At 37.1% G+C, this 57,259-nt stretch overlaps 2 protein-coding genes and 2 long non-coding RNA genes across 4 annotated transcripts; 1 reads left to right on the top strand and 3 right to left on the bottom strand.

Moving 5' to 3' along the window:
* Positions 1-19,061: 19,061 nt before the first annotated feature.
* On the bottom strand, positions 19,062-22,736 carry LOC113351979. Its single transcript, XM_026595870.1, has 5 exons — positions 22,590-22,736; positions 22,224-22,500; positions 22,031-22,130; positions 21,820-21,941; positions 19,062-19,159 (listed from the first exon to the last, which is right to left on the bottom strand). The coding sequence occupies exons 1-5, from the start codon at positions 22,734-22,736 to the stop codon at positions 19,062-19,064; spliced, it is 744 nt and encodes a 247-aa protein (XP_026451655.1).
* A 1,968-nt stretch (positions 22,737-24,704) lies between these two features.
* On the bottom strand, positions 24,705-27,479 carry LOC113353967. Its single transcript, XR_003361633.1, has 3 exons — positions 27,373-27,479; positions 27,105-27,178; positions 24,705-24,814 (listed from the first exon to the last, which is right to left on the bottom strand). It is a non-coding gene; the product is annotated as an uncharacterized LOC113353967 (long non-coding RNA).
* A 701-nt stretch (positions 27,480-28,180) lies between these two features.
* LOC113353965 lies at positions 28,181-28,811 on the bottom strand. Its single transcript, XM_026597431.1, has 2 exons — positions 28,569-28,811; positions 28,181-28,489 (listed from the first exon to the last, which is right to left on the bottom strand). Exons 1-2 carry the CDS (start codon positions 28,780-28,782, stop codon positions 28,182-28,184), a joined length of 522 nt encoding a protein of 173 aa, XP_026453216.1. The 5' UTR covers positions 28,783-28,811; the 3' UTR covers position 28,181.
* Positions 28,812-29,203: 392 nt separating this feature from the next.
* Positions 29,204-30,537, top strand: LOC113353966. Its single transcript, XR_003361632.1, has 3 exons — positions 29,204-29,319; positions 29,399-30,088; positions 30,188-30,537. It is a non-coding gene; the product is annotated as an uncharacterized LOC113353966 (long non-coding RNA).
* Positions 30,538-57,259: the final 26,722 nt, after the last annotated feature.

Raw genomic sequence — 57,259 nt, 5'->3', positions numbered from 1 at the left:
GTGGCTATTTGGTTCACTTTAGACACGCAAATTTCTTTTGGCGTGGCTATTTGATTCACTATAGACGCGCAAATTGCGTTTTGGCGTGCCTATTTAGTTCACTTTAGACACGCAAATTGCTTTTTGGCGTAGCCATTAGTTATCCGATAGACACGTCATATAGGTTTAACGTGGTTATATGTTATGTTTTAGCGACGCCAATTTCACTTACTTTCATCCACGTGGTTGCATTAGGAACCGTTGAATACCATCCACATGTAACGTTGTGACCCGTTCATTGGATATCCTATAGACACGCCCCATAGAGCGTGGCTATATGTGATATTTAGCCACCCCAATTTCCAATTACCTTGGTCCACGTAGCCGTATTACGAATCGTTCGATCTAATTTAAGATGATGCAATATTGACTGTTAAATTATATGCATCCTTCATCGTCCACATGTAATGTTGTGAGCCGTTGATTGGATATCCTATAGACACGCCCCATATAGCGTGGCTATATGTGCTATTTAGCCACGCCAATTTACAATTACCTTGATCCACGTGGCCGTATTAGGAATCGTTGGATCTCATTTAAGATGACGCAATATTGACTATTCAATTATATGCATCCTTCACCGTCCACATGTAACGTTGTGAGCCGTTCACTGATTTCCTATAGACACGCCCCAAAGAGCGTCGCTATATGTGATATTTAGCCACGCCAATTTACAATTACCTTGATCCACGTGGCCGTATTAGGAATCGTTGGATCTCATTTTAGATGATGCAATATTGACCGTTAAATTGTATGCATCATACGCCGTCCACATGTAACGTTGTGAGCCGTTCATTGAAGAACCTATAGACACGCCATATAGCGTGGCTATATGTGATATTTTCCACGCCAATTTACAATTACCTTCATCCACGTGGTTGTATTAGGTACCATTGGATCTCGTTTAAGATAATGCAATATTGACCGTTCAGATGTAACGTTGACCGTCCACATGTAACGTTGGGAGCCGTTCATCGGAGAACCTATAGACACGCCATATAGCGTGGATTTATATTATATTTAGTCACGCCAATTTATATCTGCTTAATGTGTCTTTATGTTATGTTTAGCGACGCCAATTAATCTCGAAGCGTGTATATTACGCGTGTGATACCTCTAAGCCGTTCAGATATGGCGCATCTAAACCATCCACCTGGCACTATCCAAATTCTCCTATATGCTTTATAAATTTTGGTTAAATCTGAAATTCATATATGCCAAAAATTCATATTATTATTAATAACACAGTAAAAAATGTTGAGATTTGGTCTAACAGTTTGCAAGAAAAAAATATTAAAGAGTATTTATCCAAAAATCATCAGTTTTTCTTTAACTTTTTTGATGGTGGTGTCTCTGCATGCAATGGATCAGGTTGTGACGTTCTCGACGCGCCAAACCTTGTCTTCCTCTGTTTCCCATCTGAAAGTTGGTACGCTTTCTGCACAGTTGATGCATATAACCTTCTTTGTGCCTTTTTAGTCTTCTAAGAAATCTTTTCAGAGGCTGCATGCATGACTCCCCGAATGTGGATTGACTGCTAGGTGGTCCTCATTCAGTTTATCACTGTCCAATTTCTTCTCAAAATCTAAAACTGGTTCTGGTTGCTTATGAGGTTTTCCATGTTGTGGAGTTTCCTGCAGCAAGACATTAAATGTATTATATATATATTCTAAATCCAAGGAGAATTCCTCTGTCATATGAATTATTCGTCTTTCATATGAATTCTCAATAAGAGACAGACAAAAGTCATTTTTCCAACAATGTGATAAAGCCAACTTCACTGAAGGCCGCGCCATTTTTCACAGCTGACGCCCATAATAAAATCCGTAACCAAATATCAATTTTCTAATTTACACTGGCATTCATGTTCCATTAGGTGTTAATATATTTCTATCTCGTGCTTATTCTTTAATCAAACTGAATACACGATTGATTTACGTAAAACAATTTATATACTTGATTAATAAAGCAAAAGAGCTAAGAAACTAACCTTGTCATCAGAGATGGAACAATTATCTTTCGGCCATGCCACAAATCCATCTTTAGCTTCCCCTAATAACTTAAACTCACCACTTGGTTCCGTTAACACGAATGATGGATCTATGACCTCCAGAATATTGGCAGCATAACAGTGTTCAGGAAGCTCTTGTCGATGTATTTTCTGGTTAGGCACCTTAGGAAAAATACTGCCTCTAGCAACGACGTTTCCCCTAGATCCATTCCAAAAGTCGTATTTTGCTTTCTGCGGAGATACGACATATGAACATCATATAAAAAGAAGATGCTAGGATTAGCAATATAGATTTACGAAGGAAAAATATAATAAAAAAACACTCCATTAGATGTCTTAGCCATAGGTTCTGCCATATATGTCCACGACTTCTCTAGAGATATTGAAGGATTTGGTTGGGAATTACTGGTAGATTTCTGCATAAGATTAGGAGAATGCTTCTTAGACGATGAATGTGAAGACACCGATGAATTGAATAGGTAACAAATATACAAGGTTCTCCAAAATATACCCTACCATCCGTGATTCATATAGTTGATATCATATTTCAGACATATGGTTTAAGATGATGTAACTGGTTTAAGACAACAGACTTACTAATTTTAGTTTTAATCTCGAGTATCCTCCTCGTCCTGTCTGATGTGGGAACTAGGATTGTGATATTGCGTATGTTCCCTTCTCCGAATTTTTCTTGCAGAGGAAATAAAAATAATTTCATTAGTATGATGGGATAGACAATAAGAACGAAACACAAATTAGAAAAAGCAATGTGTATTCCATACCTTAAATATAGGCGATTCTAGTACATACTTAATGTATTCGTCCCAGTCTTCTTGTTCCATTACCATTTCGTACTTTCTGGGGAAAGTTTTTAGTTTGTACGGTCTTTCCAGGAAGGGTTTTACATGATTATTGTATAATTTCCTTCTGAAGTCCCGCAGCTGAACAGCTAGACGCTTCATGACCGCTTGCTTATATTCATGGGGCACCTCATAATGAAACTGCAATAACAACTAATTTATGTTCATCACAGACTCACATTTCGACAACAAAAATGACGAATTGATAACCGCATATGCATACCAGAATTTCCTCCCACATATTTTGTTTTGTTGTTGCAGGGACTTCCTTCCAACATAAATGTTTTATGCCAACCATATCACGGGCCAAATAGCCTAGGTAACTACTGAATTCAATTATATGGCCACCATCAGAATCCACCTCATCATCCCATTGGTCCTCTGGGGGAACGTTGTAATCAACTTCTGCCATGACAAAAGTTGTGTAGGTAAGTGCATCTCAGTTAGGAATTTGAGCTTATTTTGGAAAATATTAGCTAAACCTAACAGGATAGGCTACATGTGTTACACCTCTTTTCTATTATATGAAAAGAAAACAAATATGAACTCATTGATGCATGTAACTTGAGGCTAAAACATCACTGCAACACACAAAATATCCTCATGAATATTGTGTTATCCACAAAGCGAAAGGTACCGGTTAAACGGTCTTATATAATTTTTTGTTACAAAAGCCAAGAGTACTAAAGCACCACATAATGATTATCCATTTTTAGCTTGAAGATGATAGTCAAATTGGCCAACTAGCAACATGGTATCATTAAAAGTGGCAACTTAAAATGCAGACGTTACAGGCTCGCCAAGTAACATAGACTCAAATGATTAAATCTTGAGAAGCCTTATATATATATAATTGACACAACATCGTCCATCAAAGTAGAGTTATATCTAAATCAAACCCAAACAATAACAAAAACTCGAGAAAACAATTAGCATCGTTAAGTTTTGTAAAACCTAACTAACTAGTAAAGCCTAACTAAGTAACATGAAAGAAAGATCCTTACCTAATCTTATAATAGTTAATGCATGTAACTTAAGCCTAAAACAGTATTGTTGTAACAAAATAAAATCACCTCTCATCGTCATTAACTTTTTCTTTGATACAGCCGAATAAAAACCCTAGTCATGCTTTAACTAGTAAACCTATAAGATCTAACATCTGATTCCATGAGATCGAACAAAAAATCTAACATCAGTTTAATATTCATTCGATAATGGGTTGTATAAATAATACCAACAACAAAGATCGAGTCTGAAAAGGTAGGTTCCTTGTAAAGATTAGAGATAGTAAAAATAGAATAAAAACCCTAATCATGCTTTAACTAGTAAACATATAAGAAGTAATAGAATAAAAACCTTAATCATGCTTTAACTAGTAAATCTATAAGATCTAACATATGATTCCATGAGATCGAATAAAAAATCTAACATCAATTTGATATTCAGTTGTAAAAATAATACCAACAGCAAAGATCGAGTCTGAAGAGGTAGGTTCCTTGTAAAGATTAGAGATAGTAGCAGAATTATGATTTCAAAGAGAGAATGAATCGAGTAATAAAAACTGAAAAAGTAGATCGAACTCTTCTTTTTTTTTTTTGGAGTTTAACCAAACCATCAGGCGGGAATTGATTTTCCTTTTGAAATCATCCCGCCCAGTAAAATTCATTTTCATCGCACGCTAAACAAAAGATTTTTGGTGTTTTTTCTTTTTTTATTTCCAAATTTTTGATGCGTGACTAATATGGTTAGTTTCCTTTATTTTATGAGAGAATATATCGTAGACAGTTATGATAAAATTGTTTCCCAAAATTTTCGAAATTTAATTTCCTATCTCTAACCAACTCGAGAAAAGGCCATAGAAAAAAATTACTTTCCTATTTCGAATAATATTTTCCTTCAAAATTTTAACCTGGGTTGTATCCTGTATTATTCTTGGTTTAGGGAGGAAACGTATTAGTGGCACCTATGTAGGAAACGTATTCTTCTAATCATACAGTATTTTTTTTAATAGGAAAGAATAAATATATTGATAAGCACGCTTACATATTGTTTTTATCCTGTTGAATCAGAAGATTGATCCATACAGACAGATTATTAAACCAACAAAAGCAAATTGTTTGAGTTCTTGCATACTTTGCTATAGAGTCTGCAATATGATTTGCATCCCTATGGGCATAAGTGCAAACCCAAGAATCAAAATAACTTAATATAACTAATGCATCATGGATTAAATTATATGTTGTCCATTTAACTGTTGTAGCCTTCCCATTCACAGCTGCTATAACATTTTGACAATCTCCTTCCAAGTGAATTTTTCTCCATCCCTTACTGTGAGCCCGTTATACTGCTTCTAGGAGAGAATGCTCTTCAGTTTGCTCTGGATCAATGGCTAGAGATGCACCTCCTCGCAGTCCATGGTTGTTTCCTGCAGAATCTCTACAAATCAGTCCCCATCCTGATAATACAGTTTTATCAATATAGGAAGCATCAAAATTCAATTTGTATATATCATCTATAGGAGCCTTCCAGTTCTTATCAATTATTCTCAAAGCACTGTTGCTACTAGTTTGCATACTTTTAGCCCTTTTCCATCCTCAATCTGCCTGACAATATTGTTTATAACAATGTTACTGTTAAATGGCTTGTTTTCAAAAACTTTATCACATCTAGCCTTCCAGGTTAGCCACAAAATGAAACTGGCACTCTCATACAGACTAAAATCCTTGGGCATACCATTGTTTGCCTTTAGAAAGAAACCACTTATACAATTTTGTAAGTCTAGACCCTGGAGGATAGTATGTAATATAGAGTCTACTGAATCCCGTATATGTCTGACATGATGACAATCAAAGAACAGATGTTGAATAGTTTTACGGTTACCACTACAAATAGCACATCTACTATCTTTATGTTTAGTGAACCTAGCAAGTCTATGTTAAGTAGTAATGCAACCATGTAGGAATTTCCATATAAAATACTGAATTCTGGGAGGTAGCTTATATCTCCAAAAGGATTTCCAGCAGATGTCTAAGTTGTTCTTAGTTGGCTTAGTAGCTAAGTTTTCATTCAAGATGGCATTGTAAGCAGATTGTATAGTAAACGTTCCATTGCTGGAAGGCTCCCATCTCATCTTATCTTTACCTGCAATAGGAATTCTTATGTCAGTAATCCTTTTAACAGTATCTTCATCAAACAAAGCATTCAAAATATCATAATTCTAAGACTTAGAGTCTTGGTCAATGAGCTGATTCACAGTTTTCATATTAAAAGAGCTAAAATGACTATCTGGAGGTCTGTGCATATTTGGAATCCAAGTATCTTTCCAAATTTGCACAGAAGTACCGTCACCTATCTCTCATATGTAGTGTCCTTTAATTATATTCAAACCTGTGCATATGCCTTGCCAAATCCAAGACCCATGTTTGTTCACAATATCAGTTAAAGGATTAACAACATGAAAATATTTTTCCTTCATAATAACAGCCCATGGTTCATCTGGATTGGTAATCAATCATACAGTAAGCTACTAAAGATAAATAAACTAAACCCATCCATTTTCATGTTCATCATTTTCAGAAAACATAAAAATTCAGCGTGAATCATTCATCACATAAATGTCAACCTATCTATCAGCGTAAAAAGCATGCATCTAGTGCAGTACTTAAAAAATACGTAAACTAAAAGTTCACACATCAAAAACCCTGTTTAAAAAAACAAAGAACTTGTTAGATGAGCATTTATCCAAAAATCATCAGTTTTTCTTCAACTTTTTTGATGGTGGTGTCTCTGCATGCAATGGATCAGGTTGTGACATTCTCGATGTGCCAAACCTTGTCTTCCTCTGGTGCACAGCTGAAAGTTGCAATGCCTTCTGCACAGTTGTTACATATAACCTTCTCTGCGCCTTTTTAGTATTCTGAGAAATCTTTTCAGAGGCTGCATGACTCCCCGAATGTGGATTGACTGCTAGGTGCTCCTCATTCAGTTTTTCACTGTCCAATATCTTCTCAGAATCTAAAACTGGTTCTGGTTGCTCATGAGGTTTTCCATGCTGTGGAGTTTCCTGTAGCAAGAGATTAAATGTATTATATATATATATATTCTAAATCCAAGGAGAATTCGTCTGTCATGTGAATTCTCAACAAGAGACGGACAAAAGTCATTTTTCCAACAATGTAATAAAGCCAACTTCACTGAAGGCCGCGCCATTTTTCACAGCTGACGCCCATAATAAAATCCGTAACCAAATATCAATTTTCAAATTTACACTGGCATTCATGTTCCATTTAGGTGTTAATATATTTCAATCTCGTACTTATTCTTTAATCAAACTGAATACACGATTTATGTAAAACTATTTATATACTTGATTAACAAAGCAAAAGAGCTAAGAAACTAACCTTGTCATCAGAGATGGAACAGTTATCTTTCGGCCATGCCACAAAACCATATTTAGCTTTCCCTAATAACTTAAACTCACCACTTGGTTCGGTTAACACGAACGATGGAACTATAACCTCCTGAATATTGACATCATAACAGTTACTAGGAAGATCTTGTCCATGTATTTTCTGGTTAGGCACCATAGGTAAAATACTGCCTCTAGCAACGACGTTTCCCCTAGATCCATTCCAAAAGTCGTATTTTGCTTTCTGCGGAGATACGATATATGAACATCATATAAAAAGAAGATGCTAGAATTAGCAATATAGATTTACGAAGAAAAAAAAAAAAAAAAAAACATACTCCATTAGATGTCTTATCCAGATGTTCTGCCGTAGATGTGCATGACTTCTCTAGAGATATTGAAGGATTTGGTTGGGAATTACTGGTAGAGTTCTGCATAAGATTAGGAGATTGCTTGTTAGATCCATCAGAAGGGTTTCTACGTGAAGGAGACTTCCGCAGAGAAGTAGTTGGTTGTAAATTACTGGTGGGTTCTTCATAAGATTAAAAGAGTTATTAGTTACTTTTGAAAGTTACACATGTTTCTATTTTTCTAGGTTCTCTAATTTACACTTGGATCGGTGATTCATATAATTGATAGACTGGTTTATGTATATTCGACTTACAAATCAAACAAGACAAGCAACTAACCTTCTTAGAAGGCTCGGTAAACTGAACACCATACTTTGGCCAAGGAATCGCTTTTCCAAAAGTTTTCCCTAATGTTTCCATACCAGCAAATCGTACGGGTAGACAGAAATTCGGTTTTATTACTTCATCAATCAGGATTTTGTGGCAATCAACCTCCAACCCATCCTTTCCATGTAATTGTTGTTTTCCTGTTAACAGAAAATCTCTACCTCTAGCAAGGACGTTTGCCTTAGACAGCTCGTCAAAAAGGTTGCACCTTCTACCCTGCGGAAATATATGGCATATGAACATCTTCAAACGAAAACTTCAAAAAAAATTGAGATTTAAAATGCATGTAAAAATAAAACAGATACCGGAGAAACTTCTTTAGTTATCGTGATCTCAGATTGGCTCTGACTAGGTGGATCTTTTGATGTCACATCCATAGTATGTTTCCCCGAATTTTGTTGACTTACCTGCAACAGTAGAGTAATATTCCATATTCGGGTGACAAATATGCCAAATTCCACCGTGAATGCGAAGACAGGGATGAATAGGTAACAAATATACAAGGTTCTCCAAAATACACCCTAGCATCCGTGATTCATATAGTAGTCGATAGCATATTTCAGACTCATATGGTCTTAAGATCATGTAACTGGTTTAAACACATACCTTCAGAACTTTTTCAGATATTGTGATACGAGATTGGCTTCCGTTGAGTAGATCCGGTGATTTCACAGCCTCGAAATGTTTTGGTTGACTTACCTGCATCAGAAAATTGAAATGAAAGTTGTACCTTGTTTTTGCAGTGAAACCATTTAAGCAAAATGCACAACTGACTCACAATCAAATAGCTAACCACATATCTCGTTCTATAAGGTTCTCTAAAATATACACTAACGTCCGTGATTCATATAGCTGATAACATATTCGTCTCTTATATCAAACAAGATATATATATAAAACTGGTTTGAGTAAATACATATCCAATGAGTTAATAAAGCAAACAAGCATAGCAACCAACCTTTTGATCCAATATGGTTTGATTTGATGGCCAACAAATTTCAGCATCACCAACATCTTTTAAAGTTTTTATCTCAGAAGATGTGCCAAATGGTAATTTGATGGTTTCATTTAGTACTTGACTAACCATGACGCTATAGCATGTAACCTCACCCGTCGTTCCTGACTTCATTTTATAAGATACCTTCTTTGAAGAGTAAGCTCTACCAATGGCAACAATGTTGTCCTTTTCTCCAAACCAAAGTTTGCATCATGTGCCCTGCAAAAACACAAGGCGCATGAGAGATAGTAAATGGAAGATTCAAAATTTAAACGCGTTGGAAAACCATACATCAATGGTAACTTTTTCAGATGGCACATTCTGATATTCCCCAGTGGATGAAGGAGACGAAGACTTCTTTTTTGATACTAAAGACGGCTGGGATTCAGTAGAAACTGTCGGCGTTTTAGTACAAGGAGAGACCCTCTCTGCGGACCCTTTGGTGCTTTCAGATGACTTCTGCGGACCGGATTTCCCATGTATTTTTTGAAGTTGCTTAACTGATTCTGGACCTATGTTATTCTTAGATCGATTGGAGGCGTTGATAGGTCCTACATCCTGTGACTGTAGTTGAACACATTGTTTGAAAAAATCATATATTGTCTGCCAATTTTTTCAAGAAATTACACAATCTAATCAAAACTCGGTTCACTTACCTCTCCTCCAGACTTGTTGATACTGTTGCCCACAATTTTCGCAATGTCGACTCCTTGAGATAACAAGTTATCTGTGAATCTCTGATACACATTTTTAGTAGACTCTAATTCTTTCTCCTTAGCTTTCAGCTTTTCACGCAGTTCATCGTTCTCTTTCGAGTGTCTTGGTTTTCTTCCATTTGGAAAGTAAAGGGTTGCCGTCACTCCAAAGACAACCCCCTTGACACGTCCGCCCTTATCCGGGCCGATCGCAACTGTTAGGGCATCCTCGTTATGACCAACCGTTAGAGTTCCCTCTCGAATCATCTTCCGCTTCTCTTCCTGTTCAAATAAGGTGTTAAATTCTGATTTAAACCTTGCTCAATTACTGTGCACTTACTTTGGTTAAAAACATGAGGACTGTAAAGTTTCTGTTTTCTCACAACTTCAAATGTCTTCTTCCTGAAAAACTCGTCTGGAACAATTCCGTCTTTGTTTTCGCGTGTTCTTGCCCACATGAAGCACCGGTCTTCAAGATCTTCTTCGGCAACATTTCCGCTTTGGACCTAGTAGTTACCAGAAACAAGTAAGGATTTAAATCCACACAGATATTAACTGTGTAAAACAGAAAACCTATTCCAAAGCGTCTAATATGACAAAATTACATATTGGTGTAAGGGGACACATCCCTATACCGTTTTAAGTTTCTGCATATATGAGACACGCAACAAGACATACAAAACAGAAGTATCTGATATGGCCGGTTTTACTGTGCAGTGTATAATAAATAAGACAACATACTTACTAATTTTAGTTTTAATCCCGAGTATCCTCCTCGTCCCGTCCGATGTGGGAACTTGGATTGTGATATTTCCTTTTTTTCCCTCTCCGAATTTTTCTTGCAGGGGAAATAAAAATAATTTCATTAGTATGCTGGGATAGACAATAAGAACGAAACACAAAATCAGAAAAATCAATGTGTATTCCATACCCTAAATATAGCCGATTTTAGTACATGATTAAGGTAATTGTCCCAGTTCTCTTGGTCCATTACCGTTTCGTACTTTTTGGGGAAAGTTCTTAGTTTGTGCGACATTTCCAGGAAGGTTTTTACATGAACAGGTAGACGCTTCATGACCGCTTGCTTATATTCATGGGGCATTTCATAATGAAACTGCAATAACAACTAATTTATGTTCATCACAGACTCACAGTTCGACAACAAAAACGACGAATTGATAACCGCATATGCATATCAGAATTTTCTCCCACATATTTTCTTTTGTTGTTGAAGGGACTTCCTTCCGACATAAATGTTTTATGCCAACCATATAATGGACCAAATAGCCCAGGTAACTACTGAATTCAATTCTATGGTTACCAATAGGCCGGAACATTTTTTCAAATTAAATATCCCTTATTTTGGCATCTTTTATCGATAAGTCTCTATGCAGCTTCAACATTCTTGTCATTCCCCTCTTCACTTCTGTAGAGTCTTCTTGTTTTGGCTGCTTTTCTGCTTCTGGAGCATTTTCCAATTCTTTTTCTTCTAACACCTACAAATCATCATTTTCAGAATCTTCTGACTCTGGAAATAACTGAGGCAACATATGAAACCATGTGATGTTTAAGTAGAAACAAGTAAGTACAAGGTTTCGCACATTACCTGTTAAGTCTTCAAATCTAGCAGTGTGGAGCATATCTCCACCATCATCGTCATCTGATTGTACAATGTCATCATGACTCTCATCTAAATCCACCGTTTCTTCATCAGAATCCCCCTCAACATCTGATTCCCTCCATTGGTCGTAATCATCATCTTCTGCCATGACAAAAGCTGTGTAGGTACGTGCATCTCAGTTAGGAATTTGAGCTTATTTTGGAAAATATTAGCTAAACCTAACAGGATAGGGAACATGTGTTACACCTATTTTCTATTATATGAAAAGAAAACAAACATGAACTCAGTGATGCATGTAACTTGAGGCTAAAACATCACTACAACACACAAAATCTCCTCATGATTATTGTGTTATCCACAGAGCGAAAGGTACCGGTTAAACAGTCTTATATAACTTTTTGTTACAAAAGCCAAGAGAACTAAAGCAACCAGATAATGACTATACATTTTTAGCTTGAAGATATAGTCAAATTGGCCAACCAGCAACATGGTATTATTAAAAGTGGCAACTTAAAATACAGACGTTACAGGCTCGCCAAGTAACAAAGACTCAAATGATTAAATCTTGAGAAGCCTTGTATATAAATATGATTGACACAACATCGTCGATCAAAGTAGAGTTATTAACTCTCAATCAAAATCCAACCCAAACAATAACAAAAACCCTAGAAAAAAATTAGCATCATTAAGTTTTTTATTTTGTAAAACCTAACTAACTAGTAAAGCCTAACTAAGTAACATGAAAGAAAGATCCTTACCTAAATCTTATAATAGTTCATGCATGTAACTTAAGCCTAAAATATTATTGTTGTAACAAAATGAAATCACATCTCATCGTACAACCTGTGATTGTCATTAACTTGTTCTTTGATACAGCCGAATAAAAACCCTAATCATGCTTTAACAAGTAAACCTATAAGATCTAACATCTGATTCCATGAGATCTAACAAAAAATCTAACATAAATTTAATATTCATTCGATAATGGGTTGTAGAAATATTACCAGCAACAAAGATCGAGTTTAAAGAGGTAGATTCCTTGTAAAGATTAGAGATAGTAATTAGAATAAAAACCCTACTCATGCTTTAACTAGTAAACCTATAAGAAGTGATAGAATAAAAACCCCAATCATGCTTTAACTAGTAAACCTATAAGATCTAACATCTGATTCCATGAGATCGAACAAAAAATCTAACATCAATTTAATATTCATTCGATAATGGGTTGTAGAAATAATACCAACAACAAAGATCGATTCTGAAGAGGTAGGTTCCTTGTAAAGATTAGAGACGATAGTAGTAGAATTATGATTTCATAGAGTGAATGAATCAAGCAATAAAAACTGAAAAAGTAGATCGAACTCATCTTTCTTTTTCTTTTTGGAATTTAACCAAACCATCAGGCGGGAATTGATTTTCTTTTTGAAATCATCCCGCCCAGTAAAATCCATTTTCATCACCCGCCAAACAAAAGATTTTTGGTGTTTTTCTTTTTTTATTTCCAAATTTTTGATGTGTAACCAATATGGTTAGTTTCCTTATTTTATGAGAGAATATATCGTAGATAGTTATGGTAAAATTGTTTCCCAAAATTTTGGAATTTTGTTTCCTATCTATAACCAACTCGAGAAGAGGCTATAGAAAAAAAGTACTTTCCTATTTCGAATAATATTTACCTTAATAATTTTAAGCTGGGTTGTCTCCTGTATTATTCCTGGTTTAGGGAGGAAACGTATGAATTATTAGTGGCACCTATGTAGGAAACGTATTATTCAAATCATACAGTAAGCTAATAAAGATAAATAAACTAAAACCATCCATTTTCATGTTCATCATTTCCAGAAAACATAAAGTTCAACGTGAATCATTCATCACATAAATGTCAACCTATCTATCAGCGTAAAAAGCCTCCATCTAGTGCAGTACTTAAAAAATAAATAAAACCACCACTGAAAACAAAATGGTCATCAAAAATCCTGTTTAAAAAGCAAAGAACTTGTTAGATGAGTCTGGTTCTTTGTCAGATTAGTCTGGTTCCTCATTCTCATCCAATTCCACGCAAAGATCATTATCATTAACATCGTCGTAATAGTAGTACTTTGCTTTCAATAGCACTTTACTTGTTCAAACTCGTATTTTTGTTAAAAGTATTGGCAAGGAGATAATAAGATCAAACCTAAAGTGATAAATTGATTCTTATTGTTTATGGGGGGGGGGGACTGTATTTTTCTACATTTCCTCCGTTCTTTCAGCTAATTATATTTATTTTTCCAAAAGAATGCACACCTCATAAATATATAAATTTGTAAGAGTATATTGCATTCTGTAAACTCTATGAACTTGTAAATAATTATCTGATTTATTTCATGATTCCAATACCTAAATAATAAAAGAATTCATAAACATCACCTTCTTCTAAATGACAAAATTAGCAAACGAAACAAGAAACAAAAACAACTTTCAAAGCGTCCACAAAATGAAATCGATAAATCAAACCATATCATCAAAAAAAAAACATATCAAATGAACCATCCCCCATCTTCAAACAATTCTTCTTGCAATGCTGAGGTGAACCTGATCACTCCAACCAGCAGGCTTCAGCGCCTTGTCATCCTCAGATTTGTCATTTTCTGCTTCATCAGGCTTCACATGCTTGTTAATATCATGCTTGTTAACTTTTGGATTATCTGCCATATCCGGAACATCGGGACTATCTTCATCAATAATTTCAATAATAGAAGCAGGAGCATCATCATTTACAATAGGAACATCAGCATAAGCAGGAACATCAACATCCTCAACGCTACTGATTACAACGTCCAGAGGAACACCAGGAATAACATCAGCATAAATAGGAACATCATCATTGTCAACTCTACTGACAACAGAACTAATTACAGCGTCGAGGGGAACACCAGGAACAGTAGTTATTCCGTCCACAGTAATGATAATCCTCAATTTACGAGGACCAGCCATCAGTCGAGGACATTTTTGGATCCTCTCTTCAGTTTCATCTCTAGAGTCCCTCTTAGCAGAACTCATTTTCTCCTCTTAATACTCTATGTTGATTTTTTCTATGCTTGATGTAATTTATATATATTTCTAAGAAAAACCCTAATTTCTTAGATTTTTCATCATTATCTTAAATCATCTATCCTTTGGTATTTATATCGAATATTCTATCAATACAAGCATCTAACCCGGTACATACGCACCGGCTGTTGCGATAGTGCCTATATCGTAGTAGGCGCTTAAAATGTAGCATTTTCATAGAGCGTCATGAAAAACGCACATGAAAATTAGAAAATCGTAAGCACTATCCAATAGAAGCCTTGTCGGATTCTTACGAGGATTTGCTCATATGTTTTCATGACAGCGAAAACTTAATGCATACGGACAGGCATTATCAAATTGTACGATTAAAAGAATCTCACTTTATTGTGCAGAACATTTCTCAAAGTTGAATTGGTTAATTTTGTCATCCAAATTGTTATCGTCCATTGCAATGAGATATTCTCGTTTGGATAGTTCATTGTATAAGTGTCTGCTCCATCTCTTTGGTACTTCTCCAAAATTTAAAATATATGATTTTGGACTGTTGGCATCGAATATGTCTTTCCATTTGCGTGTGTAGTATAGGTTCAAATAGAGTATACTTACGTGCCGGCCCTACACTTTTTTGGTCTACTGCCCTTGTTAATATATATTCTCCTACGGAAGGTTAGCCACTCCCCGGCCGGGTCCACTAACTGCCCTTTTCTTCTTCCGTTTTTATGGTCTATTTCTTAGGTTATCGTTATAACCCAAGTTTCTTACAAAACAGTTCTTAGCTTCATCCCCATTGATCCCACAGTTCTTACATCCCTGTATTCATCACCATTAATGGCTGCAAAATCAAAATCACAATTTCTTTCGGCCATTAAAACCCCAAATTTCCCCTTTTCCTCCCATGATTCCACAAATCAATTGGCTCCGAATTTAAAAGGCGGTAATATTCCTGGGGAACTTTTTGTATCGAAAATTAGAATTCAGAAATCATCCAATCAGGTAATTTTGTCTGAACCCTAATATATGTTCCATCCAAATTCATTAAATCAGTGATTTTTTTAATTTTTTTTTCATTTAGTACTTTGGGTATAGGTAATTCATAAATTTACATAAAAATTAAAGGGATTCTTCGTCTGTTACATAATACATGCTTCAGAAATCAAAAATTAAACTAAAATTACAAATATATAGGTTCCAATGTTAATCATCAAACCAAAACACCCAAACATAGTCGATAGAAATTACCAACCATTTAAACTTACTAGATTCACCGTGATATATCTCCGGCAAATATCACCGCGTGAAATAGAAAATGGGCCCACATCTGCCCGTTCGCCATCTCAATGCAGAGAGGGTTTTTCTCTTGTAAAAACTACCACCAGATCTATTTTTCAATTTTTTCCCACTGTGAAACCCACTGTCATAATAGTACAGGCGTACACTCATTTTTAGGGGAAAATTTTGTCCCAAACCCATAGTTTCTGAAGTTGTGCAGCTCCCATTTCCAACTCTGCTAACTCCACCCTTTATTAATTCATCCCTCTTTAGTCTCAGTATTATCCCCAATTTCTCTGTGACTGTTGCTGGGACTGTGAAGACGGTGGTGAATGGATGAAGATGAATTTCGATAAGAAGAAGGGAACATGCTATGTATAATGGTGTTTTTTTTCCGATGGGCTAGACAGAGATCGTGAAGCTGAGCTCGATTTAAAGATCGAAAATTAGAGTTTGCAGAGAAGATAATGGACGAGATGAAATTGAAGGGTGATGTTTCTAGGAGATTTTTTCTTGGCTGCAAAATTGGGTCTGAAAATTGTTCGAGATTGCAACCAACGGTAGCCGTGAAGTAACTGATCTTATTATACATATTTAATTTGATGTCGTTGAGGATGTATAATAAATGGGTATTGATTTTTAGTGTATAAAAAGAAGGGTTTTGATTAGATTTGGTTCTTTAATTACGGGGGTTGTTTTGAGTTTAAAATATCAGCAGGAACGATGATTTTAAGCGTTGGTGAAGGTTAAGATTAAATGGATTTTGATTTTTGGAAAGAGAAGGAACCAGGGAAAGCGAGGGGAAGGAATTGAATTTGATAGAGTTTTTGATTTTATTTGAGTCGATAGAGTTTTGGGGAAGTCTTCGAATAAGAAAAAATGGGGGAAGGAATTGAATTGCTGCCATGAATTTGTGGTTGTGTTTGAAGTGGGGAGAGATTATGTGTGCTCTGGTGATTGATTATTGCTGCGGTAAAGAAGAGGCTCGAGCTCAGTAAGTTCGCATTTCTTTTAGAGTTTGATTCTTGTTGGCTTCACATTGCATTCATGGCTTAGCATGATCACCATTTTCTTATGAATTTATTCTTCAGAAGCATTTACTTTGTTTTCAGATTGTCCATGACGCCATTTACTGAGAACATATTACACTAATGTTTGATTAACCACCCGTTTTTTCCTTATTTCTATATAAACTTTCGTTGCTTATACTTAGGAATTGTTTGTACATAGTGGTTGTTTGCATTTTTCTCCTTCTGGTGGTACCCTGGGGCTGGAATGCCAACAAGGGAAAGACTAGTACCATGGCATGCTTTTGTTGGTATGGTTATATTCCTCCTTGCAATTTGCACTGCCGATACGGGTTTGTTACAGACATTTTTAGAGCTAGATCTAGTTAGTGGTCCAGAATCCCTTGTTGTAAACTTCACCGGACTAATCATCCTTCTCTTCTGAATCGTTGTTGGCCTTACTGCTATTCTTCCACGTACTTGATTACTATTAATGTTCTTTTTAATAAATAAAGCTCGAGTACAACTCCTAAGTTGTACCTTGTTCATGCCGATTATTCTATTAGTAAAGTTAATTAAAATTCATTTGCTATGCATTGTCATAAACAAAACTTTTAGTTACTTAAAGAAAGTAAAACAGCACATATTTTTTATCTATGGTTTTTATTGTTGTTATTAAAATGTCATCATTTCTGATATTTGAGGATAATGGCCGGATAAGCTGAGTTTGAGGAATTGGTGTTGTTGGTTGGGAAGCTACAAATTTATTGGCCATATGGGTATTGGTGTTTGGTCATAATGATTGCATAATCTGTTATGCAGCTATGAAAAAGGTTGCATAACCTATTACACATCTACAAAATTTGTTGCATAACTTGTTATGCAGTCCCGAAAACGGTTGCATAATACGTTATGCAGTAACTTTTTTGTTACTATTGAAACCAACAAAAACAAAGACTGCATAACTTGTCATGCACTTACAATAATATCTGCATAACATGTTATGTAGTCGTGAAAATGGATGCATAACCTGCTACGCGTCCGAAAATATGGCTATATAATGCATTATGCATCGAGAAAATAAATGCATAACCTGATATACATCCGTAAATATGGATGCATACTGCATTATCCATCAATTTTTTTTATGTACGCACTAAAATCAACCAAAACAATGGTTACATAACTTGTTATAGGTGCATAACTTTGTTATCCAAATGCATAATTTGTTATGCAGTGGAGAAAATGGTTGCATAATTCGTTATGCGTCTGCAGAATGTGTTATGCATCTTTTTTGGTGGCTGCATAATGGTTATGTATCAAGTTTTCGAAAATTTTGCCTAAAATGATGATCACCTCCAATTTTTTTGTGAAAAACAAAAATTTGATGTTCTTGTTTGTACTCGTTGCATAGCTCTCTTAAAAATATTTCCAACGATATAAAATTTGTAAAATTCCAAGGCACGGATTTTTAGATATGTTATATCCAAGTTGCGTTGCCAATTATACCCCTGATGCATAATCTGTCATGCGGATGCATAATCCGTCATGCATACATTTTTAATAATTTCATATAATTATGGGTGTCACGGAAATAATTATGGGTGTCACAGTACCTAAAATTAATTGTGGACCTGACAATGAGAATATTATTTTTTTGGGCCTGCGCCTAATTTTCCCTTTTCTCTTCCGTCCGTTGCTCTCTCGGTGTGATTCACGGTGATTTTCTTCGGTGGGTCTAGACTCACTCTTAAACTTAACGCATCCAGACACCATCAATCCAATCATAGTGCAGCCTCAATTCTCTAAAACCAAAACCAAAACCAATGATTTCCTGTGTCCTTTTAGTAGGTAGTTTTTCTTTTGTAAAATTTCTTGTTTGGTCCTAAGCCCATAAGGTTATTTATAGTAGGGTCCAACCGGATTAATTAGTTATCTACAGGTCCATATTTAACCAAAACATGAAAATGACCAGAAACTCCTTGTTGCCAAACGTGTGTGCCTGCAAACCTTTAATATCTAATATAATTCGATATTCTTCTCTCTTCCATAAAGAAACCTAATTTATCTATATATATAATAAAAAAAACATAGTAGAAGACCTGGACGTTCTGATTGTGAAGTTTGAGAAGAAGTTTACATATGTGTTTGCTGAAAAAGTAGCATAAAATGGTATGAATTAGTAGTACATATATGATGTACTGAAAAAACCCTGTTTTATTTTAACCAATATGATACATCGATAGTTTTTTTTATCTTTTATTGTTCAAATTAGCAGCGCAACAATGTTTTAGGAGATAGATTCCCTATTACATAATTCAAAAACTGATGAAAGTTCTTGAATAAGAAATCAACATCATGAGCTAATCCTTATTTGAAGAGGACCAAGCAGCAACATCTTCTCCAGGAACTAATGCAACATCTTCTACAGGAACTAAGCATATGCTAGTGGATAAAAAACCTGCAAAATATAAGAGTACATATATGATATACTCTCAGAAACTAAAAAGCTACACAAATTGAAACCGAAAAAAAGCTCAGAATTTTCAGTACATAACTTCCATACTCATTAAAAAACCATTCTTATGCTTACATATATGAATCTCTGTGTTAGACACTATGAATTTGCAGTACATAAATGATATACTGAAAATAAAACTAGTTAATTTGCAGTTAATAAATGGTATACTCAAAAAAGTTCCTAGTGTTTGGACTAGATATAGACATCTTGAACCTGTAAATGCGACCAAAACGTAACAATATTGACACAACCATGATGAACAACGGATAAAAATGAGTAGTACATGCAATATGCACTGATTCAGCTAATTACAATTCTAGATAATCTAATGTATTAACAAGAAATTACGAACCGTACATATATACACGAAACATTGAACACATTAAAGTAGTACTGCTCTCGTACATACAAAACATTGAACACATCAAAATAATACTGCTCATTTTACATGAAACTAACCTGAAAAAATTATCAATCGAATTACAATCCACTACGACGAACAACAACAAACCTATAAAAACAAAACAAAAAATCATGTTACCTTTAGGTAATCCATATATGAATTGCTGATTCATTATCTAAATCAACTCCAAGATAAGAAAAGACCGATGAATCTACGAACATAACAGAATTAAAGCAGTTCTTTTTAGTATTCCATATATGTACTTCTGATTTATAACTAAAAATCAAAGAACATAGTTCAGTATTACACATACGTACTCATGGATGGAACCCAAAACTCTGAATAAAACAGTATCAAAAAAAGTTTCTATCAGTACGCCATATACGTACTGCATAATCATGAACTAAAAATCAACTTCATGTAAAGAAGAATTGATGAAACGATGAATATAACCGAATCAAAGCACATATTTCAGTATTACATTTACATACTCATGGATCGAACCCAAAAACAGTGGCAAAAATCTGATTAAAACATAATCAAAAGAATTTTATATCAGTACGCCGTATACGTACTGTCAATTCATACACAAAATCAAACTGTAACAAAGCTAAAAACATAATAGCGTCATGAAAATCGATTTGATCTTCATAATACAATCGAAAAACAAATCAAAAGAAGAAAACAAACAAAATAATCAAAGAAGATGATTAGAAAACATACCTGGAACAAAATATCATATATTTATTGATGTATCAAACAATCTCAAACAACAACAAATTTATTATTTACGTCTAGATCTGAACTATTTTCATCAAAAACCATCAGTACATCATATATGTACTGATGGTTAATACACAAAAACAAACTAAAAACCCAACAAAATGAAAGTAAAATATCAGATCTACTAACGAAATGTATATAAAACATGATTATCTATCTAGATCCGAACTAAATATGAGATCTCCAACAACTGACTAAGATGAACTGAAAAATCAACATAGGAATCAAATATAAACCAAATACCTTGACTAATTCTTAGCTGATTTCTTGATCTGTAGGAAGCAACAACTTCATATACAGTATCTCAATTGATTTCGCCATTAGACTGAAAATCAAATCCAAATAGTTTCAAAAAAAATATGAGACAACATTAAAACTAACTAAATCTCGGCTAATGAAACAAGATTGAAATAAACAATCTCGCGTTCGACGATTAAAACCCAAGATTTTTTTCCTTCTTCTAGCTGCTCTCCTATTTGGATCTGAGAGATTGAAATGAAAAGAGAAAAAATGAAATGAAATTTAGTTACCCTGTTTTTATATACATGACGGTGTTTTGGGAATTTAAAAATATGTCTCATGTATCTCGCACATGTATAGGACCTGGGAATAAAATTTTAGGTCCAATTTTCTTTTTTCTTTAAAACTTTGGACCTCATGTTACTGGGCTTTTGTGGGTGGACCTGCCACTAACTAGTATCACTAAACTAGTACCTATAGGTAATTCCTACTTTTCTTTTCTCTATAATTCGTCCGCACCACCATCCATCATTATAAAACGCGTCTACTATGTCTGAGACATGAAAATCTTATGATGGTTCTGACCGTTGATTCTGAATACATATGATCCTTTTCCGTCATTAATTTTTTTGTCAACTGTTCCACCCATAGATGTGAAAGCAAACATCGAATTGTATCTTCTGATATTGTTTCTGAATTTGATTGACCTTTGTCCGCCCTTGTGATCCAATAGCTCCTTCAAAAATTGTGGAGGTTCTTTCACCGGAGGTAATATAACCTTTCCATCTTGACAACACATCGAGAATTTCGGATTACATGTTTTTTTGCTCTTATCGTTTCTTTATTCATACCATACAATTGCTCCGCAATCAGAATATATTCGGTCTGGTGGTCCAAGATAGAATATTTCGTCATCGTGTTTTTTTGATGGCTCATCTCCTATCTTGATTTCTCTTCTGACTGGTGTACTTGTTATACAACTGTGCAATTTTAAAGTAGAATATCGGATCAATGACTTCAGTGATATTAAAGAGTAGTTTGACAGGTATCATAATATCTATTTTAATAATATAGAATTTACAATCTAACCTGTTTCTGAAATTTTGTGCTTCCGGTATTTCGAAATTGATGTGAAGTCGAGTTGCATTTGTTGATCCCACAGAATAAGAAGTACCAAATTTTCTCAAACATGCTGATGCTATAATTATAATTACTATTGTTTCAGGATCACCCGCAATTTCCTCACTGATTTGTTCAGAAGCATTACCAAACAGTGAGACCCGCATAGACATTCCCCTATGAAAAATAAGTGAGTACTAATGATTATTATCTTGAATTAGTCCTTTTGTATATGTTAATAATATGTATATAATTAAAAATGTTACCTTGTGTTTTCTATCGTCAGTTCTTTCAGAGTAGTTTCATGTCCATCTTTTCTTAAAATTTGTTTCTTTCTACCCAGTATTGTTAGTCTGTCAATAACATCTGCCAAGTTTTGATAATAGTATAGGAATGAGCAATTGTTTATATAACGACGACATACTGTGTGAGACAAATAAAAGTAGGTTTACCGTTTACCTATCAGATGTTTGTTGTTCTCAGTGAACCTCGATTTTGCATCTTCAAACTCCATAAAAGCGAACTTGAATTTCGGTATAACTGACATTTTTTCGTTAGCTTTCTTGAAAAAAGTATCACATCTCCAGATCATTTTTTTTTCATTCACCACGGGACGATGAAATCCTAGAGGATCTCCAATGTCGAAGTTCTCTATGTAAAACGCTTCTCCTTCTGTTAGTTTTGGTCCATGGATAGACATGTAGTCTTTTGGTATGCTAGCGTGTATCTGATCTCCCTGTGAAAAGTTTAACATGAGGTTATAATCGTTTTATGTTTTGTGTTAATTAATGCGGTGATATTGGATAAAAAATTGATTTAATGTACCTCCTCGTCGATGAGTGTGATATCCAGACTTAGCACTTCATGCGTGTTGAAATCTATGTTTTCCCATTTTTTAAGAACATGCACCTTTATTTTGGATTTGGTTCCTCTAGTAAGTTCCCTGATGGGACTACAAATGCCTTTTTCCATAATACCTGCGCTAAAGATGATACATGTGTTGATTAATGATATATCCTTGTAGAAGATTGTCAAATTTGTTGACTATAAAACATGAAATACAAAACACCCACCTTGACTTTTAAAGGTCAGAATAATTCAGATAACTTTTTTCAGGTGGATTCAGGGTATTTATAATAAATATTTCTATGTTACGAAGAGATGTGACTTTTTGGTAATGATGTTATTTCGTCCTAATGTTTATTCTTTTCTTTTGAGGTAGTTAAAAAATCTTCTGAAAAGATGCGACTTTGGTGACTGTATTACCTGAAGTGATTTTTCAATGATTACCGTTTAACGATACCTGTTGAAAATTTCTGCAGTTCCTAACGATTTAGATTCAAGTAATTTCATAAAAAAAATACTTGTAACCGTTTTGACTGTAGTTCCTGGATTCACGTAACTGTTTCATGTATAAATTGATTTGTTACCTAAAATCTTGCTTTCATTTAGGAGATTTTGTAAGGTTAAATAATCCTTTTTCTAGTCTAAAAGTTGAACCATATAGTGGAGTTTTTTGGGACCGAAAAATCTAACATGGTTCAGACTTCAGAATAATGTGCCAATTGTTTGGAATGATATATGGACGCATATGTGTAGGCCTGCACACGGTTCGGTTCGGTGCGGTTATAGCTAAAACCGTCTGTGTTCGGTGCGGTTATCACAATTAAAACTGCAGCCGAACTGTTTAGTATTCGGTTCGGTTTTTAACCGCACCGATACTATTCGGTTACGGTTCGGTTCGGTTTTCACCTATAACCTGCACCTGTACATAAATACATTATGAATTTATGAATTTCTAATAAACTGATACTACATTCCATACTTAAGTCTTGACAAGATAACCATAGTCTACAGATTAAAAACAGAGTTGAAGTTCACAAACAAGTTGACCAAAGTCTTAAGTCTAAAGACCAGTAAAAGAAAAAGAGTCATCCATTTGATCTTGATTTCTCAAGTAGCAGACCAATAAAAGATTGCAGTCCATCCATCTCTCAAGCCAATCATCCCCTTAATCTTCATCCTTTCCCAAAATGTCTGCAACAAGAATGCAAAGAAGAAATATCCAAATATATTCAATGAAGTCTAATGATAAAAGGTATAAAAACTAACAGATAAAAGAAGATAACATTCATTCAAATTTCAAGTCAAAAGAGAAGAGATTCTATTACCATCTTCAATGTTGGAATTGTCATCTGGTACATAGTCACACAGAAAATCAAGAGAGATAGGTTTCTGCAACCAGCTTTGCGTACAGAGAAGTGCTTCAACTGTCCTGGCAGATAGCGAGCTTCTCCATGGGGTAAGAATGCGTTTTCCGGTACTGAATGCAGATTCTGATGCAACAGAAGACACTGGTATTGCAAAAATATCCTTCGCCATAAGTGATAGCACCTTGTACTTGGTACTATTAGCCTTCCACCATGCCAGAATATCAAACTCCCTGGTAGACGCTTCACAATCATCAAGCAAATACCTTTCAAGTTCTGACTTTGGATGAGTACTATGAACATTCATTCTTCGCCTTTTCTTCCTTGATTCAAGCATATCGTCAATGTTCTCTTCTTGCACAGAAACAACCATGTCATCAACACCAGCAACAGCTGTTGACCCAGTACCTAAGACATCAGAACAATCAATAGTAAGTAATGATGATAACAATCTTTATGATAAAAAGCAGATAAGCAATATTAAGTAATGAACTAATGATGATCAATAGTAAGTAATGATTTCACCTTCCTATGCATTGGCATTTGAATACATGCTGGTGTACTCATCATAAAGTCTTCCCATATCTTGTTTCACAGCCTTCAAAACAGTTGTAACCCTGAAATCATCTTGCTCATACAAACATTCCAGATCAAATTTCAAACCAGATTCTTTCTCCCGAGGATCAAGCAACTTAGAAAAATACATAACAGAGTTCATATCTTCATAACCCCCCAATATGCGTTATACTTCCGAAACATTATTTCTGCCATCCTAGAAATATGAGGATCTCGGTTTCCTATAGCTCTAAGACGAACCAACTGTTCATGGATCAATGCCAACTGCCATAGAAATTCATGTGAAGTAACCTGAACTGAAGCCGAGAACTTAACAGTAACATCAAAGAAGATTTTTAAACACTTAACAAGACACCTAGCATATGACCAGTCTGCAGCATAGGGAGCATGATGACGGGGCTTGTTCTTTTTCTTAATATTCTTCTGTCTAGATACATCTTCCTCACATTCAGATTCACTAGATGAACTAAGATAATAATCTTCATTATCAATTACAACAGTATCATCATCGGTATTAGGTAAAGCTTAAATTTCAGATTCTTTGAAAATATACTTAGAACGAAAGCTCTTGTCCTCCCTTTCTAACCTTTTAAGTACCTTTTCATATGAAATGGCAGCTTCAAGCATCAGATACGTAACATTCCACCTGGTCTTCACATCAAGGAAAACCATCTTCTTACAATCAATCTTCTCGAGAGCAGCACACTCTTTGAATTTGGCCAACCTAGAGGGAGAACTGGTAAAAAACTTGATAACTGATCTGATCCTTCCAACTGACTTGTGATACAACAACACAACATCTTTGACAACAAGCGCAAGAACATGCGCAGTACACCTTACCTGATAAGAATGGAACAAGGAAATATCATCAAAAAATCAGTAACAAGCACAAAGAAATATCATAAAGCATGTCATTTCATGTACCTTGATCAACCTACATTAAAATGTAACTTAAACAACCTGCTATCAACCTACTAGAATCAGTTTTCATATTGAGTCAGTTTCAAGTTTCATATTGAATATATATGCTATCAACCTACTAGAAGTATAGAATAAACATAGCAATAAAGCTAAGAAAAGTAATTATACCTGCATGTATTGAGCTCTCACTACTGCTCCTGTCCAATTGATGACACTGGTTTGAAGATACTCAATTGCGACAGTATTTGCACTGACATTGTCCAAAGTCACACCAAAAAGATCTTCTAGACCCCAATCCAGCAAACATTTCTCAAGCATTTTTCCCAATCTCCTCTCCAGTATGACCCTTGATCAAGCAAAACAGGATGATCCTCTTTTGAAGTTTCCAATGGATATCAATAAAGTGCACTGTCACACACATATAATTGAAGTTGTTTGGAGAGGTCGATGTATCAGTTGTAAGAGAGACTCTTTGTTTACTTTCCTTGAAGTATTTCTTCAACTTCTCTTTCTCATCTTTGTACATAATTAAAAGATCTCTGTAAATGGTCATCCTGCTTGGCACCTTGAATCTAGGTTCAAGCTGTTCACTATATCTTCTAAATCCTTCTCCTTCTACAATTCTAAATGGCAGTTCATCTATGACGACAAACTCAGTCAATCTTCTTCTACACATATCCTTGTCATAACTTACATCAACCAGCTGTGATGACTGTCCAGGCCTTGGTGGTGGAAACACCAAACTCTTTTGTCCCTTGAGCTTCTTGTTGGGATTCTCTGGACATGTGCCTAAATGTGTCTTCATGCTGGAAGTTCCATTTCCTCTACTATGTGCTTGCAATTTCTTGTGACAATGCTTACACTGTGCTTTTTATTCGCTGATCCTTGTAAAGTCATTCCAAACTTTTGATCTAGTTTTCCCCTTCTTCTTCGGTACAACTTCAGGTGCAGGGTCCTGTGTAGCCTGCTGTGTAGCTTGTGTTTCTTGAGTAGCATCAACTTGAGGTGTTATAGATAGTGTCACATTAGTAGAACCAGCTGCAGTGGATGGAAAGGGAGATGCATTTGCCATCTTGCAGCTTGATAATGAAGCTGAACTTGATCCAATCATTGCCCTGCCAAAGGTAAACAAGTTAGTTCTTACTTCTTAATACAAGCACACATATTTCTTAAAACAATCAAGTTAGTTCTGATTCTGAACTTGATAATGAAACTGCACTTCATGTGAGTGACATTGCCTGTCATCTAACTCAATTTTAATTAAAAGCAAACAACAAAAGTTGGAAATGGCTAGCACCTACAAAGTTATTAATACAACAAAATTTGAAAAAATAATTTGGATATGATCTTCATCACATCAAACATGATAAATCTCCACCAAAATCCAAACTATTCATTCAATTTCAGGCACATACCATTAATATCTCAATTACACAAGCAAAATCCAAATTGCTCTTTCAATTTCAGAGTAAACCTGACTAATTCAACACCTATTAAAACCCTTTTTCACACAGTCACAAATCATAAATCACTTCATTAATCAACAAACCTTTTTCAAAACATTTTACATCAACAAACCCTAAGTTCAAAACCAGAACAAGTCAAAATGAAGATTGAACTAGTTAGTAGTTACCTGTAATCAGACTCCTTCCTTAAGAAATCTTTCAGACTCCTTCCTTGAGTTCCTCCCCTTAACTCAACCAAAACCTAAAATAAAAAACCCATGACTGTAATCAGAAAAATAAGATTTGACAAAAGAAATTGATTGATAAACACAAAACAACAAGCAAACGATTTCGATAAAAGAAACCCTAAGTCCTAACAGAAGAATAATTAAAAAAAAAACCCCTAGAAATTGAAAAACAAACAAATCAATCGAAACCCATGACCTATTTACTTACTAGATAGAGCCATAGAGGTGGTGGTGCTCTTGATGGAGGTGGTGGTGGTCTGCTGTCTACTGGTGGTGGAGGCGACTGAGGTGATTCAGGTGAAGGCTGAAGAGAAAATGAAGAGGGAGAGGAAGAGAAACGAAGAAGATAAAATGACGAAGAGATTAGGGTTGCAAAATATATATGGTGGAGGCTTTAATCTAGAAGGCTAGGATTAATCAGGATAAAAACTAATCGACGGTCCCTACTAATCGGTTGTTCGATGCGGTTAGTGTGCGGTTATGGGTGGAACTGTTCACCGAACCGTAGATCTAACGGTTATTAAAATGAAAACCGTGACCGACAGTTGGATCATCGGTTCGGTGCGGTTTCGGTGCGGTTAGTGCGGTCTCGGTGCGGTTAGTGTGCAGCCCTACATATGTGGCCTTCTGGGTTCCTTTCTCTTTTCCCTTGAAAAGTGGACAGTTTTGTTGTAAAAGTCTACAGGATATGCATGCTCTGCACTTACAATTGCGAAAGCATACTTTTACACATTTTTTACTCTGTAATTTGTTAATTTAGGCTCCGCTATAAGAAATAAAATACTGGTCAGGTCAATCGAGTTTTAGTGTGTATATTAATTCTAATGAAACACAATAAAATCGGAAAACATAATAACACTTTGGATTCAGTGGTTGGAATAGATTAAATTTTTTTTTTCCAAATTAAGTCTGATACTTACCATTAAGGTCATTTTATTAACAATCACAATAATATAATAAAATGTTGCTGCCATGATGTCTGACTCTAAATAACTTTGCTCGTTGTTATGGTCATTCTTAAGGGTTGGAATGTCCTTGGCCATCTACGTCGATTAAGATTCGTTGGTAGACCACCCTGTAGAATTTGGATGTACACGGAAAACTCGTCTTTTTTTTCTTTGGATGTCTATCATCATCTAAGGCATTGTTATTGTCGAATTCAGCTACTTCAGATGGGTCATGATTCTGGCATTCTGTGGTTCCCCTTGGAGTTTCTGGAATTGCAGTTGCAATTGCAGTTTCTACAACTTGAAGGACACTTGCATTATATGTTGTAGTTTCTGAAATTTGCATTTGTGTTGGAGTGTCTGCAACCTGAATGACACCTGCATTAGATAGAACTCTAAGTTAGAGTTAATATTATAAATTGTAACAACGGAAATTGTCTATTATAAGGGCTATTACCTGGGTGTAATTTATTGAAGACCTCTTTGTAGACAATATTCTTTGTAAAACCTATTGGATGTTTATCACTATTCTTTATCAGAATCTTCAAACCTTCTCTTGATGCCGTTATGGACATATATAGCTGTCCAGAGTAAGAATTGGTGTTGGCAAATAGATGCCCACTTGCTGTAATGTTTGACCTTGGCTCTTGTTGATTGTCATGGCAAAACATACTTTTACAGGGAATTGCCTTCTTCTGAATATAAATGGTAAGTTCGCGCCGGTAGGAGAGAATATCAGCCCTGTTATGATCTGTGCTTCAATGAACCTTTTACCAATTTGTTTTACCATTAACCGTGTTCCGTTGCAGAGACCCATGCTCTCATTTATTGTCTGCAGTAGCATTACAGGAACCCCAATTTTAAGCTGCAAATGGTGGTCCGGAATTCCTGGAAATTGCAGGGAATTCAGAAATTTGGTAGAGTACGGAACATCTTGACATTGAATGGATCCTGTCATCGGAGTAATGTTGTCTGAACTAAACAAATTATGTGTTTCTCCTGGGTAAGTTGAAACCATGTAGTGATTAATTTCATCGACGCTATCGTTGGTTGGTGCCAATATACATCTTTCTCTTAAGTACTCCGCATCTCCATATCGGTCTAGCAAGCTTGAATATATGATGGACACAATTTGTTTCACACAATCCTCATCTGGTACGATTAGGTACTCATCTGGTATTTTGATCCAGGATGGGTCTTTTATATCGGTAAGTGCAGCTGCCGAAAGATTCCCATTTCCAAGATCAAGTATCCATTTAGCAAATATTTGTTTTTCTTTCGTTGCAGATGAAATTCCAGAACTTATTCGCATATTATCATGAAGGCTGAAGATTCTGAAATGTCTCCACAACTTCGATCTATTAATCGATGCGTCAACAGTCATCGGTAATATCTGCCTAAAATCGCCACCCAAAACTATATTTTTTCCTCCGAATATATTTTTTGGATTGCTCATTAGATCCTTTAATGTCCTATCCAGTGCTTCGAAGGCATGTTTATGCACCATCGTCGCTTCATCCCATATTATTAGGTCTACCTTACACATTAACTCTGCCAAATATGTTCCCTTTCGTATGCCACAAACTGAGTCTTTATGAAGCTGTAGGGGTATTTTGAAGGTTGAATGTGCTGTCCTACCTCCGGACAATGAGAGTGATGCTATTCCTGATGAAGCAACTGTTTAAATAATTTTCGATCTGGATCTTAATCCGGCTGCCAATAGATTGAATAGATGTGTTTTTCCTGTCCCTCCGCTTCCACAGACGAAAAATGCTCCCCTTTTTTGTCTTCGACTACCTCTTTTACAGCTTTAAACACGTTTCTTTGCTGGATGTTCAATCCATTGTATAGCTGCAAGAAATCTCCTTGAATTTGTGTTTTGTTGTAGTTTATTTCTTCATGGATGAGAATGTTTTCTTTTGTCTGTCAAAGAGGGTAAGGAAGCATTGGGAATTCTTTGAGAGGCCTGTTGATCAGGTTCATTGATTTCTCAATTTCAAATAAAAGTAGGTATTTAAGTTGTTCTTCCTCGATCTCAAGGTCTTGATTAAATATTTCTTCGTTTTGTTCATGCAGGATATCTTCGGATAATAGTCTCCAATTTCGATTCCACAACTCCGCTGGATTCGCAATTTTGCAAAACAATAGCAGTGTTATGAACAGTTGACGTAAGGACTTGCTGGAACCCCAAGTACTTGCCTCTTCAATCATCTCTTGCCACTCATGGTGGGCGTCCATTTTCTTCTGGATTTTTTGAATGTAAGCTGATGTTTTGGTTGTTAAGGTGGTTAGTGCGTGTATTTAAATTTGTGAAACGATGTGATTGTCGTGACTCTTTTTGAGGGGTCGCGACTGTCTTTTGATTAGATGTGAGAATATTTGTTGATTTCTTAACCGGGAATGTTAAGAGACATGATTAGTATATATCTTGCTGGGCAACCGAATAGGTGCGGAACTTTGTTTAGGCGGGACCCATAACTGATTTTTCTGTTTAGGTAAAATAGGGACGTAACTGAAGTAACTACATTTGGTTTGATATTCTAAAGGTGTCATCTTTCATCTTTGAAGGCGACCTTTGAGTGTGCCAAATGACATGGCTTCTGAAAAGGTACCTTTCAGGATGATGGCGTCGCTGACATGGAAAGTTTATGCTGATGTGTCCTCACCATATCCAAGAAAGATTGTAGGGACAACATGTGGTATATTGGGGGTCTCTTATTATAAAGAAAGATAAGGAGATATGGAATGAATATTTTCATGTTTATCTGATTTCCTTTTTAATCTAATATACATAACTAACATAACAAACTAAAATAAATTATGATCTCATGAGATATATGGAATGAATATTTTCATATTTATCTAATTTCCTTTTTAATTTAATTATCTAGGTCGGTTGGGGTGGCCCGGCCGGCTGGATCATAGGTGTAACGCAAAAAAAGGAAAAAACTAAATGTTGGCTAGTTAAACAATGACCCAACATTTGGCGGCAACACTTTCATGTTGATGCACGAAATTGAACACTTTAACATAGAAAAAAATCCAAACACCAAAACAAAAACAAAAAAATACAAGGAAAAAAAACAACATAAATATCCCAAGGAATAAATTGTACATTTCAGCATAGAAAAAAAATCCAAATACCAAAAAAAAAAAAAACACAACTGCAAGAAAAAAAGCTACATAGATAAGCTTAGGAATGTGTTAGTGGCATGGACATCATGAGTACACGTTTCCGATTGTCCACCAAAATTCTTCAACGAGACAGCACTCCTCATGTGAGGAATAATTGCAACCCTTGTTTCCCACGATAGTGCCCCCAAAATTCCGTCTAAGTTCTGGTGAGTATATTTAAACGCAATAAACACCTATTCTGCCAAAATAAGAGTTCCTTGTTATTTATAAAGGCTATCGGGTTATGAGTCGGCCATTCATCCTCTTTAAAGAAAATGCTTATCTCATAATTCCAATTATATTCCCTGCCAGGTGGCCATGTATGAATATTTTCTTTGGAAATGGGAGCCCAAAAATCTATCCGGGGCCGATCAATTCCCTCATGGATGTAGTAAAATAAAATGCGAACTCTGAACATGACCATCCCAAGTGACGGGTAAGTATTTATCCAAAATTCATTCCCAAGAATATGATGCGGGGGTGGAAAATGTTGATGGAACGTCTCGGCGTCCAAATTAAACATATTATTCCAATATCTTGCTGACAAAAATCTATCTAAAAAATACAACCGTGTGCGTACACACCTGAACTCCGAAAAGTATAAGGAATCTCCCATGCTATGTTCCTCCATCCCCTCTTGTCTCATAAAGTGTGTATTTGGACTTTACCATCCATGTGAATTCGAACTACCTTGTACTCATTGGTACGTTGACAGTATCCGAAACCCCCACTTACGTTGTATCGTTGATACCACGAAAGTAATTGATCTGTTGCAATTGGGATGCATAGTTGTGGCAGATGGAGGTGGTCACCAGTTTATGGATTCATAATATATACAGGATCTTGTATGTCGTGGTATGAAACATAAAAACAAACCAGTGCATTGCAAGATCCAACTATTGGGTGCAACATAGTCCAATCATCATGGATTCCATCATTCGGGGCATCATGATTTTTGGCTGTTACGATCGGGCTGAAATCTTCCTCTCTATAAAAGAGTTGGGTAACTTTATCTTTCCCCATTCTTGGTGTGACACCAAAAAGGAATCCAATTCTTTTGTCCCCAAGGATAGTATTCCATTCTTTGCATACACATTTGCTTGCTAAAACGATTTCTGTAGTTTGGAGACGCTGAAGTATCTCGGTAGTTAATTCCGGCAACATATACATCACTATTATACTGATGAAAGATTATAAAAAAAAACAAAAATTACAAGCTTTTAGGATTTTCTAATTGTGAATGCTACAAGCAAATACGAGTATAAAGCTTATATATATAGACATCCAATATACCTGCTGGCGAATGGTCGCGTCAGTCTAGGACGGTTTTGGATCCTCTTGTCAATTTCATATCAACAATCTCTCTTAATACTCTATGTTAGTTTTTTTCTATGCTTGGTGTAATTTGAAAACTCTAATTTTTTAGGTTTTCCATCATTATCTTAAATCACGATTCTTTAGTATTTACACCGAATATTTCAATTTCCATATTACTAAAAAAATGAGATATTGTAGAAGTATAATGAGATATGGAATGAATATTTTCATGTTTATCTAATTTCCTTTTTAATCTAATATATATACATTCCGAACATAACAAACTAAAATAAATCATGATCTCTTAGGAAATACCCAAATAATGTTTCTACTTTTCGACTAATTACCTAGGTGGGTTGGGGTGGCCCGGACGGCTGGACCATAGGTGTAACGCAAAAAAAGGAAAAAACCAAAGGTTGTCTAGTTAAACAATGACCCAAACTAAATTGTACATTTCAACATAGAAAATAATCCAAACACCAAAAAAAAAAAAAAAAAACACAACTACAAGAGGAAAAAAACTACATACCCAAGGAATAAATTGTACATAGGAAAAAAATACAAATACAAATACAAAAAAAAAACAAAAAACAACACAACTACAAGAAAAAAAAGCTACATAGATAACCCAAAGAATGTGTTAGTGGCATGGACATCATGAGTACATGTTTCCGATTGTCCACCAAAATTCTTCAACGAGACAACGCTCCTCATATGAGGAATAATTGCAACCTTGCTTGTTTCCCACAGTTGTGTCCCCCAAATTTCCGTCCAAGTTCTGGTGAGTGCATTGTAACGCAATAAACGCTCATTCTGCCACGATAGGAGGTCCTTGTTTTTTCCAAAAGCTATCGGGTAATAGGCCGGCCACCCTTCATCCTCATCCTTTTCTAAGAAAATGCTTATCTTATGATTCCAATTCCATTCCCCGCCAGGTGCCGATGTATGAATATTTTTTTTGGAAATGGGTGCCCAGAAATCTATCCGGGGCTGATTAATCCCTTCATCACAGCAGGCCTCATGGATGTAGTAAAATAAAAGGCGAACTCCGAACATAACCATCCCAACTGATGGGAATTCACTCCTAGGAATATGATGCGGGGGACGCGAATGTTGATGAAATGTCTCAGTGTCCAAATTGAAAGAAACTATGCCACTGACAACAATCCTTCCAAAAAATACAACCATGTGCGTACACACCTGAACTCCGAAAAATATAAGGAATCTCCCATGCTATGTTCCTCCATCCTTTCTTGTCTCTGAGAGTGTGTATTTGAACTTTATCATCCATGTGAATTCGAACTACCTTGTACTCATCGGTACGTTGACAGTATACGAAACCCCCAATTACAGGATACCAAGAAAGTACTTGATCTCGTGCAATAATTGGGATGCATAGTTGTGGCAGATGTAGGTGCTCACCAGTTTTTGGATTCATAACATATACAGGATCTTGTATGCCGTGGTGTGAAACATAAAAACAGACTAGACCATTGCAAGATCCAACTATTGGGTGCAACTTAGTCAAATCTTCATGGGTTCCATCATTCGGGGCGTCGTGATTGTTGGCTGTTACGATCGGGCTGAAATCTTCCTCTCTATAAAAGAGTTGAGTAACTTATTTCCCTATTCTTGGTGTGACACCAAAAAGGAGTCCAATTCTTTTGTCCCCGAGGATAGTATTCCACTCTTTGGAAACACATTTTCTTGCTAAAATGCTTTCTGCAGTTTGGAGGTGCTGTAGTATCTCGGTAATTAATTCCGGCAACATATCCATCACTATTATACTGATGAAAGATTATCAATTTTTTTTAAAGAATTTAAGATTTTCTTAATATTGTAGAATGCTACAAGCAGATACGAGTAATGCTTATATAGACATCCAATACACCTGTTGGCGAATGGTTGTGTCCTTGATGAGCAGGCATTATTTGAAAGGTCGCGTCTTTAATGAGCAGACAAGTAACGCATATTTGCATGTTTTATCTTTGAAAGGTCGCGTCCTTAATGAGCAGGCAAGTAAAGCATATTTTCCCGTTTTATCTTATAAGCGGTTACAGCTTAAACCTATAACTGAGTTTTTATTTAAAAGGAAACAAAATCTAAAGGATAACCATTACGTCATGAAGTAGGTATGAAAAGACACCAATTCACTAATGCTGACCTCCTGGAATTAGAATACCCGTCACGACAACATCTTAATATTTACAACGACATTGGTTGATAATATAAAACATGAACTATCCATAAAATACAAAACGTAAATTTATCACTACAAATATGGGCTAATGGTACCATAATTTATGTATCTCTCTTTTTGCTCATTTATGTTTTGGTTTTGTGTTTTGGTGTCAAACACCAGTTTCAAATCAATAATTTGTCTACAAAAAGAATCCTGATTAGTCACAAAATCTTTTTCATTCGTGTGCATTTTCAAGAATATCATCATTGATTTGTCTATCAATCACTTATACCGTTTGCATCTCAAATTCTCACTTATTTTTACATTTTTCTTTTCCCCTCTCGGATTTTATTATAATTGTTGAAGAATAAACCAAGATACTATGAAGAATAAACCAATATGGTTGAGCCAACTGGTACAGTTGACATGAAGAATAAACCAATATGGTTGAGTCAACTGGTACAGTTGACATGAAGTGAATGGATCAACAACTCTTGTTGACATGGTACGGTTTATAGAAGTTTATTTGGGTTGCAAGTATTACTGGTTTCAAGAGTTTATTTACGTGAGAATTGTCTAGAAGTTTCTTTTTTAGAGTTTGATTATGTTTGGAAAGTTATTTTTCTTGAGAGTCTAGTTTGTTACTCATATAAATAGGTTGTTGAGCCATGAGTCGAAATACATCAATCCATGAGTCGAAATACATCAATCAAGAGAAGTTTGTTTGAGTTTTAGTTCTGTGTTCCTTTCATCAAGTCTTTGATATCAGATTTTCTACAATAATGAACACATAAAAGTCTCCCTATAGATTCACAAAATTTATAACCATAAATACAACTGGAATACAGAAATGCCTCCCTATATATGATACGATTCTGGAAGAACCATATATATATATAACCACAATCGCACGACGTCTAACTAGTAGACAACGACAAGTAAGGGTCGTTCCCACGAGGAGCGGTGGAAATACTGTAACCAATATCTCTAATAAATTAACCGACAATGATGTTTTTGGATTTCTATAATTGAAAATGAAATAAAAAAATTAAACTAAACTAATAGAGTAAATCCAAAGGAAAAGTCGGTAACCAGGGTTTCATGGTATCTGCTACTATCTCTATTTAATTACTGAGATGAAACATGATTGCAAATATATGTTTATTCTTCGTTCTATCGACACCACCTATTATATGTATTAGAGTTGCAAATATCACTGGGACACCCAAAGCATGGCACATCAAAAGACTAAACCCAAGCAAGCACCATCAAATTGTGTTAGCGAGAAAGTTATACGAAACTAAATTATTGATTCACAAATTGTATCTGGCTCTTCTAAGTATAACCCATCAAAGGATTCAACCCAAACATGAACTATCAAATAATGAGACCAAAACTATTTGTAAAACTATCTAATTACGCACAAAGGTTATTACTAAACCGGTAGAGCAACAACTCATTTCTCATTAAATTAATAAACAATATTCGAAAATCAATTTATTCAAATCATAATGGTCTATTGCTACATAATCAATCAAATTAGCCTAATTCCAAAGTAGTTTCACCCACAAAACCCTACCTACGAAGAAATTAGAACATGATTATGGGTTTCTCAAAACCCATACAAAACAAATGACTAGGAGATAAGAAAGATAAACCAATCACAATCCGCGGTCACCACGATGAAATCAGTTGTTCTCCCCTTCGGTATGAGCACTTCACAGCCGCACCTCGGTTTCTGTCTCTTCTCGGCTCTGCAGCCGGCTTCCTCTACTTTTCTTCTGAATCTGCCTTCCCAGGTATACAAAGCTGCTGCGAGTAAATAAAACCTAATGGAACTGGTGCCAAGGCCCACTCCATTCTCTACCGACCGACATCAATATTGAAACCCATTACCAAAATTTGACACCATACCAATTCTGCAATTCCTATTCACGGACCATCTGAATGTCGTCTTGCTGGTTGTGTAAGCTTAGGCGAACACACATACCTTTCTTTATCCTCTGATGGATCTTGCCATTAAACGGCAGCAACTTCTCTGACCAGCTCCCAACTCCAACCACTGTCATCATCTCCAGCATCACCTAGAGTTCAGGTCCTCCCTTACAGACTCCGTTCTCGAGTTTCACCATTAACTTTCGATTAATCTCTTCATGTGCAACGGATATGAAATCCATGTCTTCACTCCCTGTTTTCTCAGCACCGGCACCTGCGACTTCTCTTGAAACTTGTAATGTTCTAACACCAGCCAGAAAATCCTTTCGATCACCATCTCCGATTGCAACCGGCTCACTCCACAGCCAAGTCCCTACCTATTCACCACTGCCAGCAGCATCGAGAACATTTAACATCGCCAACTCCACTCGAGCACAACCCCATCGTGGATATTAGAACACAGCCACCACTGATGCCGCAATTATTTCCTCGATCAATGACAAACAACAAGCCATGAAGAACTGTTGGGTTGATCGACATAAAATACCCCTTCAATTCCTTGTCCAAAACTGAGGCAGCACTGACGATCTCCATCTAATCAACTGAGCAAACACAACTATTTGCAGCTGCTCTTCTTTCGGCACAAACCAACACCATCTGATTCATGTCCGCCCAACTCTCAGCAATCACCGGTTGTTTCTTCATCTCGTCTACACCAATAATTTCTTTGCAAGCTATTCATTACTACAAGCTGCTACTTGAACCCATTTCCTGACCACTGCCAGCAGAAGACTCTGAGCAACACCTCCATCAATCTGTCACAGCACTTCACGGACTTCAACTTCATTGCCATTCGCAACAATCTCAGCATCCTGCACAGAATCCATCTCAAAACCCAATTACCGTTCCTTGAACTCATGCCTGTAAGCATCAGTTCCTCTTTTGAATTTCATTACCACTAGCTTCGATCATTACCAACGAGCTCTCAGTCGAAAACCACCACTGTCACAATCAACCCACAGCAAACCAACACCAACTTAGCCAACGACCGAAGAGAACCAGTTCAATCTCATGAGACCTTACTAACTAACCATTGTTCTTCTCCATGTGTTGTTTCATCATCATTAAAGAGCCCTAGCTTTGCTGCTGTTTAACTCTCAATTGAGATCGAAATTCCCAGTACGAATCATTTTCTCAACTAGTCTCCATGAAGTGTGGACACGTCCCACTTATCTCTCCAGGTCATGCACCGATTCCAATCCCTGGCCGTCCTATGCAAAGCACCAACTACACGTAACCCTTCTCCATCTTCGCAGCTTACCCTCGAGACTGCCAAGAGTTGTTGCTGTTCTTCCTTGTTCTCTCTCTGGTATTCCATCCACGAGTACTTCAATTGATCAGAAATAAAATCACAGAAAACCTCCACCAGTCACGATTAATCCAGCCGCAATACCCATCTGTTGATGTTGCTGTCATTCATCAGCAAATGCCAAGACCCATCTAAATAGTCGTTACTTGCCGGGCCTAATTACTTCATATAGTGGGGTTTCACATACTAACAACAATCTTGCACAAAAACATTTCTCTGTTGTTCTTGTAAAATTCTTTGGCCTGACACATGGCTGATGCTAGTGCCACAAGAGAGAGCCATATAGTTAACTCTCTTTTCAGGGCCGTGCCCGTACGAGACAATGGGGCTTTTTGCGGAAAATGTCATCATTTAGCTATTATTCTTCGGGATGACCAAATTCGCTTGTACTTTCTACAAAAGCACTAAAATAGTGTTATTAGCTAAATATCGAGTCCTAGCTAATATAAATATGTTGGTTAAACTTCAACATAGAAGTCACTAACAAGCTGGTTAGGACAAGATTAGGAAATTGATGTAATCCTAAGGGAATTAGAAGTCATCTAGTTCTAAGAAAAGGAAAGACATGTAATAAGGTAATAGGAGTAGGAAAAGGAATTCATAGTTATATATATATATATATATATATATGATCACCAAAGTTGTGGTTGATCATATGAGCAAGATTAGAGCTTGTGTTTAGTTTTGAGAGATTTTCTAAACATCAATAAAGATAGTTGTCTTTATATAAGCTAAGTTTCATCTTGCAGTTGCCATTAATTGGTATCAGAGCTTGTTTCTGAGCCATGGAAAACGAAACCACCATTGTCGGTGCAAAACAGTTCAAGCCGCCATCAATACAAGTTTCAATCCTCAACGCCACAACCTACACAGTATGGGCCATGAGAATGAAGGTACTGATGAAAATCTACAAGGTGTGGGAAACAATTGATCCTGGTACATTGGACCCAGACAAAAAAAATGTTGCCATTGGATTACTCTTTCAAGCAATACCAGAATGTCTTGTTCTACAAGTTGGTGAACAGGAAACTTCAAAGAAAATTTGGGATGCAATAAAGGCACGTAATCTCGGAGCTGATCGAGTTAAAGAAGCCCATCTGCAAACCTTAATGTCTGAATTTGAAAGAATGAAGATGAAAGACACTGATACTATTGATAGCTTTGCAGGAAAGCTATCAGAAATAGCCTCAAAAGCTGCATCACTTGGACAATCCATTGATGAAGATAAACTGGTAAAGAAGTTTCTCAATAGTTTACCAAGATCCAAGTATATTCATATCATAGCTTCTCTCGAACAAGTCTTAGATTTAAAGAAGACTAGCTATGAAGATATAATTGGAAGATTGAAAGCATATGAAGAGAGAATCCTTGATGAAGAAAACAATGGAGAAACTCAAGGAAAACTCTTGTACACAAACTCTTACCAACAAAACACTGCGACAAGAGGAAGAGGTCGTGGAAGAGGTGGTAGAGTAAACAGAGGCCGAGGAAGGGGAGGAAGGTTTAACTCACAAGATAGAACAACAAGTCAGAATGATCAAAACCAAGGGAAAGAAAAGAAGGATAGATCAAACATTATTTGTTACAGATGTGATAAACCAGGACACTTCTTCTCTGTATGCCCTAAAAGAATACAAAAGATGGAAGAAGCAAACAAGAATGAAACAAGGGAAGCAAATACATCTCTTTTCATGCACGAAGTTGTATTCTTAAACGAAGGGAAACTAATACCAAAGAACTACGAATCAAAGGATGGAGAAGGAGGAATCTGGTATTTAGATAATGGAGCCAGCAATCACATGAATGGTAAGAGACACTACTTTTCTGAACTCAATGAGAAAATCAAAGGACAAGTGAAGTTTGGGGATGGATCTTCTGTAGAAATTGAAGGGAAAGGATCAATTCTATTTCAAAGCAAGACCGGGAACAGAAGCTTGTCACAAACATCTACTTCATCCCAAACTTACAAAGCAACATTCTAAGTTTAGGACAAGCTACAGAAGTTGGATGTGATGTTAGAATGCGACAAGATTATATAACAGTTCATGACCCAAGTGGAAGACTTTTAGTTAGAGTCTCACGCTCACAGAATAGACTCTACAAGATAAGTCTCATGATTGGAAGGCCATTGTGTCTGAATATGAGACTGGAAGATCAGACATGGAAGTGGCACGCAAGGTTAGGACACATAAGTTTCAGAACCTTAAAAACTATGTCTTAGAACAAGATGGTTCGAGGGCTACCACAACAAAACGGAGTGGTGGATAGGAGAAACAAGACTCTAATGGAGATGACAAGAAGTTCTTTAAAGGCTATGCAGGCACCTAATTATCTATGAGAAGAAGCTGTACGATACTCCACATACCTGATAAACAGGATACCTACGAAAGTTCTGAAAGACATGACTCCATATTAAAGTTTGCGAAAGAGAAAACCAAACATAGATCATTTAAGAGTGTTTGGTTGCAAAGCATACACAAAAGTTGATTATGCAACTCTTAAGAAACTGGATGATCGATCTCAGACTCTTGTGCATCTAGGAATTGAGCCTGGATCCAAAGCTTACAGATTATTCAATCTAACAACGAAAAGAGTGATAGTGAGTCGAGATGTGGTATTCGATGAAAAAAAAACTGGAACTGGAAAGAAACTAATGATGGACCAAGTAGGGATCCAGGAATGTTTCACATGAGATGAGGTCAAGTAATTGATGAAGGCGAAGGACCCATAATCATCAATACCAATGGAAACAATGATGTTAATCAAGAAGAAGAAGAGAATAATGAAAACACTGAGAATAACTAAGAAGTAGAAGAAGAAGAGATCGATGAAATAACTCAACCCATTCCACTGCGAAAATCAACAAGACAGATACAAAAGCCACAGTACCTGGAGGATTATGTTCTTCAAGCAGCAGAGGAATGTGAGACATTATTGTTGTCCATTAATGACGAACCAAGAAATTTTAAGGAAGCAAAGCTTTCGCATAAATGGATACAAGCATGTAGAGAAGAAATTATTTCAATCAACAGAAACAAGACTTGGTTTCTAGTTGATAATCCAGGTGGGGTAAAAGTGATTGGTCTTAAGTGGATCTTCAAGGTTAAAAGAAATGCTGATGGAACTATTAACAAATATAAGGCAAGACTTGTAGCTAAGGGATACGTTCAAGAATCAGGAATAGACTTTGATGAAGTTTTCGCACCAGTTGCTAGAATAGAGACAATTCGTCTCTTAATAGTAGAAGCTGCATCAAACTCATGGGAAATTCACCACTTAGACGTTAAGACAACATTCTTACATGGTGAATTGCGAGAAGATGTGTATGTTGAACAACCAGAAGGTTTTGAAGTAAAAGGACAAGGGCATAAGGTTTATAAGTTATCAAAAGCTCTATATGGTCTAAGACAAGCTCCTCGAGTCTGGAATACAAAGTTAGATCAAATCTTAAGAGAAATCAGATTTGTTAAGTGCTCTAAAGAAACATCAGTATACAGAAGAGAAGAAAAGGGAACGCTTCTTATGATTGCAATCTATGCAGATGATCTATTTTTGACTGGCAACTCCCTTAAGGTGATCAATGAGTTCAAGAGAGAAATGTCATCAAAGTTTGAGATGTCAGACCTCAGATAACTCACTTATTACCTTGGCATAAAAGTCCATCAAGGAGTAGATGGGATTCATATTAAACAAGAAGCTTATGCAAGGAGAATTCTGAAAGAAGCAGGACTTGAAACTTGTAATCCAACTAAGATACCAATGGAGTTTGGACTTAAAGTTTCAAAGGCACAAGAAGAAGCAGAGATTGATTCAACGAGTTATAGAAGAAATGTTGGATGCCTAAGATACTTATTACACAAAAGACCAGACTTGGCTTTCTCTGTGGGAGTAGCAAGCCGTTATATGCAGAGTCCACGCAAGTCTCATGGTGATGTAATAAAGCAGATATTGAGATATCTAAGAGGAACAATCAGTTGCGGATTGAAGTATGGTCGAGGAGGATCAAAAGGAATCGTTGGGTATAGTGACAACAGTCATAATATTGACCAAGATGATGGAAAAGGTACAACTGGTCATATATTTTATCTAGGAGAAGCACCTATTACATGGTGTTCACAGAAGCAAGACACTGTAGCCCTCTCATCCCGTGAAGCTGAGTTTATGCTGCAACAGAAGCAGCTAAACAATCAACATGGCTTCAAGAACTGTTGGGTGAAATCAAAGGAAGAGAACCTGAAAAGTTCTCATCAAGATTGATAATAAGTCTGCAATTGCACTCACTAAAAATCCAGTGTTTCATGGGAAGACGAAATACATTCACAAAAGGTATCATTTCATACGAGAATGTATCGAGAAGGAGATCATCAACGTTGAACACATACTAGGAACTGAGCAGAAAGCAGATATATTGACAAAGGCATTAGCTCGTATCAAGTTTGAAGAAATGAGACAATTGATTGGAGTACAAGATATGTTACGGGTAAGGTTGAAGCTTAACGGGGAGAATGTTGGTTAAACTTCAACATAGAAGTCACTAACAAGCTGGTTAGGACAAGATTAGGAAATTGATGTAATCCTAAGGGAATTAGAAGTCATCTAGTTCTAAGAAAAGGAAAGAAATGTAATAAGGTAATAGGACTAGGAAAAGGAATTCATAGTTATATATATATATGATCACCAAAGTTGTGGTTGATCATATGAGCAAGATTAGAGCTTGTGTTTAGTTTTGAGAGATTTTCTAAACATCAATAAAGAGAGTTGTCTTTATATAATCTAAGTTTTATCTTGCAGTTGCCATTAAAATATGGGTATAAAATGTAGCATTTACATGCTTATCAATATACCAAATTGACCACCATAAAAGAAACCCCCCCTCTAAATTAGTCGGGAATATGTTTAAAAGCATTAACTCCGCTAATTAAAATACCAATCATTATTACCCAAAATAAGACCAACTCTGATTCTTCAGATTTCAAAAACAACTTTTAGTCCAAACAAGATACGAAAAAAAAAATCAAAGATGAGAAATAGTACTTTTAAAAATATATAGTACATATATATTGAACATCAAACTACATTACTCTAATCAAAACCAAAAAAAAAACAAAAACACTACACTCGGAATATGTTTGTGGCATGGTCATTGTCAGTACATGTTTCCGATTGTCCTCCAAAATTCCTCAACGAGACGGCGCTCCTCATGTGAGGAATAACTCTAACCTTTTCCCACCTTATCTCCGCAATTTCTGTCAAACTTCTGGTGAGTCCATTATAACTCGTTAAACAGCGGTTGTTTTGCAATAGGACGTCATTGTTCTTTCCCAAGGCTATAAGCTTATAAGGCGGCCACCATAGATTCGAAGGCTCTTCCAAGACAATGCTCCTCTTAAGTTCCCAATTCCATTCTACACCGGGTGCCCGTGCATGAATATCATTATCCGAAATGGGTGCCAAAAAATCAATCCGGAGATCATAAATATCGTGAATGTTGTAAAATAAAAGGCGAACTCCAGACAAGACCATTCCAAGTTTTGGAGTACTGAAACCACCATTCTCATAAATATGATGCGGGGGTGGCGAATGTGACTGGAATGTCTCATTGTCCAAATTGAAAGATATTATCTGAATATTGTCATAAAAATAATGATTTATCCAAAAAATACAACCATGTGCGTACACACCTGAATCCCAAAAAGTAAAAGAAAAATATCCGATGTTCCTCCATCCCCTGTTGTCGCCTAGAGTGTGTACGTCCACTTTATCGTCCACTTGAATTCGAACTACTTTGTATTCACCGATATGTTGACAATAGTCGAACCCCCCTACGACGAATCGTGGATCCCAACTAATTTGTGGCGTTGGTGTTGGATCGCATATTTGTGGCAGATGGAGGTGCTCACCCGTTGTTGGATTCATAATATAGATAGGATCTTGTATGCCGTGGTGTGAAACATAAAACATACCAGACCATTACAAGATCCAACGATTGGGTGTGACATGTTTTCATCATAGGATCAGATAATATTCCAGGTACCATTGTTTCCAAATAACATCTGATAGAAATCTCCCATCATCGTGTAGTAATCTTCCTCCTAAATTTGTTCTCTGTAGAAGAGTTGCGTAACTTTTTCTTCTGTCACTTTTTGAGTGAAACCGAAAAGGAGTCCAATTCTTTTGTCTGCAAGGACAGAATTCCACTCTTTGCATACACATTTGCTTGCCAAAATACCTTATGTACTTGGGAGGAGGTGTAGTATCTCGGGAGTTAAATCCGGCAACACTTCCATTACTATTACTGGTGAAATATTTTATTTTAATGTAGAAGTATTTAGGATTCCGTTTTTATTTAATGCTTATATAGACATCCAATGGATGCAATATGTGTCCCCACACAACACACCTGTTGGAATTTTCACGTCTTTTGGTGTTTCAAAATCTATTCGGTTAATGTGAAGCGTAATACAAAGGGGTGCGAACCGTTACACCATTTGGCCAATGGTCGCATCCTTAATCAGCATGCCTTATTTAAAAATCCATGATCCAAACAAGAAACGGATATTTTCACGTGTTTGTGTGAGATTTATTCCAGTTTATCAACATTCTATTTATGTGTCCATTGCAAATTTAAAAATTAGGGTTATGACCATAGTATATTAATCTTTTGAAGACAAGAAATTAGGGTTATGACCATAGTATATTAATCTTTTGAAGAAAAAAAATGATCCCAATATATATTGCTATTGCCAATAATATATAACTGTAATTTATGGTGTTGACCAATATACGAAAGACAAAAGAGAATTTGGGCATGATTATAGCGCTTGGCTGGACGGAATTGTTGCGCATGGCTTTGAGTAGGTGTGAATTACCGAGGAAATTACACCAAAAATAGAAATTTGTTCATAGAAGATTAGGCATGGGAATCATGGAGAGAGATACTTCAGATACCTACAGATTTGGCAAGAGTTTAGCCAAGGCATGCACATTAGCGAAGAGTACATGATTATGATCTACTGTAAGATAAAACATATATGTAGTCAATCAACATGGTTGTGTTTACGCAATTTTTTCGTGCTATTTTTCCGTATTTATATAAATCATACTATATATTAAAATCAATGTAGTGTTGTACGCGTATATGAGAATATATTTATTAATATGGAAACCGTTATATTTTGTTTATTTGAGAGTGATATGCGGAATACAACTAAATTAGGTAATTGGAGATAATGCTCCTAACCTAAAAAAATTAGGGTTTTTCTAATACATACATATATATACATATATACTATTAATTAAAGAGGTCGTACAAACTACACTAGCATAAAATATAGATTGATATATTAGACGAAGAAAATGAGTTCCAATAAGAAGAATACCGAGAGCATTAAAACAATTCCAAGGATAGTAATGATTGTCCCTAGAAAGCTAAGGATCACCGTAACTATTGATGGCGTGTGTAAGGTTCCTGGCATGCCCCTGTTAGCTGAAGTTCAAGCTCATGTTGACAATATTACTCTTCCTGCTTCTGCTGAAATGGATAGTGTCCATGCTCCCATTCCTTCGAATGATCCTGTTGGTGAAATTGTGTCTGGCACACCAGAAATACCCAGGGAGACACCTCTAGAAGAAAAGGTACTTGAAGTTCCAGCACAGCCTGCTAACGCTGCAACACGAGTACTAGATGCGATGGTTTTAGTTGAGCAGATTATCAAAGAAACTTTCGAATAGTGTGGTTTTTGTTTTTTAATATTGAGGATGTTGGTATTATTTTTCTTCGTTTAGTTTTAGAATGAATAACATAAAAATATTGGTTCTTTAATATATGCTCGTGTTCAAATTCTTTGCTTGATAGTTGTTTGTTAATCAATCAATTTTCATTATCTTAACTCATCGAGTCAACTCAGTTTTCCATAATATACCTTATATAAACATAATCCCTTATGACATTTATCAGAGTTTTAATTTTAATTTAGGCACAACCAAAATGGAAGAAATATAGCATTAATTTATGGTCACACAATACAGGTTCTTGTGATGATTGACAAAAATGAGAAACTGAGTAATGATGATTGACAAAAGCAGTAGCGTTGTGATTGACAGAACACTGCTTTTGAAGGAGAGAATAAACTCCAGAAGGTCACACAATACAGGTTCTTGTTATAATACTTCTCTTTCAGTCACACATAACAAGAAGTCTCAAAGTACAACTACCATATGAATGTACCCCTCAAAGCCAAAAATCAATCATAGGAATGTTCCATATATATACTCCTAGTATTTAGTGATCAAAAAATACCACTGCAAACTGGAGTACTTAAGTTATTGTTGGAGTACTAGCTAATTCCTTTGTTACTAGTGACTTGGATAGAGTACTATCTATTCCTTACTACTGAGTCAACTGCATTACACTATTTTATTCACAATTCACATATTTTTAGAAGTAAAATAATAAATTATTAATATAGTACTAACTAGTGCCTTGGAAGATCATAAATACTTTTTTGGTGCATTTTTTTTTTGATTAAAATCCCAATTCATAATCTTAGAAGCAATTCTAGCTAGCTCTTACAATTAAATTTGTATTAAAAGAACCGAGATCAATATTTATTTTTTAAAATACTGGTCGGTGTAGATGGTGGATTTTCGACAAAGGTTAAAATCGTAAATTCATAATTATACGAAGCTCTGATTCAACAATCATACGTGAGTATCGAGACACGAGTCTCTCATCGAATTCTCAACGGAGAGTACTTTCTCTCAGAGTACATGTAGATATGTAGTCTCACGACTGGACAACGACATATCTCATGAATACTGAATACTTTCAGTGATTATTTCTATATAGTATCACGAGATGGACGACTCCTAGACAGCTTGCTTTGCTATTATAGAGCGATAACGTCTTCAAGAACAAACAACGAGTTTACCCTGACTATATAAAGGATATGACTTACCGACAAGCTCTTATCGGGATAATTAATGCTCCTAGACAGCTTGCTCTGCTAGTATAGAGCCACAAAGTTAATTATTCGTAATTAAGATTAATTATGCCGTGACATTCATTACTGAATTCCCAGAATAATCTATTATTGCTCCTATTCCATGGTTGAATCCACGACTGGTCCCATGGAATGGCAATTACAATTGCTCCTATTCCATGGTCGAATCCACGACTGGTCCCATGGAATGGCAATAAACAATTGTTCTGATTCTATGATAGAATCCAAAGCTTGATCTCATAGAATAGCAATAACTATATTATCTCATTACTCCGATTTCATGATCGAATCCACAACTGGTCTCATAAATGGTAATAGATAAATCTTAATTACTCCGATTCTATGGTCGAATCTACGATCCCATGGAATGGTAATGCTCACTTTATTATTCTGAATTCATAGTCGAATCCTCAGCTGATCCTATGAATTAATAATAAACATCTTATTACTCAGTTTTGTGAATTATTCTCCACTGAATTCCACAATTAGTAATAAATAATCAACAACCGGGCGTCTGAGCTACCTCTAAGTAAGCCCCGATTCAAATGGTGAAAGTGTATTCAACGACGATACACTAACAGTCACCGCACGAACGAGTATTTCAAAATACAACGAAACGATGAACCTATGCAAAATAGGGAAGAAAATAATAAATAATTAAAAATATTGACCAACGTGCTGGGAACACGGGCAAACGACCTACCGACCGTGCCGTGGTCAGTTCCACTTCAGTTTTATATTTTTAATACATTTTTATTATTTTCCATGGTTTGATGAAAATTCTCTCATCTGATCAAATCTCCTTCGTCTCGAGGAAGCTCCTCGGTTTCATGGTACTTCCATAAATCCATAAAAAATAATATAAATTTAAGGAAATGAGTGTGGGGCGTGACCATTGGCCAACTGGCCATGCCTTGGTCCCAACCGGCCCCACACCCCACGGTACCTTATTATTATTTTTTTATTATTATTTCTCTAATTTCATGAAAAGACTCCTTGATTTCATGGTATTTTTGCACAAATCATCAAATAATAATAAAATAAAATAAATTATGAAAACTTGTGGGACCGGGCCTTGGCCGACCGTCCATGCCCTAGCCGGTCCCACACGCCCCTTTGTTTTATTATTTTATTATTAGTTTTCCTTGAATTCATCAAATATTTTGATTTCATGGTATTTCTCTCAAATGAGGAAAAATTCCCTCAATTCATCAAAAATACATGAAAAATACACAAAAATAAGGGAAACTCGTGGGACCGGGCCCAAGCCGGCCGGCCATGCCTTCCACGGTCCCACACGCCCTTGTTTTTATTATTTTAATATTTTTTGCTTTCTTGAACTCATGAAAACTCCTTCAATTCATGGAAACTCCCTAAATTCATCAAATTTCTCAAAATTCATGAATTTTTCATAAAATCATCAAAAAATATTATAAAATTAAGGAAAAGGCACCACGGGACCGTGGTCACGACCGGACGACCATGCCTTGACCACAGCGGTCCCACGCCTCCTCATTCCTTATTTTATAATTATTTTTCATCATCTCATGGTGTTTTCCTCAGTATCGTCAAAACCCTAATTTTGACATATTTTCTCGAATGGATGCTCAATTGCACGTCAGAAAATATCAAAAATCTCAGGACTGAGACGCGGACGCCTTGGGGACATGAGCACGCTATCTTGACCGACCAAGATTGGCTCTTTGTCTCACGGAATCCGGTCCCATCAATTTTCACAGTTTTGACCTAATTTGCACAATTGCTCGTATTAGGTCCAAAACTCTTCCAAACACTTTGGATTTTCATGAAGTGATCGTCAGGCGGTCACGTGACAACCCAGGGCCGGTTTCATGACTCCATGGTCGGTCCCTCGCCTCTTCATAATTAATTAGGTTTTCTCACCTAAGGCTCAGATGAGCATTTTCGAATAAATGATTAAACCAGCATTTAATCATTCTTTCACCAACAAATCGTCACCTCTACAAGGAGTTCTTCGTATTTGCTCACGTGAGCATATGGAAACTACATGGTTGATCCACGGTCCCATGTAGTCGCTCCCTCCTTCATCCCATGGTTAAATTTCTGACGAACCATGAATTGATCATCAATTGATCAAACTAGGGTTTCTGAATCCAAGGATCATCATTCCAGATTCCAACCTTAATAATTTTACGACGGCCTCATGGTCATTAATCTACAATTATGCTCGGATCAACGACCAATATTCTAATTAATATTTTTGGTACGCTGCCAATAATCCATCAGATGAGCAACACATGCTCAGACGATCAAATATTCAACAATTCATCACATGAGCAACACTTGCTCAGATGATAAATATTTGCTCGAACCAAGGAATATTGGTTCAACAATCAATATTCAACGATCCATCGAATGAGCAATACTTGCTCACCTCATCGTAAGAACTATACCTCTGTCTCATGACATGTTCAACTCGTGAGTTTCAGAATATCATGTTCAACTCAGCAACTACATGGACTCATCGTCCCATCAAACCACGAAGTCATCAATTGACTAACATACCACGAGACGTCAATCGTGTCACTTTGGGGGGATATCACTTAGGGTTTTGGTCTGGCGTTTTACGGCACGTGTGTTTAAACACACGATGGAATGTGAGAAAGTCGTGCAATCAGTTGAAGGAATTCACGAGGTAGTGGGTGGAAAATCGACCAAGTCTCCACACGTTGAGCAACTGGTTTCAAACACGATCTCCACTTCCCCACTCCTTGATTCCATCAATTGTCACACTTCATGGGGTCATGGTGTCTAAAATTCCAGCAATATAAATAAGTCTCTGAATCATGATTGAATCATCAGTATCATCAATCTCACGTCTCATTGACAACACGAGATCATCAACTCATCAATTGAGCAACTACTCTCAATTGAGCAATTTCAATCATTCAGAGCTTATCATATTCAGAATTCACACGCCCACAATCTTTGATTACCATTGATTCCACACATTTCCCAGCTTCCCTCCTACAGATCAACCCGTCCTCTCTTGTGACCGAATTTACTCTGGAACGGTCATTGTCTTGATTTAGGCCGGAGTACTACAGATTGATCTCTCGAATCTAAAGCACCCCTTTGCAGCGGTGCATCTGTATAAGGTTTAACATTTCGCTTGGTTAGAGGAGTCTCCTCCGTACGGTCGTCTCCTCAATTCCTTAAAAACCAGCAAATCTTTTTTCTCCATCTACAAATTGGCGACCACAGTGGGAGATTAATCTCTCGGTTGCAATCTAACAATCTCACAAGATGGTTGGTCTTAGGATTAATTTAACTAATTCAGATCAAAATATTTCAAACGGCAACATTCCTCATGTTACACCTGGTGGCATGGAAGGCAGAGGGATCCCGACTTTGGCAGAGTTGGCTCAAATCCTAGAGGTCCATACCAGGAACATGGACCTGATGAAGGAGACGATAAACCACATCCTCGACTTTCTCATCAGATTAACATCCGAGTTAGGCGGTATCTCCTCTCCAGAAGCCTCAACACCGGGGAATGAAGCGTCATCTGACCCTCAAATCAACAGCTTCTCCACATACGAGAAGCCGGTGGAACAAGAGGTCACACATTTGATTAAAAATCTATGTGAACTCCTGCACTTCTCCAGGGATCAGCGCACATACACATTTTCAGCACTCAACCAGATATCATCCAACGTGCAAATAACTCCACCAACACCATCAGTTGAAGAAGTCTCCCTAGTGCCTGGGCATTCGATCGACAACATATCTTTTGGAGAAGAAGATCGCATGACGGATGAAGGACACAACCGAGCATTATATGTCACTGGTTTCATCAAAGGCACCGAATTTAGAAGAGCTCTTGTTGACACCGGTGCTTTGATGAGTGCCAAATATTGTATATATTTTATCCCTTTTTGTTGGCATTTAACTCATCTTTTGTGCATTAATTCTACATATTATCCCATATTCTGTATTTTCATTGTTTTCAAGAATAAATATTTTTATTAATTAATTTTGCATTTTTAGGTAATAAATAAAGTTCGGATGAGTCGTGGAGCGAAAAGAGCAGAAAAGTAGTGAAAAGCTGGAGAAATTACGCAAGGAAGCCGCGAAGAATGGTGCGCACAACCTCATTTTCTGCACACAAAAGCGCCTTCGTTCTCAGCCATCAGATCAGTTCTCAGAAGCATCCGACGGTCGCTCCTTCATAGAGCATCAAAATCGGAAGTCTCTGCCAAGCACCACAGCGCTGAAATTCCAAGCCTTCAGATTATATGGTAGTTGAATCCAACGGTCGCTCCTATGCCTGTTCATCAAATCCCGATGATTCCGCCCAACACTATAGCACCTAACCTAATCTAGCACCGTTGACTTCGTTGTGTTCCACATCCAACGGTCGCTACAAACTGCTTCTCTCTTAGCCTTCCGATCTACCTACCAGCATCGCATCCAGTGACTCAGATTCGCCAACATCTAAATTTGATATCCCGCCTCACACCATAGCAACACATACCCTATTCCCAACCAAACAACCCCTAATCCTAATCCCATCGAGCTCTTCCTTCTCATCTTCCCAAAACCAGTTCACCACAAACACCCGACAGTTGCAGAGCCTGCAACTCCACCACCTCCACTCTCTGCCGCTGTCGCTTACACCACCACCACACCACACCGTACATCACCACTCCATCCCAAGTCTCTCCCTTGTCTCGTTTCTAGCATCTAACTAGGTGCTACAAGCTAGAACAGTGAGAAGCTAGGGTTTCACCAACAGCGAGGAGAAGTCAAAATTGAGGGCAGGAAAAGCTTCAGAAGAGCAGAGGGGACATACCCAAAGCATGGGTCGAGTCTAATTGCATCAGAGGGTGAGTTAATTTCATTATTTCTCGAAACCCTAATTGTACTGTTGAGTGAAGATATTTGGGGAAAATGGGTGTAAACCCTAATTTGCTAATTTGGGTATAAAAGGGGATGTGTATGAGATGTTAAAACTTGTTCTTGGACTAGCCAAGTTTCCACCCAATTTGGGTTAGGTTAATTCCAATGTTAAATTGCACTGTTAGTTTTTGATGCTCCTGTTAACTTTCATTGCCCCTGTTAGTTGCATTTTCACTCTTAATTGCATTTGTTGTTATGTTAGTTTGCAATGTTATGTTAGTTTACTCACTGTTAATCACTGTTATGCTCAATGTTAGTTTGCCTAGTTACTCACTGTTACTCACTGTTATGTTGTTTGTCATGTTCTAAACTATCATGCTAGGGACTTGATGAATCTCTAATGTCTTATTGTATAGTACATTGATCACATTGCTTTAGAAGGCTAAGCAGGTTTAGGAAAAACTTGAACTTAGCTCATCATCACCTCACTTTCACAATGTATGCCAAGTATACTTTGTAGTTAGGTTCATGAGCTGCTGATAAGCTGCAACTCAAGCTGAATTCATAATCCCTTGACTAGTTGTGCTGTAGAAAGACAATTAGTGCTTTGGAAATAATACCATAGTTGTGTTTAACTTTCTATAGGAGAATACATAGTAAAAGTTAGAGTGAATTCAACCCCTAGTTCCCATCCATAATCAACCTTCCCTGTCATCCATAAATCCATCTTCAACTGTTAGTCTTGTTTTCTTTCACTTGTTTGTTTCATCTGCATTTTCTGTTTTGCATTTTCTTTACTACTTGCTTCCCCTCCTGCCACTTCTGTTGCATTTCTTCTACTGTTGCAATTGCTGCTGCAGCACTTGTGCTGCTGTGCTTTCCCTTGCTGCTGCCACTTCTTCTGTTGCTGCTGTAGCTTCCTCTGCTGCTGCTGCCTTTCTTGCACTGCTGCTGCCACTCCTTGCCTTGTGCTGCTGTTGCAGTACTGCCTTCTTTTCTTGGCCCTGTGCACTGCTTGTGCTGCACTGCTGCTTCCTCTCCTGCTGCCATTCTTTGTTGCAGCTGTTGTTTTCCCTTGTTGCAGCACTGTTGTTAGCCCAGCTTCTACTGCTTGCATCGGCTCTGCTGTGCACTCAAGCCCAAAGCTCACTTCCAAAAGCCCAGAGCACAATTTGAGCCCAACTGTAAGACCAAAACCAAAGCCCAGTTCATTAAGGCCCAAGTCAAATTCATTGTTAAGGCCCAGCCCAATTCATAAGTGAACAACTGAGCACAAGACTCAGTTCACTGTAAGGCCAGAGCCTAGTGAACTGTTAAGCCCAAGTCATAGTTGAACTATTGAGCCCAAAGCTCAGACCAGTTTCTAGAACCAAAGCCCATTTGCACTTCAAAGATAACTGAGCCCAAGCTCAGTTCATTTTATCTTTAACAAACCCACTAAGCCCAATTCATTCAAAGGGCATTCAAACCCATTAGCACTCAAAACCCCATTTAAGCCAAAAGGCTTCTAAACCCAAAGCAAATCTAGGAACCCAATTAGCTAAAACACTTCCGAAACACACCCAATCTCTGTGGATCGACCCGTACTTGCACGAGCTACAACTGACGACCGTGCACTTGCGGTATTACTGTAGGCCCGCGTTTCATTACGCTCAATTTTATACACATCTCCGGGCCCACCAAGTTTTTGGTGCTTCCACCAACATTGTCACTATGAATACTCTCAGGATGGCCAGATTCCCACAAGGTAAAATCGTTCGCTATCCCATCCTAATGACAGGATTTGAAGGAAGTCAAAGCCATACGCATGGATATGCATACATAGATTTGAGGGTGGGTACGATTCGATCGAAAGCAAAGTTTCATGTGATCGAGCAAGAACCTGACTACCACATAATACTGGGACGCCCATGGCTCCATGATAACAAGGTGGTTCCTTCAACATACCATCAATGCATGAAGGCCCTGCTCGACAACAAGATCGTTCGCATTCCGGCATCATCATCTCCTTATGCTCCCGTCTATGATACTGAGTTCCTTGAATCTCAAAAAGGCGTTCCGGAACCTTCAAGCAGGATTCGCAGTACTCCACTTCCAAGATGGAAGACTATCGAGGAGGCTGATAACGATCCGTCATCCTCAGCTGCTAAAATGATCAAGTCACCTACTACACCGACTAAACGCCATAATGATCAAGTCTCAACTCCAGGGACAAACTTCACGACCGATCGAGACGTAGAAGGGAGAGTCATTTATCAACGACGGAAAGATTAGCAATTAATCGGGGAGAATGATGAAAAGTCTCCCCACCATGAAGAATCGTGTCAGAGTGAGCTATCACTTGAAGAAGAAGTCCAAGATGCCCCACAACAACTACAAGACGGCACTGACTCTACCACTGAAGATCTTGAAACAATCAACATTGGGACTGAAGACGATCCAAGGACAATCCTGATCAGTTCAGCGCTATCACCAGAGGAGCGGACCGAGCTGGTAAAATTATTGACAGAATATCAAGATGTCTTCGCTTGGACGTACGAAGAAATGCCGGGTCTGGATGACAAACTCGTCACCCATCACCTGCACATCGTCCCTGGTTCCAAAGCTTTCAAACAACCGCCCAGACAATTTAGACACGAAGTCGAGGAGCAAATCAAGGTCGAAATCCAGAAACTGTTGGCAGCAGGGTTCATCAAGTCTATTCTTCATCCAATGTGGCTAGCAAATGTGGTACCTGTTAAGAAGAAAAATGGTCAAATTAGATGTTGTGTCGACTTCGGGAACTTGAATAAATGTTGTCCAAAGGATGATTTTCCTCTAACCAACATTGACATGCTCGTCGATGCAACCAGCGGTCACGCTATGTTCTCATTCATAGATGGCTACAGTGGGTACAACCAGATCAAGATGTATGAACATAACGCCAACAAGACTGCGTTCTGTACTCCCATTGGGAATTTTGACTACACTATAATGCCCTTTGGATTAAAGAATGCTGGTGCCACCTATCAACGAGCCATGACTGCCATATTCCACGACATGATGCACAAGCAAGTAGAAGACTATGTTGATGATGTGGTGGTAAAATCGAAGACTCGAGCATCTCATCTCGAAGTTCTAAGACAGGTGTTCGAAAGATGCAGAGAATACAAATTAAAAATGAATCCTTTAAAGTGCGCATTCAGAATTTCTTCCGGAAAATTCTTAGGATTCCTGGTCATGGCTGAAGGGATCAAAGTCGATCCGGACAAGGCAAAAGATATTACCACCATGCCTCCTCCACGAACCGTGAAGGAACTACAAAGTTTTATGGGCAAGGTAAATTATATTCGACACTTCATTCCTGGATTAGCTCAGCTTATTGCTTCGTTCACACCTCTGCTGAAAAAAGGAGCAAGCTTCACCTGGACAATTGTTCAACAAGAAGCTTTCCATAAAATACAACAGATATTATTGTCATCGGCCGTCATGAGGTCTCCAGTATAGGGACGACCTCTAATTCTTTACACAGCCTCTAGTGATGTCACCATCGGCGCACTCCTCGCTCAGAAAGACGACGAAGGCGTCGAACGGCCGATTTACTACTTCATCCGCACAGTGAGAGACGCTCAACTCCGATATCCAAAGGCCGAAAGGGCATGCCTGGCATTGGTGCATGCAATCCAGAAGTTCAGACATTACTTACTATCTAACAGGGACGTACTCATCTCCAAAGCTGATCCCATAAAGTTCTTGCTATCAAAGCCATCCTTGATAGGGAGACCAGCGAAGTGGCTACTCCAGATGTCAGAATTTTACATAGCTTGCACGCCACCTAAAGCCATCAAAGGTCAAGCGGTCGCATACTTGCTCGCTGCTTTTCCAGGGGAAGACACAACAACACTACATGAAGAAGTTCCCGACGAATTCCCAGACATCTTGGTCATCAAGGAAGAAACATGGATTCTATACTTTGATGGATCTGCCACCCCTAGTAGTGACACCGGAGGAGCGGGCGTAGTGCTGGTGTCTCCATCTGGTGAAGTTTTCTCACATTCGTTCAAGTTGGATTTCCACTGCACCAACAACTCAGCGAAATATGAAGCCTTCCTATTAGGATTATCTTTGGCCAAGCAAGCAGGAGAAATACACCTCGAGATAAGGGGAGATTCAAAATTATTGGTCAACCAGATGAATGGAACATATTATCTCAAAGAAATCACACTTACTCCATTCAGAACCGAAGCTCAACGACTTTTGACCTATTTTGCTGACGCAACGATCATCCATACTGGACGAACAAACAATAGGCATGCTGATTGCCTAGCAACTCTCGCCTTCAAGCTGCAATTCGAAGGAGCACAGACAACGATCACTGTACATAGGCGTACATTATCTTCGAATTGGCTAACTCAGATCGAAGACATTCCAGTGAACGATTGGAGAGCACCCATCATTCATGAATTGAGCAACTCTATTTCAGAAGGCCAAGTCAGCCTCAAGGAATTGAAGAACTACTTCTTGCTTCATGGAGGGCTGTACTATCGAAACCCTGATGGATCTCTATTACGATGTCTTGGGAGCGACGAAGCGGAAGAACATCTCAAGCGCATACATGAAGAAGTCTGCGGGAAAACGTTAGTGGTAACACTTTACAGAAAGATCCAAAGAATGGGGTACTACTGGCCATCCATGGAGACTCAGTCAAGAGCTTTACAAGGATCTTGTCCTGATTACCAAGCACCTCCTCATCACTTGGAGGTTTTGACGGTCCACCACACTGGGGACTGGAGGGAGCCTTACATCAAATACCTCCGGGACAACTAACTACCACTGGAAAAGAAGCAAGCAGTCAAACTCATTCAGAAAGCTAAGAGATTCGTCTATATCGATGGGATCTTATACCTCAAAAGGTTTGGTGGGAATTTACTGAGGTGCTTAACCGAACATGAAATCCCTACAATCCTGAAGGAAGTACATGATGGAGACCATCAAGGAAAGAGGAAACTATTTCTTCAAATTCATGAGAAATATTATTGGCCAACCATGGAAGATGATGCAGCCGCACACGTTCAGAGGTGTCACCAATGCCAAACCCATGGTAATCTCATCCACACTCCTTGTCTCCCGTTGAATTCTGTGAATAGTCTGTGGCATTTCTACAGCTGGGGACTAGATATCACTGGGAAGATCAATCTAGCATCTTCAAAACAACATTAATACATCATCACTGCGACAGAGTACTTCACCAAGTGGGTCGAATCTATTCCTCTCCGAAGCACCATTGGAGTTACGATTGCCGCCTTCAT

Source organism: Papaver somniferum, chromosome 2 (assembly GCF_003573695.1).
Source record: "Papaver somniferum cultivar HN1 chromosome 2, ASM357369v1, whole genome shotgun sequence".
NCBI lineage: Eukaryota > Viridiplantae > Streptophyta > Magnoliopsida > Ranunculales > Papaveraceae > Papaver > Papaver somniferum.
This window is presented reverse-complemented; position numbering and strand designations above follow the sequence as displayed.

Excerpts from the sequence above, each read along its gene's own strand:
- LOC113351979 (XM_026595870.1), bottom strand. The coding sequence starts at position 22,736 with ATGGAAAAAGGCATTTGTAGTCCCATCAGGGAACTTACTAGAGGAACC. Across the intron at positions 21,942-22,030 it reads CTGACGATAGAAAACACAAG|GGGAATGTCTATGCGGGTCT; the intron begins GTAACATTTTTA and ends TATTTTTCATAG. Across the intron at positions 19,160-21,819 it reads AGCATGTTTGAGAAAATTTG|GTTTTTTATCCACTAGCATA; the intron begins GTACTTCTTATT and ends TATATTTTGCAG.
- LOC113353965 (XM_026597431.1), bottom strand. The coding sequence starts at position 28,782 with ATGTTTTGCCATGACAATCAACAAGAGCCAAGGTCAAACATTACAGCA. Across the intron at positions 28,490-28,568 it reads CTTCAATAAATTACACCCAG|GTGTCATTCAGGTTGCAGAC; the intron begins GTAATAGCCCTT and ends TATCTAATGCAG.